We start from the raw sequence: 61,269 nt of genomic DNA, 5'->3' as shown, positions 1-61,269 counted from the left end.
TGATCTCCAGGCATTCAAAAGGCACCAGGTAATTCAGCCCAGCTGAGGCCAGGATCCAAAATGGGCTTCCAGTTTCTCTGCTTTGCAGCCAGTTGCTGTTTGCCTGTCTTAGGTGCAAATTCCCACACGTTGAAGTAAAGCTGCTGTGTACCAGTTTCTTCTTCTTCTTCTTCTTCTTCTTCTTCTTCTTCTTCTTCTTCTTCTTCTTCTTCTTCTTTTTCTTCTTCTTCTTGTCCAGGTACAAGACTCACATTTTTGCTTTGACTCTCACCAGAACATCTCCAGACAGGACTGGCCTTTTAATTCAAAGGCTCAACTAACAACAGCTGAAAAGTCGAATGAGGGGAAAACAAAGAAGAGACCCAGGTAGTGGAGATTTCTCTTGAAGACTCTTATTTCTTCCCATGAAGATCTTTCACCTTCTGCTTGAGTCCAAATCAAAACATTTGCCCTGTAGGGCAGGAGTTCTTTATGCTGCACTTCTCTTCCAATAGTAAGGTGTCTCTGCTTCGAGCTGCGGGGTCCCTAGCTTCAGGTAGCTGTGTGAGCCAAGCATTTTGCACGACACAAGGAACGGTCACTGGCATCAGCTAGCCCCTGCCCTTGCTTAGGATGTATTTCCAGTTCACAGGCATGTTGTCCAAGACAAGAGAGCAGGGCTCTGTGCTGCTTCACAAGCTGATTAAATGTCAGCAGGAATGGCCAGGCTGCAAAAGATCTCTGCGGGCTCCTGCACCCTGCTTCTCCTGCAATTAAAGTGCTTGTTTACTTCTAGAATCTCCTTGAGAGAGAGGGAAGGTCTTTCTGGCACCTTTCCTTTAAATTTCATCTGTGCTGCGTAGGAGATGCCACTGCTTGGCAGGGAGTGGGAGGAGGTGACAGGGTGGCCAGCTCTCAAAATGGTAGAGGCACAATGAGAGTCACCCTTGGCTCTTCCAGCCCACCAACAGCAGGCTTAGTCACATCAGTAGCATCAAAGCTCAGCAGCTCCATGGAGAAAGGGCATTTGTCCTTTCATCTGGAGATTACAGGAATCTTTGACAGATCCCAGTAGTGTGTTTTGAAACACTGTTTAAAGTGAAATACCTGCTTGTGGCACCACCTGCCATTTCAAACAGCCTTTTTGCCTTCCAGCCTTCCCTGCAAGGCTCTCCCCCAGCCATTTCACCGCACGCATAAGGACGAGGTGGTGCCAAAGTTCATTCCAGTATCACAGTATCACCAAGGTTGGAAGAGACCTCAAAGATCATCGAGTCCAACCTGTCACCACAGACCTCATGACTAGACCATGGCACCAAGTGCCACATCCAATCCCCTCTTGAACCCCTCCAGGGAGGGTGACCCCACCACCTCCCTGGGCAGCACATTCCAATAACGAATGACTCTCCCTGTGAAGAACTTTCTCCTCACCTCGAGTCTAAACTTCCCCTGGCACAGTTTGAGACTCTGTCCTCTTGTTCTGGTGCTGGTTGCTAGAGAGAAGAGACCAACCCCTTCCTGGCTACAACCACCTTTCAGGTGGTTCCCCAGCAAGCAGAGCTATCCAGGTTTCATGCTTAGGAAAGGGCTCTCCACAAACATTTCAGAAAGCCTGTAACCTATTTGGGCCTGCTCCTTCCCCCTGTTGTGTTCAGCAGGGACAGCAAGAAGGCAGAAAGCTGCTTATAGTACCTGAAGGAAAGAAGCAGAGAAAAAAGGTCTTTGCCTTGCTGCTTCCATTGCTTCATGGCTTTATTTTTTTTTTTTCTTCTTTTTCTTTTTGGTTGGGGCACAGAGAAGATTATAAAGCTGTAACCTCTAATCTGCTCCTGAGTGCTCCTTCTCCATCTCTTCCTTTCTCTTCTCTTTCAGCCAGCTCTAATCCTTCATGTCTCCTCTCTCCCAGGTAGGAGCTGGAGTCTAATCTCAGACGACAGGTTGGTAATTAGAGCAAGAGATTATCCTGACCCCATATCAAGAAGGTAAAAAGAGAGGAATAATGCAGGGCCATACAAGATGAAGCCTTCAGTGTTCAGAGCAGGAATTATCCTCATCTCAGCCTGTCTCCTCCAGGGTCCCCCAGTCCACACTCTCTCCTTTGTCCCAGCAGAGGAGGAATTCCTGATTCTTTGTACTTCCTGCCCATCTCCCTTCTGTTGAGCAAGGATTACACTTCTCCAGCACTCATTTAGCACAGAACTGGCCACACTTTCCATTTCTATGGAACCTGACTGATGACAGACTCAGGCAAGGGTCTGTGGTAGGGAAGAGTGGGTGATGAGGAAAGCACAGCCAGGTATAGAGGCAGAGGGCCTGCTCAGAGAGCCTGAAGCCACAACACATGATCAGCCACCCTCACTTGGGCACTCATTACCCATATCCAGACCTTTCTGGTCCGTCAGCAGGTCCCCATCTCTAGCCAGATGCCCAGCAGTCACTACCCAGTCTTTCATCTCCTCAGGAAGGCATCCTGCTCCCATCCCTTGCATGTATCCCAGCACAGATGGGAAGACTATGTCATGCCTCTTTGGGACAGATCATGACTCTTGTCCTGTGTCATCAGTATTCAGCAAAGACCAAAAAAAGCCATCACACAGCCTCAAAACCATCATAGAGATTTGGAGCATCAAGCTTCTTCAGTGTTCCACCCTGCTACATGCAAAAGGTGAATGGATGTCACAACAATCCACTGTAGTTGAGGCTCAGGCATCACCAGCCAACAGCCTGCAGGCACCAGGAGGTGTTGGGATAGAGATGGCAGTGGAGCGATCGAAATCTGCTGGGGAGAGAGCAGAGGAAGATCAGGTGACAGTTTATACACCAGTGCACAGCTGGAGAATGGAAGACCTCTCCCTCTTGTCCCATCCCACCTCAGGTGCTCACCCTGCACTACAAAGCTCCAGGACTGCTTGTTCACCTCAAGATATCTTTTCTCAGCAAAGCTTAGCTGCCAGGCCTCTCTGTGACACCTGAATCCAGCTCTGGCCCGTGTAGCCCACCCTGATCACAGGCAGGGAGATGGGCACTGCACCATCCCCCTCCTCATGGTTCTGTTAATGCTCTTTTCATCACCTAGACACTTCCCACCCCTGCTATCTCCAGCCAGGAGCTTCTTACCCATGCTCTGCAAATAACAAGTTTAGGTTTGTTCACTGAAAGCAGAGAAGGTAAATCAAAGAACACTTTTGTTTGCAGTCAGCCTGAAGTGAACCTTTCTCTTTTATTTTCCCTTCAGTTTTCTCAGCAAAACAAAAAAAAACTGAGAAAGCAAGCAGAATTTCCTTTCCTGAGTTTAAAAGAACATTTTTGTTCCAGTCCCAGAGGTAAAAGGTTAGCTTGTTCAGTCTCCAAATGTGAAACAAATGGCAAAGCTTTTGGCTCAGAAATTGTCCAGATAAAATGTTTTCATATTCCCTTTCTTCTCACTCCTCCAAAAAGCTTTGCAAAGGTTCACAAGCACTCACACACAGCTGAGTGCTGGTGTGCCTCTCACCCAATAAGCATTGGGACTGCAAGGTTTCTGTTCCTCACTCTAGACCTCCTGCACCCCATTTGGCTGCCTCCTCCTCCCAGCCTATTTTCTGAGGGCTCACCCCCACCTCACAATGCCAAGAGCACCCATGCCCCATACCTTGAGGGATCCTCTTGAGGTGAAAAGGGGCCACTGAGGTCAATAACATTGAGCTTGTTCTCAAAGACACCGTAGCTGAGGGTGACCTGCAAAGAGGGGTAGTGGGAAAGGATCAGGGAAAATGAGGTGAGTTCAGGGGCAAGGAACTTGCTTTGGGTGACACAAACTCCCACTCTGGTTCCCTTTCAGCTGGCCTGGCCTCTGACTTCCACATCTCTCCTGCCTTCCTTCCCATGCCAGCCCTTTGCCTCTCCAAGCCCCCTCACACCTTGTTATCTCCCCACACAAGGCAGACACAGAGCCATGTCAAAGCCCCTTCCCTTGTCCTTGTGCCACATCCCCCCAGGGATGCCCTCAGTCCTCTCATCACTTCTCTTATTTGTGCTCCCTACCACTGACCCCAGGAGCATGGTGCCTGGCACCTGTGCTGCAGGCAACATCTGCTCCTTATTGCAAAGAAGCCTTTGCCAGGAAAACTTCCCCAAAAGAGCAGACAATGGATTGAATCCGCACCAGTGCTGGCAACAGAGCAATGCACCTTTAAGCTCCCTCCCACTTCTTCCTCACACACCCCCATCTTGCTCCATCTCCCCTCCTCACCTGCTGGGTGAGCTGAGAGGTGGGGATGAGCTGCAGGTTCTCCAGGTGGGAGTGGAAGAGCATGTTGGACAGCAGCTGCCCACCAACTTTGCACTCAATGATGTAACCCACAGTGCAGTCATCTGGCAGACGAATGAGCTCGGAGGTACTCAGGAAGTTCCTGCCACTGGAAAAGAGTAGGGCTGCATGGGTTAGGAAAAGCAGAGGAGGGGGGATATAGACATCTACTTGGGTGAGGGATAAATGAAGGACTTCACTGAAAACCAGAGTAAATCTTGGAAGTGGGCAAGAAATCCCTGGGTTCCACTTGCAAAGAGTTGGGTAGTGTTTGCTCTTTGACCACGCTCAGCCATGCTGTCCCAGCAGCTGTTAGGTGGTGTTTCTGGTACACAGCCAGCTCCTCAGTCAGCTGATGCAGAGAGCTGGCAGGGTTTTGCCAAGTGACTTTTCCACCTCTTTGGTGAGCTGCACTGAACCCCTGAGGAGTCAGACAGGACAGGACAGAATAGAATAGAATAGGATAGGGATAGAATAGAATAGAATAGAATGGAATAGAATAGAATAGAATGGAATAGAATAGAATAGAATAGAATAGAATAGAATAGAATAGAATAGAATAGAATAGAATAGAATAGAATAGGAGATAGGATAGAGATAGGATAGAATAGGGATAGGAATAGGGATAGGATAAACTAGAAAAGGAAAGGGATAGGATAGGATAGGATAGGATAGGCCAGACCAGACCAGGTTGGAAAAGACCTTTGAGATCATCAAGTCCAACCTATCATCCAACACCATCTAATAACTAAACCATGGCACCAAGCACAAGAGAATCAGTGGGACCACTCACCCAAAACCAGGAGAAAGAAGAAACAGGACAGTCTGGTGCAGCTTGGGTAAGATATTTATGGCTCCACTGCAATGTAACATCCTGGCTATCCTTTGATGCAGAGCAGACCACACTTTATGGCTCCTATAACTGGGAGAAGCCACACAGCGTGAAGCACTGTGTGCTGTAACATCTCTCAGCTAGTTCAAATGTGTTTGAAGCACTTTTAAGAGTAGTGGCAGACTTTATGCCAGGTTAGGTGCTATCTATCCAGGATGCTTTCCTTTTACTCTAGACCACAGATCATCCTCCTGTCTGGATCTACCATGAAACACCTATCATGGGCTTCAGCTAACCCAGCCAGCTGGTGTGGATCAGATCTGTCTTCCTGGGTATACACAGCTCAGGTTAAGGCTGGCACAGCCATTGCCTGTCATATGCCTGTGCATATAGTCTGGGACAGAGCCTAGGGCATCATGAAAAACATCATCTTGTTGTAGACTGGGCTAACACAGGACCCTACCTCTGTTCTCCAGGCACCAAGATGAGGAAATGATGGTAACTGCTGTAAGAAGCTGAAGAGTGGGGAGTGAGAATGGGAAATTAGCTCAGGAGGCAGTCACTGGAGGTTGGAAAGAGGCAGATTAGGAGGAGAGGAAATGGGCAGACAGGGAAAGCACTTAGGAAAAGAGTCAGAGGAAGCTGAAAGGGATAGGAGGGAGTGCAGGGAATGGAACATCTATCTTGTGAGGTGAGGCTGAGGGAGCTGGGGATTAGCTTGGAGAAGAGGAGACTGAGGGGTGACCCTATTCATGTTTATTAATATGTGAAGGGCAAGTGTGAGGAGGACGGAGCCAGGCTCTTCCCAGAGATGTCCAATGACAGGACAAGGGGCAATGGGTGCAAGCTGGAGCATTGGAGGTTCCACATGGACATAAGGAAAAACTTTTTCACTGCAAGGGTCACAAAACACTGGAACAGACTGTCCAGAGAGGTTGTGGAGTGTCCTCTGGAGACTTTCAAGGTCTGCCTCGACATGTTTCTGTGTGACCTGTTCTAGGTGATCCTGCTCTGACAGGAGATTGGACTCAATGAGCTTTCAAGGTCCTTGCTAACCTCTGATGTTCTGTGACTCTGTGATAACCAAGAGCTGAAAGGAGCTGGGGAGAGGGCAGTATGCCATCCTCCCATCACACTTGCTGATGTGCCTGCTCTTGCCTCTTTTTAATCAGGCAGTAGACCAAACCCACTGCATTCTACCTCGGGTCCCACAGGCTTGCTGATGGGCAGCATGTGGCACTCTGCACCCTTGCAAACACCACACACACAAATCCAGGTCGGAGGCTGCCAGGAATTAATGTGTGGCCGTGTTCCTCATCCCCAGAGGCTCCCCCACTCACCAGCTGCACGGCTTACCTGGCCCATGGCACCATCTTGCTTGCCAGCTGGCGACTGATGCAGAACCCAGCCCCTCCCGTGGCAAACCAGAAGCGCACGGATTTCTGGAGAGGACAGCAGAGAGAACCAGTGGCAGAGGCTCAGGTGACAGCATGCTCCCTGAGACAGGAATGCTGGAACCCCATCTCTGGTGCCAGATAAACACAGCCCTTCTGTCACCCCAGAGCCCCGACTGCTGCCCAGGAGAAGAACTTGCCAGGAGTACAGCATGGATTTTGGCCACCTCCTGTTTGGAGGATCCAAGTTCCTGAGGGCAGCAGCAGGTGGGCTGCCCAAGGCAGGTTTATCTCCTGGCAGACAGGTACCCAAAGGCACAGCAGCAACGTGGGACTGTTCTCCTTGGTAGATGGGATTGAAATAACATCAGCAACCATGCTCAGACAAGATTGGTGACTTTTCAGCTGCTGCCTGTTGCTCTTGGGACCTGTCTCCTCCTGGGTTAGGTCATAGGATGTTAGGGGTTGGAAGGGATCTTCAAAGATCATCAAGTCCAAACCCCCTTCCAGACCAGGACCATAGAATCTAGCACAGGTCACACAGGAGCACATCCAGATAGGTCTACAGAGTCTCCAGAGAAGGAGACTCCACAACCTCTCTGGGCAGCCTGTTCCAGTGCTCTGTGACCCTCACAGTGAAGAAGTTCCTCCTCATGTTGAGGTGGAACCTCCTGTGCTGTGGCTTATATCCATTGCCCCTTGTCCTATCACAGGGTACAACTGAGTAGAGCCTGTCCCCTCCCTCTTGACACCCAGCCTTCAGATATGTATAGACACTTATTAAATCCCCTCTCAGTCTTCTATTGTAACAACTAAACAGCCCCAGGTCTCTCAGCCTCTTCTCATAGGGTAGTGCTCCAGTCCTTTCATCATCCTGGTAGCTCTCTTCAAGAAGAGACTGGATGGGGTGCTTGGTGCCATGGTTTAGTTGATTAGATAGTGTTGTATGATAGATTGGACTTGATGATCTCGAAGGTCTTTTCCAACCTGGTTAATTCTATTCTATTCCATTCCATTCCATCCCATCCCATTCTATTCTCTCCATTGGACTCTCTCCAGCAGATCCCTGACCCTCTCCAACTGGGGGAGCCCAAAACCGGTTGCAATATTCCAGGTGAGGTTTCACCAGGGCAGAGTAGAGGGGGAGGATAGGAGGTTCCCCATGAACATAAGGAAAACCTTTTTCACTGCAAGGGTCTGTGCCCAACGAGCCAAAGCACTAAGCCCAAGCCCTGGCCCCAGAGCAGCCCCGCGGGCCGTACCGTCCGGTTGTTGGGCAGCGTTTCGGAGGCCCGGATGGGTCGGTCCAGGCTGGGCTTCCCCAGGTACACGTCCCGCGCTGCAGAGTAGGAGGACAAGAGCTTCACAAGGGCCTGAGGGTTCAGGTAGTTGTCATCATCCAAATGGCAAAACCAGCTAGGGGGAGATGGGAATGAAGAGACAAGAGGTTTGCAGTAAGAAGGGTGCCTCCCGCTCCCAGGGGTCCCCCACAGCAGGCCTGGCTCACCTCCGGCCGCTGGCCAGGAAGGCATCGAACTCCGCGGCCATCTTGCAGGAGAGAGCCAGGTGGCTGTGCTCGGCAGAGCAGTTGGTGAAGATTGCATGATCACCTGCCAGGACAGAGAAAGATCAGGGCTGGCCCACTTCACACAGTCATGGAGAGGACCTCTGGGTGGAGGGACAGGGTTTGTTCACAGCCAACCTCCTTGGGACCCCCCAGACAGGCATCCAAGCCCACGATAATGTGGACTCCATTTTTGCCCTGTACCAGAAGGTGAAGTCTGGAGAAAGCCAAGGATCTTGGCCAAGGCTAGGACACATATCAACCTCAATTCTACTTCCATTGCCTAAAGGGCTCTCTCTCATGGGTAGCTTCCATCCATGGATGCTTTAAGGCAGACAGCATCCTGCCTCCAGTTGGCTGCACGCCCTGGGGTAAACCAACTAAACCAAATCATCACCACTGCAGCTTGGACTTCTCCCACCAGATCTGAGACAGCCACAGCCTAGGAGAGCCAGCCTTCATACCAGGATGCTCCCCAGTGCCATAGGAGGTCAGAGGCTGAAAGGAGGGGGGGGCAATGTTAGAGGATAGGCCATTACCCATTCTCCTTTTCAGGGCATCATCTTCTTCATCAGTGAAGACATAGGTCTGGAGAAAAAAAGAAAAGGAGGTTACTCTCAGGGCTGCTGTTAGTGCTCCTCCTGACCACCCACCCCTTTCTCCCTGCAGAGGGACATGCTCACCATGGCCACCCCAGTCCATTGGCTGCTGCCATGCTCCCCTGCCAGGCAGCAGCTGAGCAGAGGGATGGTCACGCTCCCCGCTCCTGCATGGCACAATCCTCGCTGCTTGTGTGGCTTCACTGACACACACACACGCTCCACCCCTTGGGAACAGGGAGAAGGGGACCAATGACACTGAGAGAGGGGCTGAGGGCGCCCTGGCTTAGGTGTCAGCGGTAGAAGAACAAAAGCACTGCGGCTGAATGATGCTCGGGTTAAAAGCAGAACAACTGTTTGAGTGTTAAGTCTGCATAGTCCCCTGCCGCTTTCCGCCTCCTCCTCCTCTTCCTCCACCCCCAGGCCTCTCTAATCCTCCTCGGCGCTATTATGTGGCATATCTCCCCCTCTTCAGGGCCAGGCGGGGATCAGGGCTAGTGGAGAAAAGCTTTCCTCAGGCAGAAAATGAGCTTTCATGAAATCAAAAAGGAGTCGTGAGCTGTAAACAGTCTCTCCACCAGCTGCCCACAGGCTGGTTAAGTGCAGCACCTGGGCAGGGACAAAGGGAACAAGGCAGGCAGACAGCAGCTCCAGGAGCTGACATTGATCCCAAAGGCTCTGGTGAGGAGGCAACAGTCTCTGCATCCCCCCCACACCCAGCCAGCATTTGGGAGATACGCGCCCACCAGGAGGACGTGTCAAGAGAAATGTTCCGCTCATGAAAAGAAGACAATGAAGGACCCGTAGAGCCCACCCGGCTCGAGCAGAGACAGCAGGGTGGTTTCATGAGCTCAAATGTACGAGCTGGAGAGACTGGGCAAAGGAACCGGCAGCAGGTGAGCCGCAGCGAAGGGCCACGCACACATTCGAGCCGCAGTGAAGGGCCACGCACACATTCGAGCCGCAGCGAAGGGCCACGCACACATTCGAGCCGCAGCGAAGGGCCACGCACGCATTCGAGCCGCAGCGAAGGGCCACGCACACATTCGAGCCGCAGCGAAGGGCCACGCACACATGCGAGCCGCAGTGAAGGGCCACGCACACATTCCTGCCGCAGCGAAGGGCCACGCACGCATGTGAGCCGCAGCGAAGGGCCACGCACGCATTCGAGCCACAGCGAAGGGCCACGCACGCATGCGAACCGCAGCGAAGGGCCATGCACACATTCCTGCTGCAGCAAAGGGCCACGCACGCATTCAAGCCGCAGCGAAGGGCCACGCACGCATTCGAGCCGCAGCGAAGGGCCACGCACACATTCGAGCCGCAGCAAAGGGCCACGCACGCATGCGAGCCGCAGCGAAGGGCCACGCACGCATGCGAGCCGCAGCGAAGGGCCACGCACGCATTCGAGCCGCAGCGAAGGGCCACGCACGCATTCGAGCCGCAGCGAAGGGCCACGCACACATTCCTGCCGCAGCGAAGGGCCACGCACACATTCCTGCCGCAGCGAAGGGCCACGCACGCATGCGAGCCGCAGCGAAGGGCCACGCACGCATGCGAGCCGCAGCGAAGGGCCACGCACGCATTCGAGCCGCAGCGAAGGGCCACGCACACATGCGAGCCACAGCGAAGGGCCACGCACACATGCGAGCCGCAGCGAAGGGCCACGCACGCATTCGAGCCGCAGCGAAGGGCCACGCACGCATGCGAGCCGCAGCGAAGGGCCACGCACACATTCGAGCCGCAGCGAAGGGCCACGCACACATTCGAGCCGCAGCGAAGGGCCACGCACACATTCCTGCTGCAGCAAAGGGCCACGCACACATTCGAGCCGCAGCGAAGGGCCACGCACACATTCGAGCCGCAGCGAAGGGCCACGCACGCATGCGAGCCGCAGCGAAGGGCCACGCACGCATTCGAGCCGCAGCGAAGGGCCACGCACGCATGCGAGCCGCAGTGAAGGGCCACGCACACATTCGAGCCGCAGCGAAGGGCCACGCACACATTCGAGCCGCAGTGAAGGGCCACGCACACATTCGAGCCGCAGCGAAGGGCCACGCACACATTCAAGCCGCAGCAAAGGGCCACGCACGCATGCGAGCCGCAGTGAAGGGCCACGCACACATTCGAGCCGCAGCGAAGGGCCACGCACACATTCGAGCCGCAGCGAAGGGCCACGCACACATTCGAGCCGCAGCGAAGGGCCACGCACGCATTCGAGCCGCAGCGAAGGGCCACGCACACATTCGAGCCGCAGTGAAGGGCCACGCACGCATTCGAGCCGCAGCGAAGGGCCACGCACACATTCGAGCCGCAGCGAAGGGCCACGCACACATTCGAGCCGCAGCGAAGGGCCACGCACACATTCCTGCCGCAGCGAAGGGCCACGCACACATTCCTGCCGCAGCGAAGGGCCACGCACGCATGCGAGCCGCAGCAAAGGGCCACGCACACATGCGAGCCGCAGCGAAGGGCCACGCACACATGCGAGCCGCAGCGAAGGGCCACGCACGCATGCGCGCCGCAGCGAAGGGCCACGCACACATTCGAGCCGCAGCGAAGGGCCACGCACACATTCGAGCCGCAGCAAAGGGCCACGCACACATTCGAGCCGCAGCGAAGGGCCACGCACACATTCGAGCCGCAGCGAAGGGCCACGCACACATGCGAGCCGCAGCAAAGGGCCACGCACACATGCGAGCCGCAGCAAAGGGCCACGCACGCATGCGAGCCGCAGCGAAGGGCCACGCACGCATGCGCGCCGCAGCGAAGGGCCACGCACGCATTCGAGCCGCAGCGAAGGGCCACGCACGCATGCGAGCCGCAGTGAAGGGCCACGCACACATTCGAGCCGCAGCGAAGGGCCACGCACACATTCGAGCCGCAGTGAAGGGCCACGCACACATTCGAGCCGCAGCGAAGGGCCACGCACACATTCAAGCCGCAGCAAAGGGCCACGCACGCATGCGAGCCGCAGTGAAGGGCCACGCACACATTCGAGCCGCAGCGAAGGGCCACGCACACATTCGAGCCGCAGCGAAGGGCCACGCACACATTCGAGCCGCAGCGAAGGGCCACGCACGCATTCGAGCCGCAGCGAAGGGCCACGCACACATTCGAGCCGCAGTGAAGGGCCACGCACGCATTCGAGCCGCAGCGAAGGGCCACGCACGCATTCGAGCCGCAGCGAAGGGCCACGCACACATTCGAGCCGCAGCGAAGGGCCACGCACACATTCCTGCCGCAGCGAAGGGCCACGCACACATTCCTGCCGCAGCGAAGGGCCACGCACACATTCCTGCCGCAGCGAAGGGCCACGCACGCATGCGAGCCGCAGCAAAGGGCCACGCACACATGCGAGCCGCAGCGAAGGGCCACGCACGCATGCGCGCCGCAGCGAAGGGCCACGCACACATTCGAGCCGCAGCGAAGGGCCACGCACACATTCGAGCCGCAGCAAAGGGCCACGCACACATTCGAGCCGCAGCGAAGGGCCACGCACACATTCGAGCCGCAGCGAAGGGCCACGCACACATGCGAGCCGCAGCAAAGGGCCACGCACACATTCGAGCCGCAGCGAAGGGCCACGCACGCATGCGCGCCGCAGCGAAGGGCCACGCACACATTCCTGCCGCAGCGAAGGGCCACACATTCCTGCCCTTGCTCCCCAGCAAAGTCCCTTAATTGCAACCACTTTAAAGGTGATCACGGGACAAGAAGCAATTAGCTAGGACCCAGGTAAAGGAGTCACTCTGGGTCAGAGGACCGGATCCCCACCCTCAGGCAAGGCAGAGGCTGTCAGTGGCACGGGATTTCCTGCGCCAGCCTGTCAGAGCCAGAAGTTTCCCCTACGACAAATATTTCACCTTAAGAAAAAAAATAACTAAATAACCCTGGCAACTTTCTGACATTTTCTGCAGCGTTGTTGCTGGAAATGACTTGCTTACAGATCTAAAACCCACTAGAAATCACATGGCTAATAGACATCGGATCTGGTTGACTTAAAACAGAAACCTGCATCTTTCCCCAGGTTTTCTGCTTGTGCAAATATTCTTAGGTTCCCACTTCACTCTTGATTCCAGGTGGGAAATAGTTTTCTGCAGGTGCCCAAGGTGCTTCTGTAGGAACCCAAGGATAAAGGAACATTGTCACCACAGGGAACTGGAAGAAGGGGCTCTGAGCGTGGGCATCAGGCAAATCTGATCTCTCTGGCTCTCCCAGACTCTGATTACTGTGACATACCTGGCTACAGTACTCCAGAGATGCTGGAGGGTGTGCCCTGGTTCTGTCCTGAAGATCACAACAGCATGGGCAGCTCAAGTCTCCATCCCTCATGCCTCAGAAAGTGGGCAACCTGGAACAGCAGCTGCTGCCAACATCCAGGGGACCACCACCATGCATCCCTCAGCAAAGCCACACCTGATGGCTGAAATGGGAGAGAAAGAGAAGGACCCAGCTAAAAACCTGCCTGCAGACCATAGGTCTCTCAAGGAGACATTAGCACCATTGGCAATACTAATGGAGTCTGGTAGAGATTCAGAAGGTCTCTCTGCCCCTGCCAGACCTACTCCACCTGCAAGCAGGGATGTTTGAGCAGACAACACTGTGTGTCACTTTTGTCCCTGCTGGCAAAAGAGGTAGATGGAAGCAGCCTTCCCACAGTATCCATCCTCCTGCTCTCCATCAAATCATTTATGGGACCATCTCCTCATCATAGTGCTTCAGTGGGTTGAGACTGGGCCAGGATGGCTGTCAGTGCTCCTATGGAGTAGCTGATCTTATTCTATGTATTCTATGTATCTGTGCCTGGAGAAGGATGCAGCACAGAAAGCATCTCTCCATTCTGGAGTGAAGATGTCTGGGAGGGAAAGGGCATCTTCTGAAGGGCAGTGCAAACAGTGATATGGAGCCACTGGTGTCAGCTCTGCCTGACAGCTCTCCACAAACATAAGAGCCCATGCAATGGGTGAACAGTAGACTTTGAGACCTCCTCACCCCAAATGGGGTAAGTATACTTGCAAGGAAAAGCTAGGAAACAGAAATAAAGATGTGGAATTTGACAGCCCAGGGCCACACTGATCTCCCAGGCTCCCAGGGTATCCCTTCTCTAGGAAGACACCCCCTCCAAAATGCAAACACCTCAGCAGAGATATTGCTGTGTCCTGTCTGGAGAACAGATTCAAAATCAACAGTGTGTTCATAGGTCTGAAAAGTGTGAAAGCCAGCTTAGGATGGGTCATTCAAAATTCCCTTTCAGCAGGCTGGATGTCTGGGTTTCTGAAAGGAGGGGATGTGCTAGAATCAGCTTATGTTACCAAACTAAATTCCACCTCAGACCAGAAGCTTAGACTTATCTCCATCAAAACTACTGGAGCTAGGAATGTAAGCCACTCCAAGATGCTATCCAGCCTAAACAATCATCAAACCCAGCACTTCTTATCAGATGAAACCCTTTCTGAGGAAAAGGCCTTGCTGCTGAAATGCCTTCCACATCCAGCTCTAATGGAAAGTTTGCTGTGGATCGGTTCTCACGAGAGAGAACATGGTCCAGTGAAGAGTGCCCACCTCCTGCTGCCCCTTCCCTGTCTCCCACCAGCTGCATATCTTCTCTCCTGTTTAAACAGGGCAAATCTCTTTTTTATTGTCTACCTTGACAGAGTCCAACACAGAGGACTCCTGTACAGTCTGTCCTAGCCATAAACCCCACAGATGTTCCTGCCTCCTGTTACAGTCACCTAAGCCTGACCTGTGAGGTCTGGGTTGCTTCCTCCGAGAGGACACTGAGCAGGACACTGAGACCAGGCTTGGCATCAGCAGCATGGCCAGCTGCTAAAATTTCCCTGCTGGCCACCTGCAGAGAAGGACCCACAGAATCACTCTGAGAGTAAGGACAAGTGAGACAGCAAGATGGTGGTGCCAGCCCCAGGAGTAGGCAGTCTCTGCACAGCAGAGATCCTGAGACCGGGAGCTCTCCAAGGCTGGCTCTTAAAGCCTGTATCTCTCCATAAAGGCTCAAGAGTAGGCAATCTGGTGCCCTATCCCTGGCCCCACAACAAACAAACATCCTTTGCAAATTGCAAGCTCTCCTTTTTCTTGCTAAGAGAAGTTTCTATATTGTCAGTTTCTCAAAACTAACCTTTCCCCTACTTCCACAACCCCCTCCATCAGCAGTATATACATACATATAGATAGATATATACACACACACACACACACTAAAAAAAACAAGAGGCTTTGGATTTCCATGTACTTCTCTCTACCTCCCACCCCACCTCCACTTCTCTGCTCCCAAGGCCATTTAGTTTAAAAAGCAGAACTAAAACGTGGGAAATTGAGGAACAGGGAGGAAAACACTCAACTTGCAACCAAAAAAAAAAGAGTGATAATGAGGAAAAAACACTGCTTGAAAACGAGGGACACTCCAGCTCTACCCTTCCTTCCTATTCTCCCGTTCAAGCTGTGAAGCTTTCCTGGAGGCTGGCGGCAGCATGGAAATTTCAGCGCCTCTCCATGGGTTTAGACATTGACTGCCTGCCAAACAGAGAGGGTCAGATGAATCTGGGAAGCTAGGATTCCTGTCACCAGTGGGATGTCCAGGCAACTGCTTGTCAAAGGCAGGAGGAGGGAGAGGTGGGCTGCTCCTTAAAAACCCACTCCAAAAGCCCCCATCCACGGTATCTTACTGCCAGTGCAGCCATAGGGCTGGGGTTGGTTTTTCCAAAGAGCTGCTGGGCTGAGGTCTGGCAGAGAGGAGAAGTGCATCTGGAGGAGGAAGCAGGGCAGCTCAGATGCTGAGAGGGATGCACAGAGAGGAGAGGAAGCATGCTCAAAATAGGACACGGCTTCCTGTGACGACCGCAGCAGACCAGACAGTTGCAGCACCATGAAGTGGAAACCCAGCCCTACCCAGCAAGCCCTGCACTGCTTCAAGCACTCTCCTACCCAATACCTCCACCCCCCACCCCCCCCCCCCCGCCTCACTGAGGCTTGAATTTGTCTTCTAGGCACCCAGCACACACAGGCAGAGGCTAAAGAACATCCTTGGGGTGCACCCACAGGATTTCTTCTTTCTTGAGGAGCTGCTCTGCGAGGGAGGAAGAGAAGTACCCAAGCCCTGGGGGGACTACTTCTGCCCACCAGCAAGCCAAGTCTGCACAGCACCATCAAAACATGGTGCCCCACACCAGTTCCTCTAACAGGAAGGAAACTCTCCAAACTCTGCTTTAGTAAAGGGTCAAATCAGACTCTCAGTTAAAACCAAGAAAAATATTGCACCAAACATCTCGTCAAGATCATGCACAGGAGGGAGGGGATCTGCCCAGAAAAGCAAAGCATGGATTGTGCTGTTGTACTGGGGAGTGAACAGGGTTGTAAACACCTCTCTTGCACTCCAGGAGGTCCTCCAGGTCCTCCTGTCTCACTCTCCTGCCTGCTGCTCCAGACTGTCCTGGGACAAAGGGTATCCAAGTGCAATGCAGGCAGCCTGATGGAGGGTCAGAGGGAGGCACCCATCTCAAAATCTAACAAACTCATGGCACTAGGAGGTAGAAAACCCCCATTTCATCCAGACCCAGGATGGTCTGGCCTCTCAGTCTGGTGTGGCCCAGGCAGGCTGCTGGCTCCAGTGCTACTGGTTAGAAAAAGGAAATCCCTTCCACCTCAAACTGAAAGAATCAACCTTAGACTAGGGATAGGTGATGCTGTGAGCACTCATCCTTCCAGCCTCATGGGAGGAACTCACAGAAGCTCTTCATTCTCTCTACCAGCCTTTCTCATGAGACATTTTGCTGAACAGCAACCCCCCTTTCAATGTGGATAGAAGTGAGAATTAGGGGAAAGGAGGCAAAGAACTGGGTAGAACTTCAGTGCCCAGCTTCCCCTGCCTCTGGCCTTTATCCTCTGCCACCAACACCTTGTCCCTGGCCTGTTACCGAACACCCTCTTTCTAGTCCAAATCCACATGCTCACCTGCTCTCTGGTCTTTGATATCCACGTGTCCAGGAGCAGCTCCATCCTGCTCTGGTGAAATCTCTTGGTTGTCTTCACAGCTATGAAGATGTCCCCAAGCGTCAGGCTTCCCTCAGTCCTGTATCCCTCTGGAGGATGGGCTTGCAGGTGGTCCTTCCGTCCCCTGTCGCTGCCTCCTTCTTTGCTGGGTTGCTCTGGCTTCTCCAAGGTGCCCTCCCTGAGCACTGGGTACCAGGTTGTTCCCCGAGCCCCACGGTGCCGCACGGACAGGAGAGTGACGCTGACAAGGAAGACGATGGCTCCAGAGAGGCCATGGACGAGCCGGCGGCCCATGGCTGCCAAGCTCTTCCCTCTGCAGCCAGTGTCCTCCTGAACAAGGACAACCTCTGCCTGCACCCCCAGGAGAAGCCGTGCACTCTTGGGAAAGCTTCCAAAAAGCCAGGACCAGCCACGTGTGAGGTCTGAGCAGGATGTGGCCAAGGGATAGGATGAAGACCAGAAAGCCAAAGAGACAGCAGGCTCAGAGGGTGCCAGTGAAGAAGGGGGAACTGTCACGACCTAGGAGGGCTCAGGGGCCCAGCAAAGTAGCGACACATGATGGAAAAGTACTCCGAGGCGACAGGCAGGTGGCTGCCACAGGAGGAAAACGCACATCCCGCTCCTGGCAGAGAGGCCGAGGGTCCCAGGCTGGGGCTCGAGGGAGTGGCACAGGAGATCAAAGGCATCAGAAGGGTGCATGGACAAAAGGCACCGCTTCCCCAGCAGACCCCAGCCCACGCATCTTCCAAGCCAGGGGCCGCGGGGTGGAGGCGAGCAGCAGGCGCCGGGCTGCAGGGCAGGGGCCGGCTGCCATGCGTGTCGCGGGGCTCTCTTGCCACCTGCTCCGTCTGTGCCGCTAGATTGAGCTCCCTGCCAGCCGCGGCCCCAGCCCCGGCCCCGGTCCCGCCTCCGGCTACGGGGCGGGGCGCCAGCCCCAGGGAGAGGAAGAGGGTGGTGGGTGGAGGATGGAGTCAGTGGAGCCTTGGGTCTGACAGCGGGTTTGCCTCAGCAGGGCATGGCCATGCCGGGACACCCGGGAGGTGACAAACCTGTTGCTTGACTCTTCTCCCTGCTCCTCCGCACAGCCCAGCCCGACCTGCGCAGCCCCGCGCAGGGGAAGGGAAAGTGGCACAGACGTGGGCTCAGGGGAGGTTAAAGTGAGGGGTCCTGTACTGTCGTTGGGAAGAGCAAGGTATCCCCCAGAATTCACCAGCCCAACACTTTTCCTGTGAGCATTGCTCTGGATTGCTGCCCCTGCCCTCCAACCCCGTTCTGTCTCCCCAAAGCAGGACTGTGTGTCCCTTGTTGCCCCTCTTGTACGACCCAGAGTCTCAGACTAGTGCCTGACCCCCATTTCTGACACCCATCTCACCAAACCATGACCCAGACCCTCTCTACTCTTGAAGGCCCCCTTCCCTCTGCCTCCAGCCACATGCCCCTCCTGCCACATCTCACATCCCCACCAGAGATACTGAAGGCCAGTCTGCTGCCCAGGTGGCTGCAGTCAGTGACAGTGACAGGAACGGGGACTCCAGCATCAAAGAGCACAAGGGAGAGCCTGCCACCTCTACCTATGGTTCAGTGCCACTGCTGAGTTTATATCCCACCCAGATCCTTGCCACTTGCAACAGGGCTGAGCTCAGAAACCTGTTCCTTGTGCTGTCCAAGGTGATGCTTCTCCCTTTTCCCCTTCTCCAGGCAAGGAAGGGGGTGTGTCTTGTCCCTCTATGGAGAACCCCAGAGTTCCACAGGCATAGCAATCTTCAGGTCCTTCCCCACTGTCACCACCACTCTCACACAGCTGGGCACGCATGGCAGGACACCTCTTGTGCCAACTTCACCCCAAACTTCTGCCATTAATGCCAGCAAGGCCAGGGGGGCATTCCAGGGGCATTACAGAGAGCATACTGAATGTAGCTGAGCAAGTCCTGCATGGAGAAAGCATTCTCCAGAGACAGGGATATCAGAGACCATCAAAAGGCATGAAAGGCCCTCCCAAGGCAAAGACCACCACAGATGGGAGATTCTGGGGTCAGCACCATAGACTGCTTCATGCTGTTGCTGGTTCAGTTGGGTATGGGGTGCCTGGCTGTGAAAGTCCCCTTCAGGCTCCCTCTAGGCTACTTTACAGAGCAACCAGGGGCTGGAGAGAGGCAGCCAGTCCAAGAGGGGGATGATATCCACACCCCCCACCCTAGCTTCCCTGCGTGGCAAGCATGGGGACAGCAGGATGGTAGTGCTCTACATAAGCTGCTGAAATCAGAGCGGCTCCTTAGGGAGCAGCAAGCTGTGGGCATCCAATCTGGGCACACAAGAAAAATAAAAATAAAAAGTAATCAGATGAGGACCCAGGGGAAGTGTGGGGAGGACGTGGTGCCATATGGCAAAGGTTCCCCTGCTGCATGTCACAACATAAGACCTAAGGAAAGGGGGGCAGGGTCCACACTCCCACCATGTGTCCAGACACAGACACTTTCCAGGCAAAAAAAGGCCCTCTGGGCAGGGCTAAACCCAGCTGCTCAGCTTCCCCAGGCCTCATGCCCACTTTCACACCAGCCCAGGCACTAGCTACAAGTTTTTTTCTGTAGTAAGGAAGAAACCACTGAATCCACTTCTCCTCCCTCCTCCCCTGTATTTCTCCATGTCTCTAAGACTCTTCCCCTGAAGCAAGAACTTCTCCAGAGCATTTCCTGTATCCCTTTAGAGGGTCCCTGCAGGTTTTATTTTTAGATGCCTTTGAACAGCAGTGCTTTCTTAGAGTGATTTGGGGCTGGGCTGGGGGGAGCCATTCACCTTCAGGCCTTTAATGACTGCAGGGATGTGAAGCTGGTCTGACCAATCCACTGCCTCTGCCCTAAATACTGGGATTGCTCCCACGGCTGCCCACTGCTCCCAAACCAGAAATTTACCTCTCCAAGTGCTTCAGCCACACACCAGCAGCCCCAGGCAGCTGTAAAGGCAGATTCCATGGCTCCCAGACCTCCTGCAGCACCTCCCAGATCTGGCCTAGGAGATCATAGAATCATTTTGGTTGGAAAAGGTCTCTAAAATCATCAAGTCCAACTGCTTATCACCTGGGATGGAAAGGGAGACAGAGGCAAAGGTTCCTTAGTGATGTCCCCAACAAATAGGATTCAAAGCTAGGGTGATGGAGCACTGGAACAGGCTGTCCAGAGAGGTTGTGGAATATCCTTCTCTGGAGACTTTCAAAACCTACCTGGATGCATTCCTGTGTGGACTACTCTAAGCAATCCTGCTTTGGCAGAGGGGGTTGGACCCAATGGTCTCTTGAGGTCCCTTCCAACCTCTAATGTACTGTGGCACTGTGAAAGCTACCTTGTACAGAGCATGGTGCCAGGAAGTGGAACAGGTCAGACACAACCATGTACAAACCAGAACATGTCTGATGCTACAGCTGGGTAGAGCCTGCTCCTTAAGCTCTGAGATGTTTCTTTCTTCTGGGGTGCCAAGGATGGGAGGTGCCATTCAGTGCCCAGTCCTGCCCCAGGGTGGGGCTGGCTGACCCTCAAGGGGGTGTGCATGGGACACAGAGTGCATGCTCTCTGGGGGCACCATGGCAAGGGCTGATGACTTCCCAGGGTGACACACACAGAGCCTTGCCAAGCTCCTGCCTGAAGGGAAAAATCTTTGCTCTTGGTGACTTGTTACAGGGGCTTGCATAAGGCTATTACAGCTGGTAATTGGTGCCCAGGGCTGCTAATTGCATTCTGCGGGTTACCTAACCTGTGACTCATTCCTCTGAGCAGGCAGCCACTCTCCCAGAGGTACAAAGAAGGTGGACTAGGCTGTGCAGAGCAGCAAGGCTGGTCCTTTCTGTTTGCCTTGGAGCCCCCTGCCTCTCTTCTCACCTGTGTCCAGAATGAGTAGAAGCTGAAATTGAAAGCCTCAGGGGAAACGTGACCATCAACAGAGAGCATGGAAGAAGCCTGGGAGCAGATAAGGCAGTGCTGCCTGCTGCCTGGAGACCTGGGCATCATCAACCTGCCTCCCAGCAGCCTTCTTTTTCCTATGTCCCCCCCCACCATCTTACAACACTGATGGTCCAGGTTGGTGCTAGGGGTCATCTATTTATTTGTGGGGGGCTAGCAAGCACCAAGCTGGGAACGCAACCTGACTACCCAAAAACCAAGGGGCTTGTCTTCAACTACCCTCAACCTAGGCCATCAGCCTGAGGATGGTTCCCAGTGCCAGAAGAGGCAGGAGGATTTTCAAGTCCTGAATGAAAGTGCCTTGCAGAGTGTTATCCCTGGGTACTCAAGCACTACTCTTTTTTTGCTGCAAAGATGCAAAGTCTAATCTCCAAATCCATGCCAGGGTGGATGGGAGTTTGCTTTGGGACTTGTCTTCTCATCAGCTCAACAAGAGTCCCACTTTGTTTGCCTGCAGGGCAAGCACCCTCCCAGGGGGCTGGCAGTGTGGGGATGCTCAGGCTGCATCCCCCGGAGTGGGTGTCATTTGGGAGCTTACTTCTGGAGCCATGTGTTACACCACTTCCCCCTTCCCTGGGAGAGCTGCATTGCTGCAGGGCAGAGCTGGGACTTTGCTCTACATTTTAGTGACTGCAGGTTAGAATCTTTTTGTTTCCTTTTCTCCCTCCTTGGTTCTCGTCCTCATAAAAGACACAGGCAACTGGTTTAGAGCCTGAAATAACACCCCACAGGGGACCCAGGCAGATCAGCAAGTTAATCTTTGCTCAGAGCTTCAAAAGTGCATGGCACTAGCAATGCTCTAATCGCAGGGGCAAGGAGGTCACAGAGAAGATCTGGCTCTGGGGCTGGTTGCCCTTCTTCTCCCGTTGACCCCAGGGTCAGTGGGCTCAGCCCTCTGTCTTGTTTTGTGCCCCACAGCACTTCCCAGAGCCACAGACTTTGTCTTCCTTTTGTATGCCCCAGGAAACACCACCTACCACCACAACCACCACCTCTTTGTGGGGTGTGGGTATCCTCACACCCCTTTCCCATTGCAGGACTTACAACAGTGATTAGTTAAAAGTCAGGACCATGATGGAGTGGGCAGGCACAGCTGCTGCTACCCAAATCCTCCATCTTCCCTCTGCCAGAGTCTGAACCCTCTGTTTTCCCCATGTCAGGGTGAGAACAGCACTCCTATGGAAGGGCACTGCCCCCACTCTCCTGGCAGTGTGGCTGGGCTGTCTCACTTGTCCCCCAGGAGGACGAGCTGGCTGGATCGTTACTTTACAATAACCAGGACACAGAGGGATGTGAAGCTCTGGAGACCTCAGCCAGACACATTAAGAGAGCTTTTCCCTGTCTTTCCTAGAGCAGCCTGGCGAACACTGGCCTTGGGGAGAGGCAAGAGATTGAAAAATGGGGCAAGTAGAAATGGGAGGGGGCTTGCACTGTGGCATGTTCAGCTGTTCTGCTCCCCACACTTCTTGCTGCCCAATACCAGCAAAAGCAGTGCTCTCTCTTTTCCCTGGAGGGATGGGGAGTTGATTCTCAGCTAAAGGAGGAGAAAAATACCCCCATCATGCATCATCCAAACCTCCCCAGTAACACACAAACCCATAGCCTGCCACCCATTGCCATTATGGATGGTATTTAATTCTCCTTTATATGTGGTTTGCCAATAAAAGGCTCTATTAATAATTTACAAGCAATAAAGAGTACATATCCTATAAAATGAGGCTTTGTGCAAGCTTAGTGTCACTCCAGCGGGGCACTGGGCTCCTGAACCGTGCTCCCTGCACCGCAGGGCCTGGAGGTGAGGTAGACAAGGGGAGAGGGGACCCAGTGCACACAGTGCTGCAGGGCAGGGGAGACAGAGGCGACGGGAGGAGGGTTTTAAATACGTGTGAGTTCTGATCCTACAGAGTTTGATCCCACACAGGTCCCCTGCATTCTCCATCTGGGTACCAGAGACAGCCCAAGGGGATGGGGAACAGCCCACCAGGGTGGTTTCCACCACGATGGTGGAAGACGTCTCTCCAACAAAGTACAGACAGCTCAGAGGGGGAGGCAGCACATGTTCCTCCCTGCCTCTTGGTGACCCAGAAAGCCTATCCCGGGGGCCTTTGCTGCTGGCATCCCCTCAGGGAGGAAGGACATGCTACCTGGAGGAGCTGGGGGAGGTAGAGACCTCCAAGGACACCTCCTGGGGACGGAAGCCGGCAGTGCCCACCCTGCCCCCCCCCCAGCTCAGTCCTCTCTCTCCTCGATCCACAGCGGGCGGGTCTGCTCCTGGAAGATGCATCCCCGGACCACCTTGGGCAGCTCCTCAGCGTGGCTCCAGGCGTGGGGCTCCACGCGGGCCCAGGAGCACGGCAGGGTGTGGAGAGCCTGCTCCGCGCTGCGGCACAGCTTCAGCACTTCCGAGTCCCGCTGGCCCACCTTCCCCAGCAAGCTCCTGGGCAAAACACAGCGACAGGCATTACCCTTGGGCACAGGGGTGGCAGAAACACCCAAGAACTCTCTCACGTGTACACAACAGCCAACCCCAACACACACACAGCAAGTGCTCTTGCCCCAGGCCTTGTCTCTCCCCTCTGAACAGAGACAAGGGTTTGTCTCTCCTCCTCTGATGCCCTTCATCCTTGCCCCTCCATCTTTGCTTACCTGAGTCCTCTAACATTCTTCTCAGTGACCTCGACATGGATAACTATGGGGTATATTTCACTTCTAATTAGATCCCTCACACTCTGGACTCCCAGCTCTAGCAGGCAGTGTTTATTCTGGAAGGGAAATGGAATAGATTTACTGATTTAAATGGAGAAAAAATAACCCCAGCCCCTGACAGTTACATTAAATCAAACCCCATGCTGTGAAATATCATTGCTTTTCCAATAGTAATTCCATTAAACGTGGGATTTACGGACAGTGCCAAGAGGGAAGGGGAGGATTAAAGAGCAGGGTCAGCCACTTCATCACCGCCAGCCCAACCCAAAAGCCAAGCAGAGCCCTTGCTCAGCCACAGCCCATCTTCACATCCCCTTTATCATCACTGTAACCCACAGACCCACATTTCTCTGTCTGTCCTGATCAGAGCTGTTGCTGCTTTGGCACAGATGAAGAATGTGAGAGCAGGGAGGTCAGTTCCGCATAAGGCATTTCCCACCACCTCCCCCACGCATCCCCCATGGCCATTTCTTTCACCTGAGCTCAACAGAGGCTTGGAAATGTCCTTATCTGCTGCTCCACAACCCCGCAGCATCTGGACCTAAAACACCCTCCAAATTACACAGTAAGCAGCTCCTTCTCTATCACTGTACCACCCTCTCTCTTCCCCAGCTCAGCTGTCCCCTCCTCTCCTCCAGTCTGAGCAGGGTGTCCCATTCTGGCCCCTCTCCCCACACTAAAGAGCTCAGCACCTTCTCCATCGCCTCCCGGATCAAGCGGATTTGATCACTCTCCCTCCGGTCCTGCGGGGCAGCTCTAGACATGGGGTGCTCCTGAGCATGGCTTGAACTGGGATCCCCTTCCGCCAGCCTCTCTGCAAGCCAAGAGGAGAAGCAAAAAGAGAGACCTCAGCCCCTTCTCCTTCTTGCAGGTCCTTCCTACCTCAGATCAGGCGTGCCTGCTGCCACGCTGGCACTCATCGACTGCAGTGTTTATGGATTCCGGAGCACGAGTCCAATTACACAACATTGCACACTGCCATGGATCTCCTGCAGCTTGCTGTGTGCAGAACAAGCAACAGATCACAGCTGAAGACACCTTGCAGGGCAAGAGCAGCACTTAGGTTGCAGCACCAGAGCAGCCTACACCAGCTCACAGCCACTCTCCCCCCGCCACCACGCTGTCCCATTCTCTCTGTAACAGAGTGTGGCAGAAAAACAATCACTTTGTTTTGCCAGGTTGCTCTTCTGCAGTGTTTGAGAGCTGCATGGACTTGCAGATGGCTCCACTGAGTGGCAGGGCTGGGGAAGCAAGAGGAGTGTGCATCTTACCAGTGGGAGGAAGATGCGGGGCAAGTTAAACCTTCTTTTGTGCACAGCAGCCTGAGCCACGTCCCCGTGCTCACAAGGAGAAGGACAGCACCCAAGAAGCAAAGCAAATACCAGGCAGGAGAGAGCAGCAGGCAGCTGGTGCTGAGACAGAGAACTGGGGGCAGAGCTGACAGGATGGCAAGGTCTGAAGCAATGGCTTGCAGGTGCCCCAGGTAACTCCCAACAGAAGATGACACAGTGCCCACACACAGAGAGCACACTTGGGAGCATCAGGCTCTGTAGCCCAGTGTGGCTTTACCTGCTGACCATGCTGCCCTAGGCAGCTGCCCACACTGCCACTGCAACACAAGCAGGAAGCCTAACAAAACTTTTGGATGGTGCTCACCCTTTAAGGTAATAAAAAGGTGACCTATTTAGGAGAAGGCATGTTTGGAACTGAGTCCAGCACACAGTCCAACCCTCCCAAGCTCCAGGCTGGCTAAGCACCCTCTGCTACCTCTACCACTTCTCAAAGGGAGCTGGGTCTTGCAAAGCCACCTGTTACCTTTAGGGACAGCAGGCTCCTGAGGAAGATCAGCTGGCTCACACTAACTCTGCACTGGCTAGGGAGCTCTCCAAAGGAAAATAGGGGCAGTCAAGTGAAAAGAAAGAGCTCAGGGCTCCAAAATCACCTTCCTTCCATCACAACAGGCAAAACTGACAGCGGACAATGGAGCTACTGCCCTCGGTGTAAGCTGGCCCTAGTAACGGCTTCGAAGCACGTCCCCATGCAATGTGAGGGGGTCCCTGCAGAGGGCTCAGTAGGACAGGATATGTGGCCAAGTCACTCAAGTAAGAACCAGCAGCCGAAGTTTGCAGAGCAAATTCTTCTTCAGCAAGCCAGAGATTTTTCATTACCTCCAGGACCATCCCCCCCCCCCCCCCCGCCCAGATAGATACCGACTCGTTTGCCAGTCCTGCAGCTGGCAAAGGGACAACTCTTAAACAGAGGGGGAAGAGGAGATGGAGAAGGGAAGAGGAAAGAAGGTGTCCCCTGGGAAAATTCCCCACAGGATAAAAAGCCCTTTCACCAGCAGCCTCTGCAGTGCTGTGTCAGCCTCATGCTGCTGGCAGAAGGAAGAGGACAACAGCACTAAGACTGGATCCTCTCATTCCTGGGAAGGAAGAGCTGGTATGAAGTCAACTTCCAGACCCCACCTCAGCCAAGGGGCTTCATCTCTGGGAAGAGACACCCAGAGCAGCAAGGCAATACCACTGCCACACTCTCAAAGGAAGGGAGTGGATCCCCATGCATCAGGAGGCCAGAAGGGAGAGCTGGCTTCCCTGTGGGCCAAAGGGATAGGACACAGTTGAAAACAAGAGGGAATATCTTGCATACAACCAGCCCAGAAAGGTGACTTGTCAATAGGTATTGTCTGAGAAGGCTGAGAGACCCCACACTTAGCCACTGAAGAGACACCTGATGTGCTTTCCAAGGGTCTGATAGGATCACATCTCATACTTCCAAGACTAACAGCATCTCTTCCCTGAACTGGGCTGCCCAAGGCCCTCACAGGAGTGACCTCTCTGAGCAACATCTTGGCTTCCCACTGTACGGCTAAGCAGCAGCAGGAGGTTAAATGGGAAAGCTGCCTTCAGGAGACTTGTGTACCTTACCTCACTCAGCCACAGGCCCCTGAAATGACCCTGGACATGTCAACCACTCATTGCTGCCTACCTGCTAGGCACACATGGAAGTCCAGGCGAGAAGTGGGCAAGTCCAGCAGGTTCCTGATGAGCCTTAGTGCGATGCAGCTAGGGGACAGCACCACAGGACGCGGTGTCTTGGCCACCACAGGGCGCACCAGGCTGTAGGGCTTCAGACTCGTGTCCAGGTCTGGAAGACAAAAATGAAGAAGAGAAATCCAAAGGTGAGAACATGGCAGACCAGTCCTGTCACTAGCCCACTGACCATCCCATTTTTCCTATACTGTCCCCTCATCCTGACTCACAGGCACCTACCAACCATTCTATGTCCCAGAAAAGATCCTGCCCTGGTTACAACACTCACTGGCAGATACCCTTTGCACATTTCTTGGGACTCCCTTGAGTTACACACCTGTTTATTCTCCACATAATGTTAGATGACTGCAAGAACCATAGAAGCAAGGGAAGCCCCGGGAAATGGAGCAGGGGCTTCAAATATACACAAGCTTCCCCAAATCCCATTAGCAGAGTTAAAAAAGAGATCCTGGGCAGAGAAGATGAGGCAACCCAGATGCCAATGTCTCTTCAGTGCCCACAAGTAGGTCTCCAAGGACGATGGGGCTGCTGCAGGTGTAACAGCTCACCTGAGCAGGGGTCCAGCCACAGCTGCTGCTGAGGCTGTTCTGGGCTTCTCTGAGGTTTGGATTTCACCAGGCGCAGTTGATCCAGGGCCCGCTTCTTCAGCTAGGGAGAAAGTGAGGGCAAGAAGGCTTAAAGCATCTGCCATGTCAGCTAGCTGCAGAAGACTCACTGGCAAAGAGGATAGAGCACACACACAAAAAGCATGGGACCGAGTCCGCTGCCCACCAGGTTCAGTCTGGGAAGCTGAGAGGGAAAGGAGAACAGCCACAGAGCAATAACACTGCCTGGGCTATCAGCCCCTGCTCTGCTTGCTTAACCCAGCTGCCATCTCTGTACCAGTTGGTTTACCAAGAGAGTGGGACAGATTGTGTGCTGAGGCAGTGGGGTGACCATAGGCACACACACATGGCGCTCATTGTTGGCTTCTTTGGCTTACATTGGTTCTGTGGCCCCTCTGTTGCCCAGGCATCTGGCCCTTCTCCTGGATCTTCAAAAGCTGGTGAGCCCTGAAAAGACCAAGAGCTGACACTCAAGCAACTCCAGAGCCCCCAGTGACCCTTTTTGCCAAAGCCCACAGACCCACTGAAGCACAGGCTCAGCAAAGCCCTCATTCAGCCTCCCGGGCTCAAGGACAGCTGAACAGTACCACACTGGTTCCCCAAGCAAGACTGAGAGCCACGAGGATGATTCGGGGACTTGAGCATCTCCCCTACGAAGAGAGACTGAGATCCCTGGGGCTGCTTAGTCTTGAGAAGAGAAGACTGAAAGGGGATCTCATCAATGTGTATAAATATCTGAGGAGTGGGTGTCAAGTGGAGGGGGCCAAGCTTTTTTCAGTGGTACACATTAGTAAGACAAGGAACAACAGCTTGAACATAGAAGGTTTCACTTCAACATGAGGAGAAACTTCTTTACAGTGAGGGTGACAGAGCACTGGAACAGGCTGCCCAGGGAGGTTGTCTCCTTCTCTGGAGACTTTCCAAACCCACCTGGATGCATTCCTGTGCAGACTACCCTAAGTGATCCTGCTTTGGCAGGGGGGTTGGACTGGACAATCTCTTGAGGTCCCTTCCAACCTCTAATGTACTGTGGTACTGTGAACACATCCTATCAAGAGGCTGGTCAAGACCCCTCAGGACTCATAGGGAATGCTCATCAAAGTTCAATAGGGCAGGTACCCAGGCCTCCCCTGCCTTCCTCCTCACCCTGGTTACCTGCTGTAGTTGGGTACTGTCCCCTTGTCCAGGTCCCTCATGGTCAAGGGGTCAACGCGGGAGCAGTACCACTCCAGCCGCCCCTTGTGCATGGTGTCGGTGACGTGCAGGATCTCCCTGCGCTGGACACACAGCGCGTAAGGGTCCGAGGGCTCCAGGAGGGACAGGTTGGTGCGCACGTAGAACGAGTCCCCGCAGAACTTCTTCCCCTCCTCCAAGGCCTCCCGCAGGGGCTGGTATCCTGGAGCGGGAGACACACATCGACACCGGTGGGGACAAAGGAGGGAGACAACTGTCACTGGTGAGATAGCCAAGTCCCCAGCACAGCTGTGATGCTCTGGATTGAGGTGAGGGGTTGCAGAGGAGGCAAACAGACAGCAGGTCTGTGCCTCCGTCCTGTAACTCAGAGGATGCACAAGGCACACCAGACAGGGAAAGTTACGGGAGCTACAGCCAGCCCCTGTGTCAGACATGGTGGCCTAGGACCAAACAGGAGAGGAAAGAGAATAACTGACATTTACTTCCAGAGCAGGGTGGAAGGTCTGGAGGCAGAGAGCTCAGAGGAGACCAATCTGTCAGTGTCTTACCTTCCAAGTCCAGCTGAAAGACGAGACTAGAGGGCTCGTGCCAGTGCAGCAGGCTCAGGTAGGCGACCTCCCGTGTGCAGTTCTCCAGGGAAAGCACCTCTTCCTTCAGTGATGGCACCCTCAGCTAGCAAGGACCCCATGCTGTTAGACCAAGAACAGGATCCACCCCCAGCTCCTTCACCCATCAGGATTACACAATAAACATTAGAGAGCAAGGGAAATCACAAATCTTAGTGGCCCTGGGGAAGGTCTGAGGACAAGGGATCCTCGGTCTGCCTTTGGTCCCCTCCCTTTCCCTCTGAAACACCTGCTTCCAGCCACCACCCAGCCCAGATGCCAGGTCTGCTGTGAACACAAACATGTGGGTATGTGTGAAGGTGTGTGGGAGCAGGGGCAGGAGAGCTGGTTTATCTTCAGGTACAGGTGGGATATTTATTCAAGTAGTGTAGCTGTATTTCAAGGGCTGTCATTCCTGCCAAAACAAATGCCCTTCCCTGCTTCCACGAGCTTTCTTCAAAGCATTTATTCTCTGTAGCTCAGGAGGGTCACAAAGGGCTGAGAAATCTTGTTCCAGAATTGATTGCTTTGCAACAGGCATGTGTGCGATGCAGGATTCAAGTTTGCTCTGAAATACTACAAGGTGACAGACAGGTCCAGGGACATACAGAACACTGCCATCTTTATTGTGCAACTCCTGTTGTTTCCCCCCTCCCACAGCTGAAGGAAGTGCTTCAGAAGGTTTCAGTGCTTTTACATGCACAGGTACACTTGAGTGTCATGAGACCTGGATGGATGTTTGTGCACATAAATGTCTAGGCAGGGAGCAGTTCTGGGAAACAAGAAATGGAGGTGAACGTCAAGCTAGGTAGAGGTCAGCTTGCACCGAGGATCACTTCACACTCCTTACAAACCCACAAAGTGAACCTGCTCCCACACTCACCTCAAGGAGCCGACACCCTTCCCTGAGTCCTGCATCCTCAACCTGTGAGCCCGGCTTGACCCACTGGACATAAATCCCTGTCCTGTTCCCTCCAAGGATGGAGATGTCTGCTCCAAGCCTCTTCTCCTGGGATGAGGTGTTGCTGGGGTGACCCATGGTACTAAGCTGTACCACCAGTGACCTGTCAAGGAGAAACACCAAGTCCAGCAACTGAAGTCTGCTGCCTTTTCTAAGAATCAGTCCCCAGTTCTTTGTGTCCAGCTACAGGATGTTTATTGTACTGAGCACTGCAGTGCAGGGCTCCTGATTCACAGCCATCACCAGGACACACTCATATTGCTTATGAACCCTCACAGGCCCTTCTATCCTACCAGCCCCAACACCAAAGCCAAGCTGGGCTCTCACAGTCCTGTCCATATCCAGACGGATGTGTGACCAGCCCAGGGTAACATCCCCATCCTTGCCATAACAAATGGGACAGCACAAAAAACTGGAGTCCTTCTAGGACTACAGCATCTTCCCTCCTCTCACACTAGCAAGAAAAAGCCTGCAAGAGGGGGAGGTGGAAAGGAAGAATTCCCCATGTGTAGCCCCCCAGCACCATGAAACATTCCCCCAAGCAGTCAGCTCAGAGTGCCTAGGTGGGAAAGCAGCAGTCACCTCCTGGTAACCTCCTCACGGCTAGGAAGAGTGGACAAGCAGACCTCTGACTTCACCCTGGCATAGGTGCTGCTGGAAGAAGAGGAGAAGGCCTCAAGAGAGGCACCAGCAAAACCACTGCCTAGGAAAGAAAGCAAGAGGGAGAGAGGGCACATCACTTCTCTGAGCACTGCAGGGAGATCATGTTCACAAGGTGGCAAGGGTCTGTGTCACACCCTGCTAAGCATTCTCTAGCACCTGACTAGAAAATTAAGGCTGCAGGGAAGCACTCAATTGTCACCCTCCTGGAAAGGTTTCCTAGCTCTCCTGGGAACAAGCAAAATTTTTGCTTCCTGCATCATCATTCCAGTCAGGGTCACAAAGACATGCCTGGAAATCAACCACCAGCACACACCACAGGACCTGTCAGCACCAGAAGCACCACTCCAGGACATTTACAACCCATTAGTCAGGTAGCAGCAGATAACACCCCAGGGCAAAGGCAACTCTCCCTTCTGTTACCTACTCCCCCAAAACAAGTTCTCCACAAATTAAAGTGAATAGGTAGCTGCCCTGCAGAGGAAATGCCAGCTTTTCCAACTGCTGTGCCTGGCAAGGCACAGGGGGGGATGTGTGAGTGCACAGCTCCACAGTCAGCTGCACAAACCAGTGCAGGCCTGAGGCAGAGTCAGCTGCCCAACCCTTTTTCCCTAGAATCACTTCTTCTTTTTAGTTAAGTCCATGGAGAAAAGCCCCCACCCTGGTACCTGTTGCATATTCAATGCTGCTGAAGGAGCCACAGGACAAGCTGCAAAGGAGACACAAAGAGGAGCTGTAGGGGAGCATCTTTTCCAAAGCCTGTTTGTATCTCATTCTCAACGCCATCACCACAGCCTTCTCCCCCAGAAGTAATCTCCCAGCCAGCACACAGCTCCCACCCACCCTTCCTGCTTTCCATCCCCACTCCAGGTTCTCTTATCCCCTGCCAGCCTGCTCTCCTCGGCCCCCTACATCCCCCACAGAGCAGAGCCAGCAATCACCTTTTGTAGGGCATGCACTTCTCTTCCCGCTGCCGGCGGAGGATGGAGCCGATGCAAGGGGGGAAGGGGAAGGTGGAAAGGCGATTGATATCCTTCTCACTTTCCAGAGTCGCCTCCTTGGGCAGAGTGAAGGAGAAATGCCTGCTAACACCAACACCCAGCACCACCTCTCCCCTCCCTTCTGCCAGGCTGCAAACAGCTCCTTGGGTAACACGTGCCTCTCCAGGAACCATGCCCCCAGAGGCTCCTTGTGCCCAGGGAGGGAGCTTGGGCAGAGATGCATGACACTGCATCCCCACCTTTTTGCAATGTACAAGCTGTGAGGGTGGCAGCAGATGAAGGGAACATCCAGCCTTTACCTCACACCTCACTGTCAGCCACTGCACACCCAGAGGTGTGAGTAGCCTGCGGCACTGCACACATTTTAGGGTGCTCTAAGGTGAGAGTTCAAAGGGCCAAAGGAAAGAACCTGACTCCCTTCAAAACAATACAGTGCTGCTACAGCACTCAAAAGAGTTAGCATTTTTCCTTCAGCAGGTGTAAACAGCTTCTGGGGAGGAGAACATCTTACATAAGGCTGCTGATATTTTAGGGTGTCATAGGGGATTGAAGTGAGTTCCACTCCCCTCTCTTTCCCACTCAGCTGAGTGCTGCACATGTTGGTGCAGCACTGAAGACTTTGTCAGAGGCTGAGAGAACAAAGCTTTGTGCCTACCATCTGCTCCCACCTAACACCTCATTCCCATGCCTAGTCTTCCACCAAGTCATAGCCCCATGATGAACCCACTCCAATGCCTCTGTGCCCTTCCTGAGTAGTGTGGGTCCCCACTGCCCTTCACTGAGGGTCAGCCTCTCATGGTCAAATGCTTACCGTGCTTGGAATGGCCGAATCCCCTGGGAATGGGATGACAGAATCCCCGAGAGCATCCACAAGTCCAGTTGTGAAGCTGGTAGGGTTGTCTATGAGGCTCCAGGTGCTGCTGAGGTTGGAGCAGAGAGAGTGGGAAGAGCTGCACATCTGGGGAAGAACAGACTTCGTCATCCCATTGCACGCCCTACAAATCAGTCCTGACACCTTCGCCTTCTCCATTCCACACCTCCCCCCCCGCCTCTTTCTAACCACCTTCACCTTGCTGAGGCTGCGGCTGCCCCGGCACCGCTGCAGCTGTGCCTCCAGTGAGCTGTTCTGCCCTTCTGCCTGGCTCAGCTTGCTCAGCAGCTCGTCCCTCTCCTCCTCCAAGGCCCGCACGCGTTTGCGGTACTGGTCCTTCTCCAGCAGGCTCTGGGAGTACTGGAGCTGCACCCCATCACGGCTCTGGATGGCCTGCAAGAAGCCAGGCTAGGTAGAAAACTGCACTACTAATCCCCACCTCCCATCCTGGTGTGGATGATGAAGATCCACTAGGGAAGAAGGAGGGTATCCAGAGCAGACACAAAAGCCATGGTGGTGCTGGGAGGTGGAGAGCCAGGGGGGAAAGCAGTTTACCTGGTCTCTCTCCTTTTCAATCTCCTCCAGCTGCAGCAGCACTGTGCTCATACGATGCTTGTAGAGATCACAGTCCTTCTGCAGCGTCCGGTACTTCAGCTGCAGGTCTTCCACCTCCTGGAGGTACTGCCAACAGCAAGCAGCAAGCATTAGCCCTACTGGAAGTGACTGTTATGGCTTCCCAGCCCTCTCCCCTGTCTTCCAGGCCCTGCTTGATGTGCAGGGAGAGAGACAGCAATAGACACGCTACCTTATCCCTCAGCTCTTCAGCCCACTGCAGCTCATTCTGCAGGTTGTTGAGTTTCTGGCAGAGATCCTGTCGGTCATCTTGGGCTTCCTTCCAGTCATGCTCCAGGATGTCCAGCAGGATCTGCTCAGAGCCTGGCACTGGATCCTCACCAGGTGTCTAGGAGGCAAGAGGGTACCATCACTGCACCACAAGCACTGAGGGAGCGTGGGACCAGGGCAGTGGCAGGCAAAGTGGCATGACTACCGTCATCACACCTGCATTACTCTACTGAGTGCTCCCAGGCACAAAGGGATGCACGTGAGCACAGGTAAGTGTCACAGAGCTGGAAACAAGGACCCATCACTGCTCAGACCCCAAAGCACCAGCAGCCCCAACAGCCAAGCAAAATGCTCAGCTAAGGGACAGGCCAGCCTGGGACAGTGATTTTCCTGTCTTTCCAGCACCCATGTCATCAGCACTGAGGGTCTCCCAGGAAAGGAAGTGACCTGGAGCTTGCCCTATCTCACCAGGTACCTGCAACCTTCCCTGCAGCTCCTGCAGTGACGCTGTGAGCCGCTGGTTCTCAGCCCAGAGCTCAGACATGGTGTCAGGATGTCCTCTCTCCTCTGGCTCTCGCTGGGGCGGCACAGATGCCTGCTTCCGCAGCAGGCTGCACTCCTCCTCCAGGCTGGTCACTTTGCATTTCAGCTGGTCCACCTGCAACCCAGGGGGGGAAACAAAGTCTGGCACACATGGCCCTGCAGTTCTGCCTTAGTGGCAGAGTGAAGCAGAGAGGCTGCTGGGCACAGAAAGGGTGTGAAGGTGAGGAGAGCAAAGGATGAGCAACCAGAAAAGGAGTATCCTACCATTAGGCCAGGATTAGCACAGCTGTGCACATAAGCTTTTCCCTGCAGGGCAAAGGAGGAAGATGCTCTTACATAAGTGCATTCAGTCTCAGGATCCTCTCTCAGTCCAACCACTTTCTTGCTACCTTGGGGCATCTCTAATGCAGCTGGCCTTGACCACCAGTGGACCAGGGACCTCTGGTGTGCTGCCAGGGCAAGCAGCTGTGAGTATCTCAAAGGCTTCCAAGCTCCTAGCACAGCTGAGGAGCAGATTTGCAACCGAAAAATCCACTGGAGGCTATTCAGTGCAGGGAGGCCACCTCTGGCCTGGGATGTGTTTGAGAATCAAGATGCTCGAGCCTGCAGGGTACCACAGGTGCATCATCACACCCTGGCCTGCTCTCACACTCCTCCACCAGTATGTCCCTGGAAACAGGAGAGGTCTGTTACTTCCAGGACTAATGACTGATGAGCTTGGTCCGAGATCCAGAGTTTCACAGCCAGCTAAGGTTTTGAGAGCAAAGGAAGCAGGGGAAACCTATCAAAGCCACTGAGCCCGAAGCTGCACTGCCAAACTTGCCAAGGACGGACATGGGAGCTGAAATAAATCTGCAGGTCTGCCCAAAAGACCTGGAATGACTTTTTGGGACAAGTCATTTCTGGACTCTAGAGTCAGGATGGGAAGGCAGGCTGCGACCTGGTAGCCCACCCTGCTTCCAGAGAGATTACATCACTCCACAGTCACCCACAAGTGACTCACTTCCCTGCTTAGACGAGGCCCAGGGGAGCTGGCATTGGCAGGAATGGATAAAATGTAGGGAAAGACCCCAGAGCTGGCAGAGCAGAATGAGGGATGGAAGTTAACTGTGGAGCTGATTGAGAAGTCCAGGCCCAGACTGGTAAGGGGAATGCCAGGAGGCAGCAGAGCACTGAGAAAACTGAGTTACTAAGTTCAAGGTAGGGCTGTCCTTGCCCAGGCAGGAAACAGGCATGTGTTTGCTGGAAGTGAGAGCTTAGCAGTTGGAGTGCAGTGTCACAAACTCCTTCAGGTATGCAGGGCATGAGTCTCCCAAACATCACAAGAGACACAAGGAGGTGCGGGGCGGGGGGCGGGCATGTAATCTGGGCCAAAACACTCCTATGAGTGGCAAGGTGAGCTGGGCAGCTCCAGGCAACACACTGGCACCCAACACCCTGTGTGTGGGTGGTTGCACAGCCACCATCTTCACTAAAACAAGGGAAATGCAAGCCCGTGCCCTGGGAAGGAGCAAATACAAACACACGGTTTGACAGAGCCAGCTGCGTGCTGCGTGTGCCTGTGCTGCCCAGGCACAGCACACAGCCATGCTGCCCCTCAACAGGGCAGGTAGCGTCAGGCAGCAAGCATGTCCAGGAGCAGACAAGGCATCTCATGACACCAATGGCCAAGCTGAGATCTGAGAGGTGCAGGGAAGGCATCACCCTGACAGCTACTCTGAGGAGCTGATTCTGGCTCCTCCAAGTGATGTATCTCCAGCTGCAGTAGGAACTGGAGATCTCTCTCCCATGTCATGCCCAGACTGGATCAGGCTTTGAGCAACCTCATGTAGTGGGAGGTGTCCCAACCCGTGGCAGGGGGCTTGGAACAAGATGACCTTTAAGGTGCCTTCCAACTCAAGTCATCCTATGATTCTATGACTTGGATGCACTATCCAGGCAGGAGCAGGGCATGCTCCCACTCAAGAGCAGAGGCACACATCCCATCACCTGCCATCAGCAACTTCACACTCACAGACAGACATCTGTGTGTGTCCCTCTGAGTCCTCAGACCTCCACCACCCCCCGGTGCCCACCCCTGTGCTCCTGGGGGCCATACCACGAGCTGCAGGTCCCTGCTCCGCAGAACAGCCATGTTCTTCTCCTCACAGAGCTGCGCATAGCGCATGGCCATCATGTAGTTCTCATCCTTCAGCCTCAGCAGCTCCAGGCTGTTGGAGTCCCACTCCTCTCTCAGCCGCTGGCACCGCTCCTGCACCTTCAGGAGCTCCTGCAGCCGCTGCTCCAGCCGGGTCTGCTCTTGCTCTAACGCCTGGTTTTTCACCTGGAGCTGGTGTTCCTTCAGCAGGTGCTCTTTCCGCTGAGCCCTCACCTTCTTCACCTCCATCATTAGGAACTGAGTTAGTCCCTCAGGACCTTCTTCATCTGGGGAAACACAAAGAAGAATCAGGTCCTGGCTGCTAAGACAGGAGTAACCTGCGAAAAAACAGCCCCAACCCTCTGTTTTCCATCAAGGGGTGACAAACACTCCTGCAGGTATGGAAAAGAGTAGAATAGAACAGAATAGACCAGGTTGGAAGAGACCTTTGAAGCCCTTCATCCCAGGCTACCAGCACCGTGGTCCATCACAAATAGATATGGGACTCCTCTCTGTCAGACCCCAAGCACAAAGCTGACACACAGCTCCTCGCACACAGGTGACACAACCCAAGGTTTTATGCCTGCACACAGATTATTTCTGGCCCTTCCCACACAAGCAGCAGCTGAAGGGGGGACAGAGCACCTGCCCCTACCCAGGATCATAGAGCAGCGCTGGGCTGGCTCCCTTCCCGTCAGCCGTGTGTAGTGCTCTGGGTAGTAAAACTCTAAGGACTCCAGGAAGGCTTCGTAGCCTCGCTTCCCGCGGCGCCGGAGGATGTCCATCAGGTAACCTGGAAGAAGGGATAAAGAGCAAGGATGAATCAACTGCAAACCAGAAAGTAAGCAGCATAGACCAGCTTTGTGATAGGAAATGGCATCTGCAGCAGTTAGAATAGAACAGAATTAACCAGGTTGGAAAAGACCTTTGAGATCATCGAGTCCAACCTATCAAACCAACACCATCAAATCAACTAAACCATGGCACCAAGCACCCCATCCAGTCTCTTCCTAAACACCTCCAGGGATGGTGACTCCACCACCTCCCCGGGCAGCACATTCCAATGGCCAGTCACTCTTTCTATGAAGAACTTCTTCCTAACATCCAGCCTAAACCTCCCCTGGCACAGCTTGAGACTGTGTCATCTTGTTCTGGTGCTGGTTGCCTGGGACCAGTTCTGCTTCCATCCGTAAGAATGGGAATGGCTGGAAGGAGGAACAGAGTGGGAACGCTGCCCTTGTCTGTGTGCACCCAGCGGGAGGCTCACAGAGGATGAGAGGGAGGTCTGGCCGCAGAGAACATCAGAGAATCTCGGAGAACAGCAAAGCCAGGCTAGCGCTGCAGGGGGAGAGACCGGGAGGGCACCCCCCCACACGCTGCATTCAGGCTGTCCCACACAAAGCAGGCCCACCTGAGTGCAGGCTTGTCCTTTCTCCCACCTGTCTGGTTGCTCTTGCAAGGGAAGCGGCATGAATTCAGCACCTCCTCCTCGTCCTGCTCATCGATCACGCGGCACTGGCGCAGGTACGGGGTGAGCTTGGCAGGGTTCAGCGAGCGGGTCAGCTGGTGCCGTGCGCTCTCGATCTTCTCCCAGACGCTGTCTTCTTCCTCCTCCTGCTCCGAGGCGCTGCAGGATTGGAGGGAGGCATTCTCCAGGGCTAGGAGGATACAAGGAAAGAGAAAGTCTGAGGAATGACGGAAAAGCACAGGGTAAAAGGCCTGAACGGGCATGGGAGAACGTGAGTCAGGGTCTGATCCTGCAAATGATTCAGTAGTCTTACAGATGCAACTCAGACACTTCAGAAGCCATTTTACAGACAAATCACTCCAGCAGGATCTTGAGTGTCCACCCAGGGCCTTAGATATGCAGGAAGTAGAAGGCAGTGGTGCACAAAGGAGTTAGGAGGAAATAGAGTAGGAAGTCTAGGGACAATGTCATCTTCATCCCTGAAGCATGCTTTAGCACCCCTGACCACCACACATCTTCTCTTTTCCCTCTTCCCCAAGAATGGGAAACTTTCAGAACCAAGAGTTTTCACAGCCTGGGACATGGTTTCCCATAGTGCAGTTGGAGGGGTGGGTTTCCCTGGGGGTCCATTTGCCCTGTGCACGCCCCGAGTGTTGGTGACCAAACCAAAGTTCTCAAAGGCACCACCCCATGGAGCACCATGGAGTACCTGTAGCCAAAGGGAGTCATAGAAGCATATCTTCCATCTATCTTCCACACATACCTGTGGAGTCCTGGAAATACATACCAAGAAGGCAATCCCTCTGTCAATCAAATAAAGCAAGAGGGACCCCTTGAAGTCAGTGGACTTCAGCAGCACTGAACCTGCTCCATTAAGTCCTACAAGCTGTGATGGAGCAGGTGTGTGCAAGGAACTCTCTTCCCAGCTGTGCATCCACTCAACCACCATTATCCATTTTCACTTGAGAAATAAATATCTGCTTCACAGGACAGCACATATCCTTCTCATTGGCAAAGCACAGCAAAGATCTTCTGAGCCCCAGGAACCATCCCTCCTTCCCACTGTGCACCACTGCCCGCTGCTCTGGTGCTGGTACCAAGCCCAGCCACCCAAGCTTCACCTGGGGCAGGGGTAGAGGTTCATGTTGCATTAAGGCAGAGGGAAATGTATCTTCCACTCTTTTTTCTTTTCTTTGTGTTTTGGGTGTTCTGGGTTGTTTTTCCTTTCTTTGTGGTGAGAATGATATCATGCAATTTCAGCCAGCCAACTAGCACAGTGAGGAGGATGGCTGAGAGAGCTGTGCAGAAGTTAATCCTTCAAGTACAAATAAGGGAGGCTCAGAGATTGCTGGATGAAGGATAACAGAGAGTTGCTGAATCCACAAAAGATTCTCCAGTGTCTGATTTCCAGCACCAAAGGGCTTAGGAGGCTAAATACCGATACAGATCAGGATTGTCCTAGGCTGAATAAAGAAAGCAAACAGCGTTTCATTGTAGAAACTGCTCTCTCTCCTTTGGGACAGGCTCGCCTGCCACAGGGACACAAGTGGGCAGGGACGACACAACAGCGGGTCACACAACTTGCACTGTTTTGAGCTCTGCTCCTCGGCAGCAGATTTATGCCTTTAAATCCAAGTGCCTCTCCAAGAAGGCCAAGCTGGCAGCGCAAGTTGCGACCGGCAGGCAGGCTCGGCAGAGAGAGGGCGGAGGGGTCTGGGAACCGGGACCCCTCCTCCTGCCCGCCGTGGCCCCCTCCACGTTGGGCTGGGGCAGCGCTTCCCCCAGCTTTCGGCCATCCCAGCAGTGCTCTTCGACAAATGGCGAGCTGGGAGTCAGCCCCGAGGAGTTGGCTGGCAAAGAGGGAGAGAAGAGAACACCCCTCCATCATCTCCCCCTCCCAGGTCCGTCAGCATCCCATGCCCACCGCCGCGATGCCGAGGGGCGCGGCAGCAGCAGATGAAGGGGCTCAGCGGGGCAGCGCCATGCCCGTGGGCTCCTCAAGGCCCGGAAAAAAGCACCCGTTCCCAGCGCCCCGCCGGGGGCTCGGCTCTTTCTTACCGGCCATCCCCGCTGCCAGCGGGCTGCGCCCCGCTCCGCGCCTCAGCCGCCGCCCGTCTCGCCGCCCCGGCAGGTGTGTCTGAAGCGCTCTCCACACCCCGCTGCACCTTCCCTCCCTCTCTTCCCTCCCTTCCTCCCTCCTCCAGCCGGCTGGGAGGGAACCGGCAACCCCTGGGCAATGCAGAGCCCAGCCCTGCCCTGCCCGCCCCCGGGGGTCGCGGAGGCACTCACCAGCGGGACGGGGATGGGCTCCCCACCCCCTCACCCCGGCCTCTCCCAGTTTCTAAAGACCCTCCGGCTGCTTCTCACCTGGGCGAGCCGGAGAAGGGTTTTTCTCCGTGTGTCCCGTCTTTCTGCCTCGCCTCCCCAGCCCCGGGCTGGAGCTGCTCTCCGGAAGGATGTGGCTCGCCAGTGACTTCTCTTCCGAAACGCAGCCGGCTTCACCTCTGCACGGCCCGCGGGGGAAGTAGGAGCCCGGCTTGGCCACCCAGCGGGGCTCCGACAGGGCTCGGGTGGGGAGGTCTCTCCTGGCAGGGCACAGCCTCCCCAGCCCTGCCAGCAGAGAAGAGGTACATGAGGAGGAGCATTATTGGTTCAAGAGTTCCTGAAATGGTACCTTGGCCACCTCAGGTCTAGGGCTGATTCTGGACGGGGGGAAGAGATGGCAGGGGGGGTGGAGGAGGAATGGGAATGGTTGAAAGAAGCCCGATTCAGGTCAAAATGAGATCTCACAGGCTTCATTTTGGCCTCTAGTCCTTAGTAGTGTCTGTGGGTAGAGCTGGGCATGGAGGCACCCCAGTACAGCATGACTGAGCTGTAGCCCAGGGCATGCAGAGGCTTGCACCAGCCAGCCTGGCCAAGCACTGAGTCTCCCAAGCCAGGGGCAGATACCAAGTAGCCTTCCCCAGATCTGTGCATACCAATGGGACTACCCCTGTGGGTCTGGGAGAGATGAACTTGGACACCATGGTTCAGTCCTAACATCACATGCCTCCCCCTCCAAGGTTAAAGTGGTTTTCATCTCTAGCAACCCCATTTCCATCTCGTTTCAACACTCTCAACTGTGTCAAACCTCAGAAGCCAGGACAGACAGTTCAGGCTCTGAGCAGATTACCAAGGTGATCTCAAGCTCCTAAGAAATGGTAGCTCATCTGATTCCCACCAGCCTCAGAGTCATCCCATGGAGTAGCCCAGAGCAGTGTTGTGCATCCCTACAGCGCTCTGGACATAACATGAAGGATCTCTACACAATGGATCTCTACATTTTTCCTGCCCCTGACAACACACACCCCAAAGGCAGATGTCTTCAGCATCCCACCACTGCAGCTTTTAGACCCCTTCATAGAAACCTTTCTTTCCTCCCTCAGATAAGTGACCCTTGCCCTAGAGGATTCCTGCTGCACCCAAGATGAGCATCACTTGTTTCTCCCCCAGGGGCAAGGACAGATGCATCCCCTCTGGTCACCACAGGGCTCCAGCAAGGTGGTTTGAAGGAAAAGAGGCCTTTCCTCATGCTGCTATGTTCTTTTCAATATCAAGCCCAACCACCATCTGGGAATTGAGACTGTCTGTGTGATGCCAAGAGCAGCACACATCCATAGCCTTTTTGTCTCAAAATCCACACAGGTATTGAGCAAACACCAGGCACACATGCAGAGCTTTCAGCAAACACCACCTCCTCTCACGTGGCACCTGGCCCAGCACTGGGTAACACTCCAAGCATATGAATTTGCTGCTGACTCAACCTCCCTGTGAAGGGTCCAAACTGCCACCTCGCCCTCCCTCACAAGCCCAGCACTGAACAGCTGCCTTGCAAAGGGTTTGTGCTGGCCCAGAACCAGCAGCAGCAGGGCACAGCTCCAGTCTCCAGCCCTTACCTCCAGCCAGGAACGTCCAGTTGAGTGATCAAAAGCAAGTACAAGCAAGGCTGCCTGCAGGGAACCTGTTCTGTCTCAGGCCATGTCAATCTCTGCCTCCTAGTTACTCCCTCACAAACAACCCAGCTCTCTCTCTCTCTGTAGTGAAAAGATTTCCTGCTTGATAGAGGATAAGATCTTCACAAGTCACATTAAAAGCTCCAAAACAAAGGTTGGTTTCTCTCATTCATCCAGAGAGAATGAACTCAAGGCCGATATCAAGGAAACCTCTTCCTCCACCCACCCTGACCTGTGGTGTTTTGTGACTCAGAGCATGTAGACATCAGACAGAGCAGATCCCACATCAAGCACCATCAGCTGCTCTCCATGGAGAGTCTCTGTGCTCAGGAGAGAGCAGACCACCCCTGAGGGCTTTGGACTGGGTGGCCAACAGCAACAGTTCAGACAAACAGCTTCTGAGAGGAAAGATATGTTCCATCCACAAGTTTTGGCCAGGGTTTGGAGGTGTAGAGATTAAAAGCTCACCCTCCAAAGGGAAGCTGTGGTTGCACAAAACAACTTCAGTGCATCTGAGACACGTGGTCCCACCAGACCACATGTGCTCACAGCCAGGTATTACGTTTCCCAAACAGCTTTACCAGTAGCAGCTAGTTTTGTGCTGCCACACTTGAGTTCACACCAGGAATGACATTGAGTCGCTGGGGTGGAGGTTTTTTTGTGTTGGGTTTGTTGTGTTTGGGGTTTGCTGGTTCTTTTTATTCAATCCTAACCAAAATAGTCACGCTGGTAAAACTTTCCAAGCCACACCAGCAACTCACACAGGAAGTCTATGACAAGCCAGCAATAGTGAACCACATGCTGTTTCCACCACTCAGTGAAAGGGCTTAGCACTCATGGTCAGTAAGAAAGTTACAACCCAGTAAGAGGACAGATTTGTATTGAAATAAACCCAAAGCAACTTCTATGATTCTTCAAACAGATAGACATCAAATGCCACAGTGGTGGGATGATAGATACCTATATTACGATATAGGTACTTCCTGAAGGGAGGTTGTAGCCAGGAGGGGGTTGGTCTCTTCTCCCAGGCAACCGGCACCAGAACAAGAGGACACAGTCTCAGGCTGCACCAGGGGAAGTTTAGGCTGGAGGTGAGGAGAAAGTTCTTCACTGAGAGAATCGTTAGCCATTGGAATGTGCTGCCCAGGGAAGTGGTAGAGTCACCATCCCTGGAGGTGTTCAAGAGGGGATTGGATGTGGCACTTGGTGCCATGGTTTAGTCATGAGGTCTGTGGTGACAGGTTGGACTTGATGATCTTTGAGATGTCTTCCAACCTTGGTGATTCTGTGAAATATAAATAAAGAGACACTGAGAAACAGTGAGAAACAGGAGAAACATGCAAGCACAGTCATAGCAAACCTGCAAGCACAGAAACACAGAACAGGCAGCTGAGTCTTCTGCAGGACCCTGCAGTGTGGGTCTGACCAGCAGGCACCAAAAGGTCAGCAGGATCTCTCAGAGGCAAACAAGCCTGTGCTGCAGGCAGCAGGGCCAGGAATGCCACAGCACTGCATCACTTGCCCCCTCCTCCCCCTCCTAGAAACTGCTTTGGGAAGGTCTGAGGCTGGGATGGAATTCATTAAATTCCTGATTGTGTGGCCTAAACACTGCCAGCACAAAGCTCACGCTGTGGTTACAGATGGTGAGCTTAGATGCTTTGTAAAGTCCTTCCCTGTGTTTTGGGAAGCTCTAGAAACCTGCCCTGAAACCTCCTACCCACACAGTGTCCATAATGTGAGCTGGTCAGAACATCTCCAGCAAGGTGTTGCTTCCTTGGTCCTTTTTTTCCAGCCATGCCCTGCTTCTGGCAGCCCAGTCGCTTGCAGAGATCTGCAGCTACCAAGCAAGTTTGAGGAGGGAAGTGTGCTGAGGTCCAAGGTGGTCTCCCTAGTCAGGTCAAGAAAGAGAGTTTGCAAACAACCCCACCCCCCTACAAGTAACTTCCACCCTGCAATAGCCGTCCCAGCATAATTTGTTGTTGCAAAAAAAACCCCAAACACAAACCCTCTGCAGTTTTTGTTCCTGTGTGGAACCAAAACAAATACTGAGAGCACCAAAGAGGCTGTGAAACAGAATTACCAGCTCCAGCCTGATCGAGTCAGCTCACACACTGGTTCACACCAGATTATTGAACACACACAGAGGGGGGGAAAACACCCCAAACTTTTCCTTATGACATTCATCAGACTCAGTGTTTATATTAGCAGCCTTTGCAAGGACTTTGACTACCTGCGCATCTCTCTGATGCTGTTCATAGCAGATCTAAGTCTGCCCCAGCATGCTAGCAGTGGTTTGTTCCTTTCACCACGGTGGTCATGACTGCAGAAAGGGAGGAGGAACAAGCCCTCCCCTTCTCCCCATCCCCTTCCACCCACCCCCCCCCCACCCCCCCACCCCGAAAAAAAAGGGACAAGTGGCCTTCACAGCAGGAAGGAAATGCTTGTGTGTGTGTGTAGAGATAGCCAAACAAGCAAATATTTCCTTCAGCATTCCTCCCTCTCATGCACACACCCACTGCCTGGAGCTACAGGAGGCAAAAGTGTGTGGGAGCCTTCTGGTAAGGTATTGGCAACACATCTCAGTCCTCATTAGGGTATAGAGGTGTGCAGGGTGGCAAGGAAGACCTGAATTTGAGTAGGCTGACACAATTCAAGTCACTGAGATGGGAGCCCTTGCTCCAAAGCTGCCCTACTGCCCCTGGCAAAAGGACTTAACCTCAACAGGGCTGAGCCTGGAAACCTCAGGCTTGGCTCCCACCTCAGCCTTACTTGCAGTTGCCTTATTCTTAAAGCATTACCCTGTGGGATCTGTCCCAGCTTTCTTTTTTAACTCCCCCTCCAGAAAACATGCCTGACTGGAGAGTCCATCTCATTGTGAATCCAGTCTGGTTGCCTTTGCAAGGGGACCATTAAATTCTGCCCTTCACTGCATAAGGGCATAAGATGGGTCCAAACACAGCCCACTGTACAGAGGTTACAGTGAATTCAGGGGAGCAGTATCTGCTCTCCCCAGGTGTGAAACTGGGAGTGAATTCAGCTCTCCAACAAAAGATGCACCTTTGTTTTCTACCAGTGTGTGAGCAAACAGTATTTGATGCTAAGGGAGGAGAGCCACATGGTCTGAAGATGTGCATCCAAAGAAGGGGGAGACCACAGCTGCTTCAGGCAGAAACGAAGTAGCTGTCCAAGAAGCAAGGCAATGTGGGGGAGGCCCAGACGAGGAAAAAACACAACTGCATTTTAATTGTTGCAGGCAACCGGTTACCAAAACCACCCACTCCTCCTTAGTGCTTCCCTTGCATGCTAAGGCTGCAGCCACCAGAGGTCAATGTGACCACGTCAACCTCAAGCAGCACAGAGCCCCCTTGAAACTGAGACAACCATCAGAAATATGAGGTAGGTAGTTTTCCACCTCTCAGGACATAACTTTAGGGTACATTTGCATGTAAAGCAACACTCGGAACATTAATCAGACTATCACCAGACTCTGAGGTTTTTTCCCTCTGGAAAGAAAGGGATAGAGAATAACAATGCTCCCTATGAGCATCCTGCACACACTGAGCTGAGAGCCCATTACTTGCCTGCAAGCCTACAGGATCCCACAAGTGCTCCAGTCACATCCTGTGCTCATGGTTTCATTGTCACTTGTGTTCTCACCAGTCCTAGGTCTTCTGTGTTAGCAAAAAGTGGAAATAGGCTATTTATCCTTCTCCAAGTTTCACTTCTGATCCCTAGTTGTCTGTCACAGTGAGTGAGGTCTGTCACAGATCCAAACTGGCTGAATAAAACAAGTGGCTGACCTGCAGACAGAAGAAAGTAAATGAGTTAAATGAGCAGGGTCATCAATCTGGATTAGAAGTCAGAGAAAGAAAATAGGACTGTGCAGAACATATGTCTAGGTAGCTTTGTAACAGCCAGCTGTTCCTCTGCACTCCCAGGTACCTTCTCCTCCCCACCTCACCTATGTTCTCCCCTAGACTTCCTCAGTTACCAAGAAGCCCTTCCCATCCTAGCCTCCCCTAGACTTCTATCATCTCTGTGGACACTTACCTAGCCAAAACAGAGCACTCCTATTCCCCCTCCAGCAGAGCTCTAACCTTATTGCCCCTCAACCTGGGATACCAGGTTTCCCTAGACAAGAGATGTCTTCTTCTCCAAGAAGATTCCACTGGACTACAGGCTCATCAGCAGCCTCTGCTCAAAGCTAGCCAGCTGCCCAGACCAAGCATGTTTCCACCATCTCCTACAAGCACTAACTTAGGATGGAGCAAAGACAAACCAGAAGGCAAACCCTGCCTGACATTTGCAGAGCAGCTTCAACAGGAGGGAAAAGGAGATGCATAGAAGGAGAATGCCACTTCCACCTTCCCTTTCTCCTCAGGGAGATGATCAAAGTTCCCTATGGCTCCTCTCCTGAGCTAGTACACAAGCATGGCCCAGGATCTTTGGCAGCCAGATGCCCACTGTAAGGCTGAGACTGACCAGGTGCTGATGGAGGAGAGGGAGAAGGAGGTGATACTGTCCCATAACACCCATGATACTAAACATGTGCCATATCAGGGAAAGGAATAGGGTTCACATATTGAGGGAGGAGAATGATGCTCTTTCAGACCTACCAGCAAATTTACTCCATAAAGCAGCAAATTACATCAATTGAGACTCCCCAAAATCCCTTCTGCTACAACAGTTGCATATTTTAGGGGAAGAAGTGGCAATGTGCTTGGGAAGGTGCATTGGCTTTGCAGCCTGTGGCACATCAAAGCTCCAACAGCAGCTCTCAGAGGACAGATCTTGCTTCACCTGTGCACCAAGCCTGATGGGTTGCTAGCTGCAGGAATTCCTGACTCCTCTAGGGAGGGCAGTGCAACTGCAAGAGAGGGAGGCATGATAAGACTTTGCTGGGGTTTCAGTAGGCCAGGACCTTTTGCCCCTGGCTAGACAGCAAATCCGTTCAAGACTTAGGGAAAAGAGCCTAGTTCATGCTACTGGGGTAAAGCCTCTATGGAGAGAGCAGGCAAGTGCCACCAGCACTTGTAACACTGCTCTGGTGCCATAGGGTGGCACCACACCACCACCCAACCCACCCACCAGGAGGTGGCTGGGCAAAGACCGAAAGGTTTGCTGGAGCCCTTACGAAGGGAAGGATGTGGGGAGCCAAGGGCTGTGCCTATTGCTGCCATGCAGACCTGCCAGGGCTTCTTGTATCTGATTGCTGAGGCCTTCCCAAGCCTTTCTACTCCAAAGATGCTAGGTTCCACCAACATGTACCCATTTCCTTCCACCACTGCCCTGACCTACACTAGGCTCAGCTATTCTCATCCTGCAGCTGATGGGAGACTACTGCTGCACTGAACCAGGCACAGACTGACCTGCAGGACAGCAAGAGAGCCATAACTCCCCTCTGCTCCCATTAAATGCCATCTAAGGGGTGTGCTTCAGGGCATCTATCAGAGACAGGTCTGCACAGAGCACCCCTTAACCCACATTCAGCTTGGGCCAAGGACTACAAACCAAAGCTGAACTTAGTACAGATATGAACTAAGCCAGAGCTGTTAGGTACCAGAGGTGAAGGCAAGAGCACAACATTTTGGCCCTGATCTCTTTCTGTGCATACCACACCAGATGTTCCACAGGATATGACCCTAGATAATGTGGGAGGTCTTGAAGCCCTTCTGCCTGCTGCATGGGATCTGTGCTGGAGCCATTATGTGATGTGTAACCTTCCCCTAAGCACTCCTCCATGCCTGGCATTACCAGAGCTCCCCATTCACATGTCCCCAAAGCCAATATACCCAGCTACCTCCTCATCTTGGCCTGAGCAGCTGTATGTCCTTCAGACTGTCCCACAGAGGCCAACATCAGCCAAAGCCAGAGACAACCATGGGAGGAATCCTGCCTGGCATGCAGCAGGAGCCCTGCCTCACTTCCCAGGGAGCCAAATGCAGCCTCTGCGCTAGACCAGACCTTCACAAGCCTCAGGAACATCATCCCAGCCCCCCGGGAGCTGGATGCCCATTTCCCCTGGGAAGAAGTCATGCCCTGCCCCAGGGATGCAAGCTGCAGGCAGAGAGCCACAGGCAGATGCTAGCTGGAGCCTACCCAAGAACAACGAGCTGTCCAAGCCCTTTCCCTTTCTTGGGGGTCTGGTAGTCACATAAACAGGAAAAGCCTGGCCTTCTCCTCCCCCTTCCACAGTTCTGCATCACTCCCCTCCCGCGGGCGCCGCTCAGTACAGACCCCAGCAGCGCTGGGCTGCTTGGCCCCCACGGGAGGAGCTGCCGGCTGGCCCCTGACCTCCAGGCTCCGCATTTCCTCTGGCAGCCGAGGAGAGAGACGAGGCCCCTTCTTCCAGACGCTCGGGCTGCATGTAAAGGGGCCTCTGCAGGCCCGCCTGGGACGGGGAGGAAGGGTCGTGGTGGTCCTTTGCCAGCAGCCCGAGGTCTGAGAAGGCAAAGATGCCAGAGCTGCCCTGGGAGAGGTGGGAGAGTCGCCAGGACTGGGAGCCTCCAGCTGAAATGACAGGGCGGGGACCACGATCCCGCCCCGGCCCTCCAGCCATCGCTCCAAACCCTTCTTTATCTCCTGGCACTTGTGTTTTAAGGCTTTGTGGCATTCCCTCCTAAAACCAGAGGCAGCCACGCCGGGTTGGGAAGTGGAGCTGGTGCCTGCAGGAGATGGGCGCAGCTCCTCCAGCTCACACAGTCACCCTTGCAGAGCCCGGTGCTGCTAACTCTCAGCCCATCCCAAGATGAAAAAGCTGGGACTAGTTCCTAGGAGGGTGTTGCCTCTTCCTCTATGGTCCCTCTAAGGACAACCAAGCTTAAACAGACATTCCCTACCCCTCTGCATATCTCCCATGGGTCACCACAGGGAGCAGGCCTGAGACCTTCAGAAGGGAGCAGGGAAAAGATCTAAGCCTTGCTTGGAGGCATTTGGCTTGAGAGGCAGAGCCCGACCCCCAGGGTCCATGCTCGAGCTCTGTGTCAGCCCTGGCTTGTAAGAGCCCAGGATGATGGCCAGATGTGATGCCCACTCTTCACAGTCTGGCAGGAGGTGCTGGATGCCTGGGGAGAGCGGGGATGGGGAATGGCATCCCGGATGGAAACCTCTGGCATGCCTTTGCGCTGATCTCCTCTCTGCCCTGGAATGCGCCTGCCAGCAGCATGTGGGAAAGTGGAATCAGCAGAGACCTTGGATGTGTCAGCAACCCCGGCTGAGTAAACAAGAGGAACCCTGGCAAGCATTCAGCCCCAAGCATTCTTCAAAAATGGGGGCTGGAGGTGGGAGGTTCTTCTGTCCCCTCCTTGCTCAGCCCCTGACAAATATCTCCTAATCTGCCCCCTGCCTCAGGTGCTAATGCCACCTCTTCTCACCTCTGCCAGGTCTGGAGAAGCATGGGGAGAGACTGTCCTTGAGGTGTTTCCAGCACCCAGCTGTTAGAACTAACATCCCAGGAGGAAAAGGTCCCTAGGAGGGACACTGCCACAAAAGGAGGGTCTGGAGAAGAAAGAAGCAGGATAAAAGTATTTATCACACACACAGCCCTGCCACACACACCCATCCATGCCCCTTGGCCATCTCCCAGACCACAGGGAGCACAGAGCATGGAGAAAGCTTCCCACCAGCAGTGCTGGCACTGCCTCATTGGGGGACAGAGGATCGATACAACTCCCAAATAAATTCCTTGCTAGCCCCAGCTGGGGACATTCCCACCAGGGCATGCCAGCTCCAGCCACCGTCCCTGCAAGTTGCACAGGTTCAAGGAGAGGCTGCAACACAAGAGGCTGGAGACATGCTCCCATTGCCTTTCACATTGCCCGCTTCTCATCCCCTCCCTGGGCACTGGAGCCTGGTTTAGGGTCTGGGGGAGAGAGAAGGGCTGGAGAAGGTCCCCCATGCCCCACCAGTAGACCCCATCATCTCCTGGGGGGCAGGCTCCCGCGGTGGCAGCGCTGGGAGGCTGCGCCTGCATTCTGGCCATCGTCCCGCGTCCCCTATCGCTCCTCGGCAGGCGCAGACTCCCGGAGAATGAGCCATTGTTCCGCGGCCCCGCGGCCTCTTCCTGTCCCCGTAGGGCTACGAGACAAACAAAAGCAGAGCCAGACGCTGTGGGGAGGAGGCTGGGCCTGCTCCCCTCCTCCAGATCCCGCAGCAGCCCCGCAGGCAAGCAGACAGACGGATGCCCGCCTTGGGGGAATGGGCAGGGACACCCCTATTTTTAGCTGCCTCTGCATCCCCACCCCCTTCCTTCCGTGGGCCAAAAATACGTGGCCTGGATGGACAGGCAAAATCACTATGATAAAAGAGTTGTCCAGGCTTTATGTCCAACCACTCCCCTGGTTTTCACCTCCTCCCTTTGACCAGGACAGGTTCCTCATGCGAGCTCTCCCTCTTCAACTGTGGATTACTTACCTCTTCATCTCCATCCCTCATCCCCTATATCCTCATATCCTCTCTCTGCACATCACACCCTTCCTCATCCCTGACTTTCACTCCCTGCCTACTCCATGGATGCATCCCCCATCCCTTGTTGGTCCCCATTTCCCTGCCACGCCAACCTTGGGGACCTACTCCCTTCTCTTGAGATCCTCCAGCTCCTCCTTTCCCCAAAGCAAGCAGCTTCCCTCACCTGCTTAGGCAATTCACCTCCAAACGGCTCTTTCATCCCACAGCTTCCCCAGTTTCCTGCTCCTCATCCCCGTGCCCCATGCACCTTTCTTCCCTCCTGCAGCCCTTCTACCCTCACCATCACCCCGTTTCTCTCCTCACCCCAGCTCCTTTCAGCCTGCATAGGCTTTAAACTCCTGCTCTTCCTCTTAGTCCTGCCAAGGGAATGTATTTGGGTTGGGGAAACCCAAGATGCTCCCCCCACACAGAAAGCTTCTTCTCCAAGCAGCCAACTGATATCTGAGCCCCACTGGTCCTTCCTGCACCCCCTTAAGGTCTGTGAAAAGGAACCGGAGAATCAAGTGGTGCTTAGGGGAGAGTTGCTCTGGGGAGACAGAATGCACATACATAAACATATATATATATATATATTTACATCTCCTTTCCCAGTGCCTGGAATCACAGAGGTGCTTCCAGGCCACAGGCAGCTGTTTCTGGACTGCTTCTGCTTTATGAAACATCCTCCCTCCCTCCCCTCCCAACAATTTCCAAACATCCCCCTCCTCCCCTTCCCTCTCCTCTGCCTCCAGGGGAAAGTTGGAGAGAGAGCACAGATCGGGGTCTGTCCCTCCCTCCATCCTCCCTCCCACAACACCCGCGGACACCCCCACCACAGCCGGCATCCCCGGCCGGGAACAGGACCCACATACAAGGAGGAAGCCGGGAAGGGTGGGAGGAGGAAGCAGGATGAAAACATTTTGGATAGGAGGAGATGGGCAGAGGGAGGGAGGCAGCCCACCGACAAGTCTGGGAACTCATCCTTACCTCCTCCTGGGCTTTGGCAAACCCGGAAGCTTTGAGTTCCCAGCCCAGTTCCCAAGGGAAAAGCAGCCCCACACACAAGCCCCTGTCTTTGCCAACCCCACAAACGGGACATACTCAATTCCATTTCTTCAGCCTCCTGCTGCTCCAGGGGAGGGGAGCAGGAGGAATCTGTGGGGGAAATTAGAAATGGGCTTTTAGAAAGACTGATCCACCCCTTTCCATCATGAGTGGCTCTAACCCAGTGCTGCCAGAGGAGAAGAACCTATGGGACATGAGAGATCCACTGCCCACAAAGCCAGAGCTGGCATCAGACCAGGGATGCTCTGGGCAAGACGCTGGGTGTTCCCCAGGGTGTCATTCCCTGCCACCACCCTGGCTTGCTCACCCTTAAAACCAGCTCTGCCTTCAGCTCATCCTCAGGGCAGAGACATAGGCTGGAGGCAGCACTGAAGGCTATGGGCTGGAGCAGGGAATAGGGACCCGACAGCACCAGGTTGAGGGGGAGCTGGGTAAGGTGGTGCCAGGGTGCACGGTGGGGCAAGGAGCCCTAAGGACTTCCCTCCCCATGGCGGCAGGGGCCTGTGCCCCACCCTGCTGCCAGCAGTAATTCCCACAGCCCTGTGGTATGTGCCCTCCTGGCCACTGTTGAGGAGAATGGAAACATCTGGAAGTCACCCGCAAACAAGCAGCACTCCCAGTTAACGAGGAAATATGAGCTGCAGACCCTGGGCAGCAAGAGGATATCTGCTTCGTGTGCACCGAGTGAGGCACCCCCTTCCCACCTAGCCCCCACCTTGCCCTCCCTACCCAGGAAATTTCCAGGGAAGGGCTCCAGGGGTGCTGCCCCATCCCTTCCCAGAGAAGGGGGGCAAGCAGGAAGGCAGTGAGCTTGAAGTGGCAGGGAATAGACAGGGGTGAGTGCCCGGTCCACAAACAGACGCCCCCATCACCTTCCCTCAGCTTCCCACAGGTTCCTGGCAAAGAGAGAAGTGGGATTTTATTTCCACAGAGGGGAGTCCTGTATCATCCTCCTTTGAGCATAGTGTTGTTGAGCTGCAAAACAAGAAGAGGGGAAGGACTGAGCACCTGGAGGTGCAGGGCAGAGACCTCAACCCCCTTTCCCCAAGCATCACTTCATCCCTCTTTACCACCCCATCACACTCAGTCACTCATAAGTCCTTGGCCCCATGCCTGGGGGAAGAAGACTGGGAAGAAGAGGGGACAAGTTGCTCAGCCCCTCTTTGATGTTGGGGAATCAAAGCAAATCCTCAGCTGGGAAAGCTGCAGTGCCACTTGTCTGCTCCCATGATAAGCCCAGTGGCTTGTCTCTCTGTGATGGTGGCACTGGTCCCACTGCCTGTGGCACAGGGTTACAGGTGGAATGAAAGGCTGGGTGACTGAAGGTAAATGAGGTAGCTGGGCTGGGAGGGGTCCATATATTAGCTCCTGCCCAGGGCACCCATGGGTGGTACAGTGGTTCTGCAGCACCATCCAGCCCCATAGCCACCACTCATTTATCAGCCGAGGTCAACAAACAGGCTGGGAGGCAGGACCCTATGGATTTGCTTTCCAAGCAGCTGTGCACGAAAGAGAGAGTCTTGGGAGGGTGCAACCCCTGCTAGGGTACAGCTTGAGGGGCCACAACACCTCTGCTCATACCTAGGCAGCCAGAGGCCAGGATAGACACCGAGTCCTGGAGCTGGCACATACCCTGGAGGTCTCCAAAGCACTTCAGTGTCAGCTCCAGAAGGACAAAAGTCACAGCCCTGCTGGCATGGCTACAAGACCACAAGGTTTGAGGAGGGGTACTGAGAAGGGGGGATTTCCAGCTGCTTTCCTGGAAACAGAGCCCATCCTGGCCTGGAGCACAGAGATCTTTGTAATAGGGGCAGGGAGGAGGAGCAGTGGAGAGCCGGCCGCCCTGCGAGGAGCTGAATGTGGCTCCTGTCCCATCTGGAAGAGATTTGTTCTGCATTCCCTGGCGGAGCGGCTGCCGTCGCTTGGGCTCTGCTCCCTGCCACAGCCCCTGCTGCAGGGCATGGGCATGGGGGTGAGGGGAGTCAGCAGGAGACCCTCATGCTGGGAGGAGATGAGCTGGTAGGCCATGAAGAGGGAGGACACTCAAATAAAGGGTATTTTCCTGCCTCGCCTACCACCCTCACTGGCTTCCTCTGAGATGGAAGAGACAAGAGATGCCTACTGTACCTCTGGCAAGCAGGGAGGATGCAGGACATGGTTTCTCTTCCTTTGCTGATAGCACAGCTCATTCCCCCTCAGACCCAAGCTCCTGCCTCCTTCCAAAACATAAACCCACTTAGAAGTACCACCAAAATTCAAAGTCCATGCACTCTGGGTTCCTAATGCAGAAGACCTCCACAGAAGTATCACATTCCACAGAGAAGAATAGAACAGAATAGAATAGAACAGAACAGAACAAACCAGGTTGGAAAAGACCTTTGAGATCATCAAGTCCAACCTATCACCCAACACCACCTAATCAACTAAACCATGGCACCAAGTGCCTCATCCAGAGGCTGAGATGGTGCCAAAACCCTCCTGCTGCTTAGCAAATCTCCGAGCAATGAGATGCTTCCTCCCACCTTAGTGTGAGCCACCTGAGCCTAGCGAGAGGCCAGGCTCCATTTTGACATCTCTTCTGCAGACATCTTGTCGTCCCTTCAGCCAGGCCCTGCTTAACCCCAACAAGTCTCATCTCGCCTTCACCAGCAGAGACACCTCCCTTCTCCTCCACGGAGCCATGAATAAGTGCTTAAGTACTGGCCAAGTGCTCCCCAGCAGAGCCACCAAGTGTCACCGGGAGGCCACGAGGATCAGGGATGGCACTGATGACACTGTGCCCACTAGCACGCTGTGCCCACTAGCACGTTGTCCCTCACTGGCACTGATAGGATCTTCTGCCCAGTAACCATCAAGGATCAAAGCACAATTCCAGAGGGATGTGGTGTCCCATGTGTGGGCAGAAACCCTCCCTGGTGCCACCAAGGAGCATCTCCTTGAATTTACCCACTGCCACCCCCTCACCCTGGGGTGACTCACTGCCACTGGTATGATGATTGTCCTGGCCCCATAACTCTTGTCCTGATCCCATAGCCAACAGGGTCCATGCAGCCTTCAGGAAAGCTGTTATCCTGCTAAGACTCAACCCAATGCCACCCACAGGTCCCAGAACGACCACTCAGAGCTCATTTGTGTTTGGCAGCACTACACCATAGGCACTGGGGACTTCCTACCCAACATGGGATAGGATGACCCTATGTGATGCCTGAGGGGTCTTTCACATACAGAAGGGCAAACTCCTTTCCTTTGCCCCCGCCAGCCAGGTTCCCCTAACCAGGTTAGTCAGCCCAGGAGATGTGGGCTTCCCCCTTCCCCCAGATCCATTGAAGCAGGCGCCCAGGAGCCGGAGGCAGCCGATGCCGGAGGACGGGAAATGGCACTGGGGAAGTGGGGAGGAGGAGGGGAGCGGCAGAGAAGTTCCTGAAGTTTTCTGTCCTGGATAGCTGGAATAAATCTCATTTTCTCTGGTCTGCTTGCTGAGGCGAGGATTGGCTCGGCAGCGCCGCAGCCCGCCCTCCTCCTTCCCACGTCCCCTCCCCGAAGCTTCGCTCCCTCTCTCCCGTGGCATCGGGGCGTCAGCCTGGGAGAGCCAGCCTTGGGGGGACAGCCGTGGGTAAAGGGAGGGGGGCATGCCTCCCCTTTCTCCCCACCTCTGCTCCGGGATGCAGCGCTGGTGACCCTCGAAGCAAGTTCCAGGAGCCCACAGGGAGTGTCTCCCAACTTTTCGGCTGGAGGACGAGGAAAGAAGGGGGAAAAAAAAGCTCTGGTTCGGAAGAGGTAAATCCTGAAAGTTTCGATTCCTCAGTTTGTAGAGCTGGGAGAGGCAGTTCGGGAGCAGAAGGGAAAGGGTGGAGAGGGTGGTCAAAGAGGGGAGAAGCAGAAAGGGTGGCAAAGAGATGGAGCCGGGAAGGATGGTGAAAAAGAAAGGGAGAAGAAGGCAGGAATGCAACAGGAAACTGAGAGGAAGGAAAGTGGCAGCAAGGAGAGGAGAAATGGGCCAGGAAGGGAAGCCAGGAAATGAGATGAGGAGGGGGTCCCAAAGATAGGGGAAGGTAGTGGGACACCCCCTCCCACAGCCCGCTCTGGATACCTCTCAAAGCCCCACAGGCTCTCAGCGCCTCGATTTGGGAAGTTTGGGGGAAGAGAGAGACACTTTTGGGGAAGAGAGTAGGGAGAGGATGGCTGGAAACTGCCTGCCTTTGGAGCCCCAGCTTCCCTCAAGTTCCCACTGCATCCGCTTGGAAAAACACCCTGGGTAAACGCTGCGATACAGCTACATTGATAGAGCAGCCAGCAGCACAGGGGTCAGCCGCAGGCTCGTCCGCCTGCTGCCCGGCACTGCTCCAGGGCAGCTGGAAGAGGCCCAGCCCATCCAGCCGAGCCCCTTTCTCCCTTCCCCAAAACCCCTGCCGCTGCCAGCTTTCCCCATCCCAGAAGAGTGACCCAACAGGGGAGCCTCTGCCTGCCTTCCTCTGGAGAAAGGGAGGGTTTTTGGCACTTTGGCAGGCTAGGAAAGCCTTCCTGGCCGCCCACAGCCATTTCCATCTGCTCTTCCCCGGGTTGAGACCACCCCAAACGCTTCCTCGCCCCCTTGGAGTATGTCCCCTTGCGGGTGGGGGGGGGGAGGAGTGTAAGGAGAGGAGGAGGAGGAAAGAGGCTGATTTCAGCAGCTCCAGCCAACTAGACATCTGGATTATTCCCCCCCCTCCCCCCCTTTCTGGTTTCCGCTCTTCCCAGCAAGCAGAACGGCTCTGGCCATTTCTGGCGAGTGGAAAACCAGTGGAAACCAGCTGAACTCAGGGGGGAAACAGGGGAGGCCAGGCTGCGAGGAGGAGGTGCCAGCAGTTGGTCTTTGAGGGCAGGGGGCTTCCCAGAGGAGGCAATGAGGGAAGCAGGGAGAGGATGCCAGGGAAGGGGAGGTTGGGGTGGACTGCAGGCTTGCTGTGCCAGGGGCTGGTGAAAGCACTGGGCTGCCAGATAGAAGCAGCATCTGGGCAGCTGGATGGCCAGACTGGGTGCCCCCTTGCCCAGTGGAGGAGAGGAGAGCGCACAGGTCACCCTTTGCCCACAGAATCACGAGTTTGCTCAGTGTGGAGGAGTCCTCTTGGGCAGAGGGGAGGGTTCAAAGGGGCAGAGTGGACAGAGAGTTGCAGCAGGCAAAGAAAAAAGGAATGAAAAGTGGGAGATTGGAAGGAGAAAAAGCCCAGCAAGCCTGTCAGAAACCTGCCATCCAGGTAGGGTTGGGCACCAGCTGCCCTTCCTCCCTTCTCTCCCAGTGCCTGCTGCTTGCCAGCAGGCAAGGACAGCCGGAGGCCAGGAGGTGCTGGCTTGTGTCCCAGGGGTAGCCACGGGACAGGGAAGGAGAAACACTTTCCTTCTCTGAGCTCCTCATTCCAGGCAGGGCGCAAGGGGATGCTCAACTCCCACCTCCCCACTTCCCTTCCCTTGCCTTCCCATCCCATCCCCAGAGTGATGTCAGTCCTTGTCCCTAGAAGGGATCTGCAGGCCAGCTCTGCTGTGCATGGGACCCTGGGGGCAAGGGGAGTGTCCACCCCCCAGAGGAGCCCTGCCTGATGCAGCACATGCTGAAGGGCACAGTCCACACTTTGGGTTTCTCAGGGGCTCCAATGTGAAGAGAGAAAGGAAAACTGGAGGGCTGTCACTCACCTAATTAATACTCTCTCCTGGGGTCATGTGCCTTCCTGGAGGACATGAGGACAGTTAAAAACTGGAGTCATATCTTTCTCCCTGTGGTCCTGAGAACCCCATTGTGCTGCAGGGACCACCCCAATGGTTTTCTTGCACTCCAAGAGAGCCCTGACCCAGTAGCTAGGGATGAACTTCTGACAGAGAGAGGAAATTACTCCCCAGTTGTCCTCTCACTCCAAATCTGACACGTGCTTGGCTCATTCTGGCCACAAGGCAGCACCACATGGCTTCCATGAGCAGGAGGCATGGCCTGCAAGAACCAGGGAGCTAGAGGGGCAGCAGGAATTCAGCCTGCCACTGTCTCCACTGCCACCGGCCACTGCCACCCACAGAGGCAGCCAATGGTGCTGGGAACTGCCAGGGGAGGTTTGTTTTCCCTTCCCAGGGCATTAACCCCTGGCAGATAAGAGGGGCCCTGGGTGAACAAACAAGGCCAGGGCAAGGGAAAAAAGCATGCAGCCAGCTAGGAACCAGGGCTTACCCTCTTCAGAGGCTTGGCCACCCTGGTACTGCCTGGCTGCTCCACGGTGACCCAGGGACAGGTAAGAGAGGCAGGCAGAGACGGACAGAGCCATGCAGCAATGAGGGTCACACAGCACACAGGGACAAAGGGATGCAAGGCTTCTGTGTTCCCTCTTGGCATGGTGTCCTCCACAGCTGGTCCTGATGAAGGCACCCAGTCCATCCTGTTCCTGCAGCCCCTGAAAGGGGACTGAGTCCCAGGATGAACATGCCCTCTGGTGGGACCATTGATGCTCTGAGGTGCCCTGTGCCTCGAATCCTCTCTTGCCCCAACCCACCATCTCCCTCTTGCCACACATGTCAACAGAGGTATTGCTGATCTGATTGTCCTGCTGATCAAGGAGGTCGTGGCCCTGCGGTTATGGCCCAGCCACTACCTCCCCACCTGCCTTCTCCTCTGACCTCAAACAGCCACCTCCACTGCCACGCCTCAGGTTTCCCTGCCTGCTGCCCTCCCTGCACCCCCAGCTCCCTGCTGCTCCAAAGAGTCTGCCCAGCACCCAGGGACTCAGCCAGAAGAGGACAAACAAACCAATATACAAATATTGCATTTTGCCTCCCCACTGCTGCTCCTCCCCAGGAAGCACGCAGTCCCCAGGCCTCACCCTCTCCTCAAGGGTTCATCTGAATAGCATAAAGGAGGGAGAAGTTTCTCACTTCAGGAGCCTGGGCAGCTGGGCAGGTCACTGCTCTGGGAGGAGATGTTGCCTGGGAGGGAAACCCTCAGCCTGCACTGCTTCACGGCTCCAGCAAAGCTGCTTTGCAGGCAAGGGAAGCTGAGGCACCCAAGGCAGGTCAGAGAGGGGAAGGAGACTTTTGGTTTTTTAACTCCCCATGAGGAGGGACAGGCAAGGGGGACAACCATTGCTCAGGCACCACCTTTAACATCCCCAGCCAGGCCTGGGGGTACAGTGAACATGGCTGGGAAGATCCTCTCCGAGAGCTTCACCATTCCTCTTCTCTCATGTAGGTGTCCAGCAAGGGGACCGAAGTGTTTGCCCTGCCAGCCCGCCCCAAGTTCCTGTCACCTCCTGCTCCACCCATGACCAGCTCCTACTCACCCAGCAGTGGTAGAAGGCAGTGGATTAAACCCTGAGCCTGCGACCAGACACAGCTTCCAGAAGCCTGCATAGCACCGAGGGTGACCCCGGACACCCTCTGGGGACACTTCTGTACCATCATCATCCTCGACACCGGGGACACACCTGCCGCAGGTGACTTCATGAGCACAACATAGCGCACATAAGCAGGGGGACAGCGACCCATCTCACCTGCTGGAGGCCGAGCTGACCTAACCTGCTCCCCCAGGGGCATCCGAGCACGAGCCATGGGGATGTGAGAGGCCGGCCGGGCGCTGGAAGCCCAGCGAGGGCTGTTCCGGAGGCTTTTTGTCCCAAGGCAAGGGCCGCGGCGAGGGCTGCACCATGAGCCTGGGGAAGCTGCCGGTGCTCAGCTGGGTGTCAGGCTCCCACGGCAAGCGGCGGCTGAAGTCGGAGCTGACCCCAGACATGATCAGCCCTCCGCTGGGGGACTTCCGGCACACCATGCACGTGGGGCGCGGCGGGGACGTCTTCGGGGACACCTCTTTCCTCAGCAACCACGGCGGGGACGGCGCGGCCAAGCCCAATGGCTTCTTCGCCCGCACGCTGCGGCACGTCCGGCGGGCGCCGCTGCGGGGCCGCGGCAGCGTGGACCACACCTCGGCCTCGCCGGCCCCGCCGCCCGTCTCGCCCATCATCAAGAACGCCATCTCCCTGCCCCAGCTCAACGAGGCCGCCTCCTACGACGGCGGCGGCGGCCGGACCATGACCAGCAAGTTCTCCTTCAAAAGCGCCTCCAACAGCTTCTCCAAAACGCACCAAGCCTACGGTAAGCAAAGCGGGAGGCACAGGCTGGCGGTCAGGTGCCGCCCAGCCCCTACGGCCCTGCTCCAGCTCTCCATGCCTCAGTTTCCCTGCCAAGGGGTTCAGAGTCTCAGCAGAGTCAGGACATTTACAAGTCTCCAGTCCAGAGGAGGGAACTCTTAGCTTGCTGCCAATCGCAGTCCTGGCTCCTGCCACTGGACAGTCTTTCCCTAGGGTGCTTCCTAGGCAGGGCATGGATGGTTTCTCCTCCTCTCACTCCCCACACCCCCCACACAGCTGTGTGGAGCAGTTTTAAGGGGGTGCCCCCTATCCCCTCACAGCCCTATGCTTTCTCCATGAGCAGCATCCCCAAGAAAGCCAAGAAGGTACTGGGACAGTAGGGCAATGCCCACACTAAGGTCATGAGGTCAAGGAGATCCATGGCATTGCCTTCTCCATGTGAGGTCAAAGAGGTTCATGGCATGGCCTTCTCCCTCTCCACACAGATGTTCTAACTCTGTCCCCCTGTTTCCATGTGCTCCTTAAGGGCCCCATCCTCCCCTTCCCCAGTGAGCCCACATCCCTCTCTGCCAGACAAGGTCCAGGAGGAATCTTTGGAGAAGGGTTGTGGGAAGGATGGGGTGGGATGGGACAGCTAGGTGGCTCTTCTCCAGCCTCACAGCACTGAGCTGTGGCTTAGCTTTTCCCAGGGAAGGGGGGTCTGGATCAAAGGGTCTCGGAGGGATTGTGGCAGGGGGCCTTCATCGGCTAAGGGAGGATGCTAGGCTAAAAGGAAAGGCAAGCTGAGGCAATGCTGCCATCTCCTGGTCTCACCTCCCTGGCTCAGCCCCATCCAGCATCCTACCAAGCCCACCAGAGCCCACCTGGGGACCCTGCACTGTAACTCTGGGCTTTGGAGGTGTCCATACAGACACTGGCCTGCCCTTCAGAGGCCAGCCCCTCCAATGGAAGCATGATCTGTGTTACCCTGTCACCCTTTCCCCCTGCAGATGTAAGGTAGGCTTCCTCTTGTCTAGCTGTCCCCCTCTCACCAGCTGTCCCTTCTGCATCACAGGGCTGGAGTCTGGGTTTTGCACCATCCCTCGTGTCCCTCGCTCGGAAAAGGCCCAGGAGAGTGCCTTGCCCGGGGAAGAGGAGCTGAAGCAGTCAGACTCACTGCTGTCCTTCCGTCTGGATCTGGGGCCCTCCCTGATGAGCGAGCTCCTCCAGGTGATGAGCTTCTCCGAAACCAACGGAGGTGAGGCAAGAGAGGATGACTCAGACCTCCCATGTAGCGACGGGACCAAGGACGAGGTCCTTCTGGCCTCAGGTGGATCCCACGGAGAGGACAAGGCAAGCTTCAGCTTCTGGGAGCGCTCTGGGCAAAGCAGCCTGTCCGGGGCCAGCTCGCTGCCAGGACTGTCAGTCCATGCCAATGGAGAGGCGCACGCCATCGAGGACCCTGCCTGGGCTTCAGGGCCAGGGGCGGTGTCCAGAGGCACCACATGGCAGGGGCACTGGAATGACTGTACCATCGAGGCAGGAGAGTTTGACCGGGCAGCCCAGGTCCTGGCTCGTCATTACGGTGGCACCAGCACCCCACGGAGCTCGGAGAAGGGAGAGGGTCCCCGGCAGGCCCGGACACAGACCCCCTGGGAGAGCCCCAGCAGCAGCTCCTGGAGGTCACAAATGACAGGGGAGAGTCAGTCCTCTGAGGCCACCTGGAACCAAGGAGAAGAGGAGGAGGAGGAAGCCAAGCTCTGTGGCCTGCAGGAAGGGTATGCCCGGGTGGGGCACAGCAATTCCTTTGAGTATGCCGACGATGAGGAGGAGGATGAAGTCAAGGTGTGAACGGCCATCCCTCCCATCATGGCCTCCCACCAGAGGCACTGGTGCTGAGGTCTTTGCCTTCCTCCCTGTCCTTCACCCTAAGGCACTCCCCTTGTCAGGCTGGGGGCACTGGGGAGGCTGGAGTGGGACAGGAGAAGACCTCCTAGGAGTCTCCCTGGGGCTGGCCAGGCTGCTGCAGAGGGCCAGTGAGGGTTGTGTATTGCAGCTCCAGGCACCACGTCCCCTCCCTGTCCTCACTGCCATTAGAAGTCAAAGGCACTTTCCCACGTGCCAAAGAAACCCCAGACCCCTTCCTACCCCATATGCATTCCCCTGGCACCCTGTCTCACATCCCTCAGGCTGTCCAAGCACCTGGGCTGTCCTCCCACTGAAGCCCCCAGCCACCCCTTTTTCCAGCAGAGGTGCCCTACCAGATATTACCACCGACAGCTCTGGCACATAGGGAATGGGAGCCTCAGCAGCTCCAGTTAGTGCAAGACCTCCCCACACAGGACATTATCTACCAGGGCAGGTCATCTAGGGGCTCAAGGAGCAGGCAAACCCCACAGAGCTGAGCTTTCTCATTTCCCTTCCAAAAAAGA

General features: G+C 54.8%; 3 protein-coding genes across 3 annotated transcripts in view; 1 reads left to right on the top strand and 2 right to left on the bottom strand.

The window, feature by feature from the left end:
* Positions 1 to 2,384: 2,384 nt before the first annotated feature.
* MFNG (MFNG O-fucosylpeptide 3-beta-N-acetylglucosaminyltransferase) lies at positions 2,385 to 17,048 on the bottom strand. The gene is made up of 8 exons (XM_009902505.2): positions 16,625 to 17,048; positions 8,597 to 8,645; positions 8,001 to 8,103; positions 7,756 to 7,909; positions 6,456 to 6,541; positions 4,211 to 4,376; positions 3,611 to 3,696; positions 2,385 to 2,755 (listed from the first exon to the last, which is right to left on the bottom strand). The coding sequence occupies exons 1-8, from the start codon at positions 16,955 to 16,957 to the stop codon at positions 2,689 to 2,691; spliced, it is 1,044 nt and encodes a 347-aa protein (XP_009900807.2). The 5' UTR covers positions 16,958 to 17,048; the 3' UTR covers positions 2,385 to 2,688.
* A 5,794-nt stretch (positions 17,049 to 22,842) lies between these two features.
* Positions 22,843 to 49,685, bottom strand: CARD10 (caspase recruitment domain family member 10). The gene is made up of 25 exons (XM_054168074.1): positions 49,665 to 49,685; positions 49,157 to 49,328; positions 47,547 to 47,762; positions 39,628 to 39,870; positions 38,988 to 39,110; positions 37,232 to 37,477; positions 36,448 to 36,585; positions 35,754 to 36,079; positions 33,588 to 33,770; positions 33,075 to 33,230; positions 32,825 to 32,950; positions 32,468 to 32,662; positions 32,210 to 32,356; positions 31,339 to 31,454; positions 31,066 to 31,106; positions 30,320 to 30,440; positions 29,660 to 29,840; positions 28,720 to 28,843; positions 28,133 to 28,373; positions 27,355 to 27,424; positions 26,921 to 27,020; positions 26,308 to 26,466; positions 24,012 to 24,133; positions 23,260 to 23,375; positions 22,843 to 23,050 (listed from the first exon to the last, which is right to left on the bottom strand). Exons 1-25 carry the CDS (start codon positions 49,683 to 49,685, stop codon positions 22,843 to 22,845), a joined length of 3,891 nt encoding a protein of 1,296 aa, XP_054024049.1.
* An 8,723-nt stretch (positions 49,686 to 58,408) lies between these two features.
* The window catches only part of CDC42EP1 (CDC42 effector protein 1), a 3,162-nt gene continuing 301 nt past the window's right edge, over positions 58,409 to 61,269 (top strand). The window contains exons 1-2 of the mRNA XM_054167820.1: positions 58,409 to 58,862; positions 59,913 to 61,269. The exon at positions 59,913 to 61,269 is cut by the window's right edge and continues 301 nt beyond it. Coding sequence (XP_054023795.1) covers positions 58,418 to 58,862; positions 59,913 to 60,688 — 1,221 coding nt within the window. The 5' untranslated portion in view covers positions 58,409 to 58,417 and the 3' untranslated portion in view covers positions 60,689 to 61,269. The remainder of the gene's footprint in view (positions 58,863 to 59,912) is intronic.

Source organism: Dryobates pubescens, chromosome 15, assembly GCF_014839835.1.
Source record: "Dryobates pubescens isolate bDryPub1 chromosome 15, bDryPub1.pri, whole genome shotgun sequence".
NCBI lineage: Eukaryota > Metazoa > Chordata > Aves > Piciformes > Picidae > Dryobates > Dryobates pubescens.
The sequence above is the reverse complement of the archived record's forward strand: the minus strand, read 5'-3'. Positions and strand labels throughout refer to the sequence as shown.

Coding starts and splice junctions, on each gene's coding strand:
- MFNG (XM_009902505.2), bottom strand. CDS start 16,957: ATGGGCCGCCGGCTCGTCCATGGCCTCTCTGGAGCCATCGTCTTCCTT. Junction 7,910..8,000: donor TTCCTGGCCAGCGGCCGGAG/GTGAGCCAGGCC, acceptor ATCTCCCCCTAG/CTGGTTTTGCCATTTGGATG. Junction 6,542..7,755: donor CGCTGCCCAACAACCGGACG/GTACGGCCCGCG, acceptor TGTCCTCTCCAG/AAATCCGTGCGCTTCTGGTT.
- CARD10 (XM_054168074.1), bottom strand. CDS start 49,685: ATGAGGGATGGAGATGAAGAG. Junction 32,663..32,824: donor TTGAAAAGGAGAGAGACCAG/GTAAACTGCTTT, acceptor GGCTTCTTGCAG/GCCATCCAGAGCCGTGATGG. Junction 23,376..24,011: donor TCCGGGAGGCGATGGAGAAG/GTGCTGAGCTCT, acceptor TTTCCCTTCCAG/AATAAACACTGCCTGCTAGA.